General features: G+C 36.8%; 5 protein-coding genes across 7 annotated transcripts in view; 1 reads left to right on the top strand and 4 right to left on the bottom strand.

Annotated features, from left to right (window-relative positions):
• The window catches only part of LOC147409788 (cyanidin 3-O-glucoside 7-O-glucosyltransferase (acyl-glucose)-like), a 5542-nt gene extending 4061 nt beyond the window's left edge, over positions 1 to 1481 (bottom strand). The window contains exons 1-2 of the mRNA XM_086432011.1: positions 1466 to 1481; positions 67 to 154 (exon numbers count right to left, since the gene is read on the bottom strand). Coding sequence (XP_086288137.1) covers positions 67 to 154; positions 1466 to 1481 — 104 coding nt within the window. The remainder of the gene's footprint in view (positions 1 to 66; positions 155 to 1465) is intronic.
• A 12550-nt stretch (positions 1482 to 14031) lies between these two features.
• LOC147409787 (uncharacterized) lies at positions 14032 to 16821 on the bottom strand. The gene is made up of 2 exons (XM_086432010.1): positions 14734 to 16821; positions 14032 to 14679 (listed from the first exon to the last, which is right to left on the bottom strand). The coding sequence occupies exons 1-2, from the start codon at positions 16819 to 16821 to the stop codon at positions 14032 to 14034; spliced, it is 2736 nt and encodes a 911-aa protein (XP_086288136.1).
• Positions 16822 to 21784: 4963 nt separating this feature from the next.
• On the top strand, positions 21785 to 23750 carry LOC147409786 (uncharacterized). Its single transcript, XM_086431852.1, has 3 exons — positions 21785 to 22055; positions 22163 to 22352; positions 23073 to 23750. The coding sequence occupies exons 1-3, from the start codon at positions 21921 to 21923 to the stop codon at positions 23525 to 23527; spliced, it is 780 nt and encodes a 259-aa protein (XP_086287978.1). The 5' UTR covers positions 21785 to 21920; the 3' UTR covers positions 23528 to 23750.
• A 4550-nt stretch (positions 23751 to 28300) lies between these two features.
• LOC147409785 (uncharacterized) lies at positions 28301 to 29140 on the bottom strand. Its single transcript, XM_086432009.1, has one exon. It carries the CDS (start codon positions 29138 to 29140, stop codon positions 28301 to 28303), a length of 840 nt encoding a protein of 279 aa, XP_086288135.1.
• Positions 29141 to 42925: 13785 nt separating this feature from the next.
• TBL7 (TRICHOME BIREFRINGENCE-LIKE 7) lies at positions 42926 to 52120 on the bottom strand. 3 transcript variants are annotated; one of them, XM_086431851.1, is made up of 4 exons: positions 50694 to 52120; positions 46135 to 46293; positions 44645 to 44955; positions 42926 to 43260 (listed from the first exon to the last, which is right to left on the bottom strand). In XM_086431851.1, the coding sequence occupies exons 1-3, from the start codon at positions 51560 to 51562 to the stop codon at positions 44646 to 44648; spliced, it is 1338 nt and encodes a 445-aa protein (XP_086287977.1). In that variant the 5' UTR covers positions 51563 to 52120; the 3' UTR covers positions 42926 to 43260; position 44645. The 3 variants fall into 3 exon arrangements, with proteins under 3 accessions (XP_086287977.1, XP_086287976.1, XP_086287975.1); XM_086431850.1 differs by having other exon boundaries at positions 42926 to 43255; XM_086431849.1 differs by having other exon boundaries at positions 42926 to 44955.
• Positions 52121 to 72089: the final 19969 nt, after the last annotated feature.

The following is a 72089-nucleotide window of genomic DNA, read 5'->3' as shown; positions in this document are numbered from 1 at the left end:
ATGTCACATGAAATCTTATGTGCAAATAATAAAAGAGATGCTACAAAGGAAAGGGTGTAAAATTACATTATTTTGGGGCTCAGCCATCCTCCATGTTCATCTTCAAGTATTTGAGGGAGGTCCAAGTGGAAGATAGTAACATGTGGTTCAACTCCTACAAGTTCCAATAAATTGAAAATGCAGCCAATAATAAAGGCCTCTCATGGTTTTAAAACTTGTGCTTTGACGTCTCGTCCATGAATGAGATTGAGTTGTCTGATTTATTTGAATCGTTTGATTCAACAATGAGATAAAATGGAATGACTAACTTTTGAGAAATGTCTCGTTCATGGACGATATCACTCAATCATATAGCTCGGCAGAAGCCCATATGTCAAGATGGATCCATCCCTTTAAGAGAAAGAAAATGGATTGGCCTATAGATTTTGTGCTAGTTGACTTAATCAAAAACTCCTTATACTTGAGCTTCTTCTTAACTCAATAACTTCTGTGGCCAATGTAAATAAAGGCCCTATCCATCAAAATTTTAATTGTCATCAATAGAGTTTTGTATCATTAAGTGAATAAATAAACAGAAACAAAAGTAAAAAAACTTCATAAGAAACTAAATAAGTGACAACCTGTCGTGAACAATTTTGTCAAATTTATTGGCATTCATTTGAATTGTTCACCGAGCAAGGGCAACGAATCAAGATACATTCTATCCATTATTTCAACAGTACATGGTTAATTGTCAAATGTAACCTAAAATTACTCATTAGTAAGCAAAACATATGCAATAACCACGTGTGATGCAAAGAATACAAGTTCATATAATTAACTGAACCCAATTAGAAAACTCTGAAAATTAGTAAACTCACCGCTGAGGTCTGGAGACTTTTCTGGAGGCGGGAAAAAAAGCAGAGTTGTGGAGTCCCAAGAATTCAGAGAGTCCCTTGCCTACATTGGCCTGCCCACACACCACACCATTAAAGACTAAACAAAACACACATCACCTATAATCATACATTACTAACTAGGATACTAAAAAAAGGGATAAAAACATGAAATTTATAATCCTATCAAAATGAATTACAATTTAAAATGTTCTAAACATTGAACCCACCACAAAATGAAAATTCAATTGCTCATAAACAAAGAGTAAAGCACAACAATAACAAGAGACAGGTAAAGAAAATTACTCATCTAACTCAACAAGAATTTCCTCAATTTGGGGTAAATTCCTACAATTTTATGAAGTTTTCAGATTCTTAGATGTCTTGGGACTTCCAAGGGTTTATCCCTTGTACAATTGCAATGCCTTAACCAAGGAATCAACGTGGGTAAACTTGCATGCAAAGCAAATTAGACCCATAGTCATTCCTCCATCACCCAAACACCAACATTTTGAGAGTAAACCATCATCAATGAAGACGAGAATGAGCACAACAAAAATGAATGTCCATATAACCAAGACTTGGCATACCTTTGGAAAGGGCCATGACCGCGACTTCCCACAACCCAAAGATCTAGCTGAACACGCTTCACCTCATGGCAGATAACTTCTTTGGGATCACCTTTCTTGATACATGCTTCACAAGGGATCTATAAAACATTCTCATATTTAATATTTCTATTTTACGCAATTGTGGCGTCACAAAAACCGCATTATGACGTAGTGTTAATTTTGTAAATACCACGATGAACTAAGTTTATGCATTAGCATACCCATATGTGAAGATCATATAATTTCATTTCAAACTCTGTAACTCAGGTATGAATCACAAAGTCTAACATGTACCGGTTTTGTTCCACATGAGCCATCTAACATTCCCAGCCTATGTTACAGGGAAGTCAATAAAAAAGAGAAAAGAAAAGTACATCTAGTTTAAATGAGATCAAATATATTTTTTTTTTCTCTGATATTCTAGTTCTATCCCTCAATACAACCGTATTTGTAGTTAACAAGATCTGACAGATCGACTTCAAATAGAAGAAATAGTAAAATTTCAACAACAAAAAAAACAAGATTAGAAGGTGAAAGAAACTAAAAATCGTAGCTACAAAGTTAATCCTCACTAAACTAATCAAAGATATAAATATTGCTAGCATATAATGCATGTTGGATCCTACAAAAGTAACAAGGGGTTAACTAGGTATCATCTCAACATCATTATCTCAATAATGGAGAAAGGGTCATAAGAGATAGGTATGCATGACTCTTACCTCTTCAATACCAACATACTCAGGATGCTTCCGAGGAGATATTGGTGATGATTTGACAATGCCATTTTTCCAGAGTCGCTCTCTCCAAGTTCTCTCTTTATCGAATATTCTAACCAATTCTTTCTTCAAATAAGGAGGAACTTTGCCATCACATTCACTCTGCTAGTTGTAACAACATGAAAACAATCAAGAAGATGCAACACACACACACACACACAAAAACCCTGAAGTAGCTACCTGAATTAATGTAAGAAGTAGAAGGCATAGAGTTCCCTAGAAGAGTTAAACAAACAAGAGGCTGTCTGAAAATGAGACAGGATAGACAGAATCTAATACAGGCCTATGAAAGAACCACTTAAGCATCATATGGAAAGAAAAAAGTATCAATGTAAGTCAGCAATAATTATTACTAGGAAATGCAAGAAGCCTTGAACAGAACAAAAGATTATCTTGACCCTAGTCACACTACACTAACTACATTCATTGAAATTTTCCTGTCTTCATCATCAAAAGGACAATTTAAATCATTCATTGTAGAGTTCTCAAAGGCACTTATCAAATACCTGATGTTGGACTCCATGTCTTTCTTTTTTTGGGTTCAAAAGGACAATTTAAATCATCAACTATCCTGCATTATTCTAAATTTTTTTCTATACTGGAAATAGAAAGAACAGAACCTCTTGAATAAAAAAAACCAAGAACCAAGGATGTTATCTTATGGCCAGAACTATGAACAATAATGAATTGGTTTTGATCCCACAGTACTCATAAAAAAGTGGCCTTTTAACCAACTTAGAATATGGTTGAAGAAAACATATGTTTTGATCTATAATACTTAAAATAACAAGAGAGATAAACACTAGAATTGCGTGGTCTATCACTGAGACAAATCTGCATACACTTCTATGTATAAATACAAAACAACATCTTCAAGACTTCAACAGCTCAAACTAACCTTTCTGAGAACCTAGAGTACACTCACAGTTAATAAAGAAGAGAAATTAATGTAGAGAAAATGGAGAAATTAATACAAGAACACATACAACTCATACAAAATACAGAGAAATAGAGATCAAAATCCTAAAAATTGGCAAATATAAATGCAGAGAAAAAGGACGTAAAAACAACTGCAAACCTAAAATAGGGAAAATTTAAAGAATCAAACAAAAAACAATTTAAAAACCTTGAATTATAAGAGTAAAATAGTGATCAAAACCCTAAAAACTGGCAAGAAATTGAGAAATCTCTTTCAAAGACTCTCATGCAAGGCATTTAAGGAGATTTAAACAGAGTAAATAAGGTTTCATCAAGAATCACTTACTAAGAACTTGTTCTGCTGAGAATCTCCTCAAAACATCCTTACAGAGCATCCTCCGCAAAAGATCTTTTGCCGACGAAGACACAGAATGAAAGATCCGAGTTGGAAACTGAAGATTCACACAGAGAACCGCCTCAAAAATCTCTCCCGCAGATTCGCCTCAAATTTCTCTCCCACAGATCCTTTTGGAGATGCGATCGTAGAGATCGGACGACTAACAAAGCTCGATATGGAGATAATCCTCGTCTTCGGAAACGTTAATGATCTGAAGAACGTTTGGGTTTCCCCTTACGAGATTGATGATCTTGGCTTCTTTCTCCAAGCATTCTCGATTGACCAAGTCAGAAAGAAAAAGTGTGTCAATCGATTTACAGGAGAAGAACTAGTCAAAAATCGGAGAAAAACAACGGAAAAATGCACCAAATCTCCTTCGACCGATCCCCTCGCCCACTTGATAATCTCTGCAACCTATCAAGTGGTGCAAGAGAAAAAGAGAGAGAGAGTGAGAGAGAGTGATCGATAGATTTGAGAGAGGCAGAGAAGAGTGAGAGAGAGATAATATAGTGTTGCTGATACAAGGAATAACTTGTATGTGAGGAGAAACGACGGCTAAACGACTGCTGCAAACTGTCGCCATTAACGACAGCCTTTAGCAGTCGTTTTTAACGTAATTATGGAGTCGTAAAAAACGTAATATGACGTAGTGACATGTCATTTGCCTAAGGGTGGAAAAGCTTAGAGGTCAATTTCTTTGATAGAATCTAAACAAAATATGGGTAAGAGAGGTCATTTTTCACAAATTCTAGAAATTATCTTGGATGGGAAAAATAATCTAAGTCCCTTGAAATATATCTCAACAAACTTGAAACTCACAATAAACTTGTTGGTCAATTACCTTAGATTATATCTCAACAAACTTGGGATATGAAGGTAATTGTCAATTGGTGAGGACTAAGAATCAAGATTAGGAGAAATGTACAATTACTTGAAAATCACACAAATGATAATAAACCAACCATCTAGACCTTGCCTGTGGCAAAGGCTAAGCCAAAATTGCAAGAGTCTATAGGTTACCCAAGGTCCAATGTAAAGTTTGCCTAGGCCTTGGTTGACCCATGGCATTAAGGTAAACTAGTATAGGCCATGGGTAACCGATGGCCTATTTTAGTCAGGCTTTAAAAAGTGGTTTTCAAGAATTGGGTTCCACTTGATTAAATTGGAGAATTTTTTAATTGGGCTTCACTTTGCTAGATGTTGAGAGCTCTCAATCTACACTAATAATTTTTATTTTCTAATATTTTAAGTCATGTACAACTCTTAGTTTTCTTTCTATAAACGGGACTTTTGCCTAAGCTTTTTTAACAATATACAAAAAGTTTTTTCTTATAGAATTTTGTGGAAAAAGATTATATCTTATTTTGAAAAATCCGTGAATTTCAAAAAACCTGAGTCCAATTCTTATTTTTGAGTGTTTAAGAAATACCTACACATCCAAATTAGAATTGTACTCTATGTTGCTAATGGAATCGAGAGTACAGTTCATGGAATCGGTTCATGCTGGTAATTGAGACTATAAGAGTGTTTCAAGTAGTCGGATGTGGAGTTTTACAAAGGGCATGGTGAAACAAGAAATGGGAGGATCATGGATTCGAGTTTATCTGTCATCTTGTGTGCAGGTAACTTTTTGTAAACTTATAATTCTATAGTGGATCATCTAGACTTGGTCCCGTGGATTTTTTTTCTCGGAAGGGTTTTCCACATAAAAGTTATGTGTTTTGTGATTGCATGTTCTCTGATTTATTTTCGCCTGATATGAATACTTATGAGATTAGTTAATTTAATCAAATTCCTTAATCATTAATTAGAGGAATTTTCACAAGTGAGTTCAATGCTTAGAATTAAATTAAATTTACTTTATAAAAAGGGGCGGAGGGCTTCTTCCACTCAAGCCCAAAGCACAAATCACAATACTTAGCTCTGAGTTTCTTTTCTTTTTTCCTTTACAATTTCCTCAAATACTAACTTGATTGTTGGCCCTTTGGCCAATACTACGCACGTGTCTTTTCAGGTGAAATTGACAAAAAAGAAAAGTAGAGACATGGAAGTTCATCGGAGACAACCAATGGACTACATTTATTGTGACTCAAATCTTAAGGAGTAGGAACCCAAAAAATTTTGTACAGTACCTTTAATCACAAAGTTGAAGCCCCTTGCAAATGGGAACCGCCACCCTCAATGGTGAATGGATGCTTAACTCAGATAGAGCATTCTCAGATATGGGGCATGGGTATGAAGTATCATCAGAGATACAAATGGGCATATGTTTGCGTGTGTGTGGTTGGCTATGCAGGATTTATCATGGATTACAAGGCATAGCAGACAGAATGGAACTTGTTATCAAGAACAATGTTCTCTCTCATTTGGATCAATTTTGACTCCTAAGAGTTTGAGATGTGGGGTATTACTTTCTTTTGTTCAAAGTATCTGCTTACAAAATATAGAAGGATCCAATAATTCCTTGAGTTTTGGGGTAAATTTGACAGAGTTTTCCCTTTGCAATTTCTTTTGTACCATTTTTCTTCTCGATCCCCCTATTTATAGGCTCATAGAGGGAATTCGTTACAAAAAAAAAAAAAGGCTTTAAAAATAGAAAACAATTTGTTGATCCCTGTTAGTACGGAGTGATTGCTAGGTCTAGAGAGATCGCTTTAACTAGAGTGATAAAAAAAACCTTTGTGATTTGTTTGTGCAACCCCTCTTGGAAATTTCCTCTTATTTGGGTCTGGGACCTTACTAATTTGCTTATACATCCTTGAATGACTAAAATTGTGTCTTATTTTTAGACACAAAATTTTGTAAACCAAAAAGCATAATACAACATAATGTCCCCTTAATGCTTATTTACCAGAGAGAAGTTCAAGGCATCAAACCAACATGTGTAACACTTTGCCTTCCAAAGTTAAGAATGGTGACAATTATTCCTAGCAAACACCAGGTGCTCATCATGAGCTACGCAATCCAAATCAATCCAATGAAGATCTAAGTCCAAAGGGTAAGAAAATCGTGCATAAATTGTAAAGAAGCCCAATACAATTGTTGTAGTCGTCATGATGTATGAGGCAAATTGTAGAAGCCTTGAAAAAAAAATGCGATTCAGGTCAAGTCCAAGGCCAAGTCCACAATAGGCAGTTAAGAGCCTAACAATCCAAAACAATGCATAATCACGCCATACACATCTCGAGAAATTTTGAATTTCACATAAAAGGGTGAAAAATCCTTATTTTGAATGATCAATTCACTTTCAAGTTTCTTGTCTACACAATCTTTCTCCATTCTCCTTCATAATTCCCCAAAACAAATATTTCCAAGCTTTGCTGGTGTTGCCTTGTCTTTTGGTGTCCCAAAATCTATTGTGCAATGTTTTTCATCTCTCCATTTGCTTGAGTTGTACACTGTCTTCACCGCATTCGAAATCAATTTTCGTCCTTAAGGTAAACAATGGTGGAGTTTGAATTTTTTATGGGTAATGAATAGTTTGGAGTATGAACAAAGAAAAACTGAGATTGAACGTAGTTAGGGTTTACAATAGAAGTTATTCAAGAGACCATGAGCGAGTATTAGAGTCTTTGGAAATGACTGGAGATATATATATATATATATATATATATATATATATATATATATATATATATATATATATATATATATATATATATATATATATATATATTGTAGATGCACGAAATGGCTCTACACTTTCCTTCTCTTTAAGCTCGGGGGACCTGCAAAACAGCCTACTCCGACGATCAAGTTAGCCAAATTGATCAGTGTAATGTGTTTAGAGAAGGAGAATTCGAACCTCTTTTACTCGTAGTTTTCTTCCTTATATAGGCGTTCAACTTGATCGTTTTCTGCGCCACCCCTTGAGGTGACTTGAGGTAGTTAGCTTACTCCCTGACATGTCAGCTGCAGGAGTTGTTGCAACTGCCCTATCACTTCTGAGAAAGTCAGAGTTGGTCTGACATGACGTGGGTTGTTAGAACTGGCTGTCTATTGCAGGCTCATCTGTCAGACCTGTCATACCGACCTACGAGCTGATGGCACAGCTCCGAGCTTTGAATACATGCATTCGTCGGGGTTAATAAACCGAACAAGAGTCGTGGTTTGTCCGACCTCAAAATCATTATCCTTGGCCCTTTATCCGAGCCACGTGTCCGTGCTCAAGAATTTCCCCCCACAATACCCCCTCCCGAGGACTCGGGCAGCATGATCGGGTACTCGGGAATATTAATAACAAAAACTGACACGTGGGTGCCTCTTATTGGGTCTTAGCTAAGATTAATGATATCTTTATGGCGAATCGTTACTTAGCCTTTTCACTTTTTGAGGGCGGCGGTCGGTTGGGCTATTATCGCAGTTCGCGTCCTGTCTGTTGGTTTAAACCGCGCAATTATTGCGTGGTGTACACGCGGCGCCCGGTTAATGGCTCGATTCATGTGCGAATTTCGAACGGTCATATCGGATCTTCCAGCAATTAATGTCTCATCATTATGGCTTAAGAGGCCCCAGCCGTTGATTTCGATCGCGCATCTCTAGGCTTCTCAGGCCTATAAATGCCCAATCCATTCCTCATTTTCATTTTCACTCTCACTTGCCTTGCCGTTACTCCGCCCAATCGTTCTCTCGCAGCCCTTCAGCCTTTTCGTACGTCTCCGATCGTGCCTCCGCTGCGCCATCGCTGTGCCATTCCGCCAACCGCTGTCCAGAGACCAGGAGTTACTAACCTTCCTCTCAGAAAGACGCAGCGTAGAGGTAACCCGGTCAAGGTCCCTCCTCTCTCCTCTGCCCCTTCACCTTCTCTCTTCTAAATGGCCAAGGGGAAAACCTATTCCCCTGTTCGCCCTCCACTGGACACCGTCCGGGATACTTTCGGTATCCCTAGCGGCGTGAGTTTGTCCTATGTGGACGAGACTTCTGTCCAGCGTGAATGCCCCCCAGGTACCTTGGTGGTATACTGGGGGCAGTTGAAGGCTGGCCTCCGAGTTCCCCTTAGTAGGTTAACTCGAGAGGTCCTGAACTTCTTTAGGAGGGCTCCCGGCCAGATGAGCGGGAACTTCTTCCGTCTCATTCATGCCTTCGAGCTAATGAATGAGAGGCTGGATGAAGGTCTGCAACTCGGCCTAGCGGACATTAGGGCCCAGTTTGCCCTTAAAAAATGCCCGAGTAGACCGGGCTTCTTCTACCTTTCCAAGAGGAGAGGGAAGCCGTCCTTGATCGAGCTTCCCGACTCAGATAAGGAAGGGTTTTTATTCCCCATTAAGCTGTCCGGGCAGTGGGAGAGCGCTCCCGGGGACGAGCTCACTCCCTTGATGCACCATTCCTTCAACCCTCATGGTGAGTCTCGTTCTGTTCCCATTATCCAACTTTTTATAGTCTGTATTTATTAGGCTCCTGGAACTAACTTCTCTTCGCTATGTCCGCAGGTCCTAGCAAGGACAAGTTTCCTGGGGAATCGGTGGTGATAACGCACTTGTTATCGAACCCCGACCTTTTCAGTTACGTTGCCGAGCTTCTACCACCACCACTCCGCCCTTCGTCCATGGCTCTTCAGTCCAAGCGTCCTCCACCAGTCCTGGGATCCGATTCCGAGGATGAGGTTGCGGAAGTGGCGCCCACCCTACCTACCGAGGCCCAGAGGGTGGGTGGCTCTGCTTTCGAAGAAGAGGAAGAAGAAGAAGATCACTGGCCTTTTCTCAAAAGGCTGAGGAGGGGGCCTCATCCTTCTAGGTCCCCAGCGCCAGCGCCGGTGCTGCAACTACCTCCACCTCCCGCCGCCGATGAAGCAGGCCATCCAGCCTAGCCATCGCACACTTCCTCGGCTGGATCTGCCCGAAGAGAGAATCAGCCTCTTCCCACCCCCTGGACGGTACGTCCATCAGTCCGGGGGAGGCCGGTGTCGGATAGGGACTCGGCCTTATCCGACCCGGCCGTAGCTAGGGCTATTTTTGATGCGTCCGCGCTTCCGCGGGACGTTGAAAAAGTACGCCGCAGTTTTGTTGGTGACTCGACAAAATTCTGCAACGAAGCGTTCCGAGCTTTGGCTATGGTAAGCCTCTTACTTTACCTTGATATTATTTTTCTGTGTTCGTATGCCTCTAACGCTCCTCTTTTTCTCCCTGCTAGGCCCAACATGCCATGGCCAAACTTGTCGAGGCTTGCGACACCTTCGCGCAAGACCTCAAATCGGCGGAGGGCCGCATAACTCAGCTCCAGGCTGAGAGGGACATGGCTGCGGCCAGATCCCAAAAACTCTAACAAAACTTGGATAGCGCACTATCCGAGCTGGAGCAGAATAAGGACCGCCTGGCTTTGGCTGAGGGGAAGATTTCATCACTAGAGGAACTAGTCAAAGCGAAGGAGGCGAAGCAAGAGAGAGCTCTTCAGGACCAGCTCAACTCCCTCCAGGCCCAGCTTGACTCCTCGGAGGAGGCCTGGGAAGCGGTCTACAACAAACTGAAGGCAAAGCTGAGGAGAACCGAGGCGGCTGCAAAGAAGCCGGAGGTGATCCCAGAGGTGGTAGCGGCCGTGGTCCCTGACCTTCCCGCCGATCATTCGACTGCTCCTGCCGAGAGTCAAGCCCCCGATGAAGCCGAAGTCGCGCCCGAAGTAGATACCTAGCTTTTCTCTTGTAGTTGTTCGTTTTTTGTAGTTGTTTTTTTTTTGTTGGCACAATTTTGTAACTTTGTGTGTAATTCCGACATATATATAAATATATATTTTTCGTTGACTCTTGTGCTTCCCTTTTTGCTTTCTCTTTTCTGTTTTTATGCTAAGGCATTATGCTTAAAAAGAACAAACGGAATAACTAGATATACCTAACTCCTTAGGCTCGTGCCAGTGAAGATCCTGAATTCTGATTCTAAATCAGATCCTTTATTATGGACCACGTTCTTAATTTCAGATAAGTTCCTCAAATAAGCTCGGCCGTTTGTTGAGGAGTCGAGGCTTTGTCTTTGGACAAACTCTTTAGTTGGGCTCGGCTCCTATGGAGGGGCCGAGGCTTTTCCTTCGACCAACTCCTCAGTTGGGCTTGGTCCCCGTGGTGGGACCAAGGCTTTTCCTTTAAACCAACTCCTCAGTTGGGCTCGGCTCCTATGGAGGGGCCGAGGCTTTTCCTTCGACCAACTCCTCAGTTGGGCTTGGTCCCCATGGTGGGACCAAGGCTTTTCCTTTAAACCAACTCCTCAGTTGGGCTCGGCTCCTATGGAGGGGCCGAGGCTTTTCCTTCGACCAACTCCTCAGTTGGGCTTCGTCCCCGTGGTGAGACCAAGGCTTTTCCTTTAAACCAACTCCCCAGTTGGGCTTGGTCCCCGTGGTGGGACCGAGGCTTTTCCTTCGACCAACTCCTCAGTTGGGCTTGGTCCCCGTGGTGGGACCAAGGCTTTTCCTTTAAACCAACTCCCCAGTTGGGCTCGGCTCCTATGGAGGGGCCGAGGCTTTTCCTTCGACCAACTCCTCAGTTGGGCTTGGTCCCCGTGGTGGGACCAAGGCTTTTCCTTTAAACCAACTCCCCAGTTGGGCTTGGTCCCCGTGGTGGGACCAAGGCTTTTCCTTTAAACCAACTCCTCAGTTGGGCTCGGCTCCTATGGGGGGGGCCGAGGCTTTTCCCTCGACCAACTCCTCAGTTGGGCTTGGTCCCCGTAGTGGGACCAAGGCTTTTCCTTTAAACCAACTCCTCAGTTGGGCTCGGCTCCTATGGGGGGGGGCCGAGGCTTTTCTCTCGACCAACTCCTCAGTTGGGCTTGGTCCCCGTAGTGGGACCGAGGCTTTTCCTTAGATAGCAGGGCTGTTGAGCTAAGATGACTTTATTGATAGTATTTCTTTAAATTGAATACATTCCATGGTGATTGAATTTCATCACCGGTCGGAGTCTCCAAATAGTAAGCGCCGTTTTCCCCGACTTTTCGCACAATATATGGTCCTTCCCAGTTGCGGCCGAGCTTCCCACTATTAATTTCCTTGGTATTAGAAAATACATTTCGTAACACCATATCGCCGAACCTGAGTTCCCTACGATGTACCTTCCGGTCATAAGACCTCTTCAACACCTGCTGGTACCGTGCCAATCTCTCTAGGACTCTTTCCCGTGTTTCATCCAACCAGTCCAAATTCCGAGCCACCATTTCATCATTGACCTCCGTCTCTGCCACTTGTGACCTCGTGGTGGGAACCTGTATCTCGGTTGGAATAACAGCTTCCGTACCGTAGGCTAGCGCGAACGGAGTGAAATCGGTCGCCCTTCTTGCCGTGGTTCGATACGCCCATAGGACGCTGTGTAGCTCGTCTACCCATCTTCCTTTATGTTCCGCCAGCTTCTTCTTCAAGTTCGCAAGGATTGTCTTGTTCGATGCTTCAGCTTGGCCATTCCCTTGTGGATATCTCGGTGACGACTGCAGAGAACGGATTCCGTATTCCTTGAAGTACGATTGCACGCGGTTGCCCTTGAACTGAGTCCCATTGTCAGAAATCAACGCGTAAGGGATCCCGAATCGCGTTATGATGTGCTCCCATGTGAATTTGATAACTTCTTCCTCTCGAATCCGTGTGAGGGGAACAGCTTCCACCCATTTAGTAAAATAATCTGTAGCTACTAGGATGAACAACTTACCCCCATTTCCCCGAGACAGAGGTCCAACAATGTCCAAGCCCCATATCGAAAATGGCCAGGGTGATTTCATGGGATGGAGTTCGCTGGCTGGCTGTAGATGCATAGGGGCATGTTTTTGGCATTGATCACAGGTCTTTACATACTTCTTACAGTCTTCTTGCATCCTCGACCAGAAATAGCCCTGACTGATAACCTTATTGGCGAGCAACCGTCCTCCCGAGTGATTGCCACAGATTCCCTCGTGGATTTCCGCCATTATGAGCTCGGACTCTTCCTTAGTAAGGCACTTAAGAAGTGGCCCCCCGAAGGACATTCTATACAACTCCTCCCCAACGAGAGTGTACTTGCTGACCTGCCGAAGTAACTTTCTGGCCTCCCTTCTGTCTTCTGGTAGTACCTTTGAGCGCAGATACTGAGTAAATTCTTCTATCCATCCCGACGTTCTATCGGCCTGTGCGCACTCCCTCTCCTTATGTTCGATGCTTGCTTTAGGCAGGTATTCCACGGGTAAAGACCGTCCCTCCGTCTCTCCTAGCATTGAGGCAATGTAAGCCAATGAATCTGCATGCCTGTTCTCATCCCTGGGTATCTGGCATATCTCCACTTGGTCGAACTTCTCAATCTCTCGTTTAACTGAGATCAGGTATCTCGCCATGGGTTCATCTTTTGCTTCAAATTTCCCGTTGCATTGGTTGGCTATAAGTTGGGAGTCGGTGCATAGTTTTACTCGGCCGATTTTCAACTCGCTCGCCATTCTTAGCCCGTGGATGACTGCCTCGTACTCCGCTTCATTATTCGATGCCCCATACTCGAGTTTGACTATCTTTTCCAGTCTATCGTTGCTCGGTGTTACAATTACTATTCCAACCCCCGAGCCTGAGTAGTTCGATGACCCATCGACAAAAATTCTCCATCCTGCTTGCTTGTCCCACAGCTCTACTTCTTTCGTCCCTTCATCCTCGTTCTCCAACTCTTCCCAGTTCGGATCCTCAACTGGGAAGTCTGCAAGGAAATCTGCCAATACCTACCCCTTTATCGCTGTCCGGGATTCAAATTGTAAGTCGTACTCTCCGAGGATTACGGCCCACCTCGCCATCCTCCGCGACTTTTCGGATCTGTGCATCATCTCTTTCAGCGGAGTGTCCGTCACGACTCGGATGCGGTGTGAGAGGAAGTAAGGCCTGAGCTTGTGCGCCGAGTAAAAGAGCGACAATCCTACCTTCTCCGTCCTGGTGTACTTAACCTCCGATATGCCCAATGTTTTGCTGACGTAATAAATAGGATATTCCCGTCCCATTTCAACTTTAAAGAGAACTGAGCTTACTGACGATGAACTGGTCGCCAGATAAATCCCCAGCTCCTCTCCTTCTTCCGGAGAGCTAAGAATCGGCGGCTGTCCCAAATACTTCTTTAGGTCGCCGAAGGCAGCCTCGCACTCCGCACTCCATGTGAAATTCTTCTCTTTTTGCAATAACGCGAAGAGCGGGCGGTATCGATCGGATACCCTGGAGATAAACCTCTTCAGCGCAGCTATTCTCCCTGCCAACTTCTGCACCTGCTTCTGGTTGGCGGGGCTCGGCATTTCTACTAGCGCTCGGATCTGGTCTGGATTTGCCTCGATGCCTCTCCTGGTTATAATGTGCCCGAGGAATTTCCCAGAGGAGACGGCGAAGACACACTTCTTCGGATTTAACTTCATTCTGAAACTCCTCAGCCGGTCAAATGTTTGCCTGAGGTCTACCAGATGGTCCCCTGCTCGTTTGCTTTTTACCAACAAATCGTCGATATATACCTCCACAATCTTCCCGATCAATCCTTCGAACATTTTTGTCACGAGTCTCTAGTAGGTTGCCCCGGCATTTCTCAAGCCGAACGGCATAACTTTAAAACAGAACAGCCCTTGCTCGGTGATAAATGATGTTCGTTCCTGGTCTTCCACTGCTAGGGGGATCTGGTTATACCCCGAATATCCGTCCATGAACGACATTCTCTCATGTCCAGCAGTGGCATCGACCAACCTATCAATCTTTGGCAGCGGGAAGCTATCCTTTGGGCACGCCTTATTCAGGTTCGTGAAGTCGATGCACACTCTCACCCTCCCATCCTTCTTCGGTACTGCCACTATGTTCGCTATCCATTCCGGGTACTCTACCTCCCTGATAAACCCGGCCTTCAAAAGCTTTTCGATTTTCTCATTCACCCCCTGCCTGAGGCGCGGCGACAGCCTCCGTGGCTTCTGCCTAATAGGTCGGAAGCTTTCATCAACATTTAATCTATGACACGCCACCAACGGGTCTATCCCAGGCATGTCCCCTAATGACCATGCGAATACATCCTTGTTTGCCCTCAGAAGTTGGAGTAGTGCTGCCCTCTCCTCCCGCAACATCGTGGTACCAACACTAACTATATGTCCTCCATCGCCGCCAAGGTCCACGGCTTCGACTTCCTCAACTGTTACCCGCTGCTCGCGCAGCTGCTGCTTCTGTAACTGCTACGAAGATTCATTAACAGTTGGAGGCACCTTTCTCTTCTTCAGGGGGACAGCCTCGGGGCCTCGGTCTTGCTTCAAGGCCAGGTGAAAACACCTCTGCGCCATCTCCTGATCTCCCCTGATTTCCATTATTCCTTCCTTACCCGGGAAACGAATAACTTGATGATAGGTTGACGGGACTGCTCTCATCTCGTGTATCCATCTCCGACCCAAGATCGCGTTATAGGCCGAGTCTGCATCTATTACCACGAATCTTGTCATTACCACTTTAGACCCTGCAGAGATCAAGAGTGTGATCTTTCCTACCGAACTGCTAGCGGCACCGTTGAACCCATAGACGAGGGTCGGCGTTGGCTCCAAACTACCTGAAATCCCCATTCTCTTAGCCGCGCTTAGGAATAGAATGTCCACCGCGCTTCCCGAATCCACGAGTATTCTACGGAGCTCGACGTTTCCCACCGGGAGTGCGATTACTAATGCGTCCTGATGGGGCCCTGCCATCCCCCTTAGGTCACTCTCTGTGAATACGATTGTCCGGGGATCTGCTCCGTGGTTCGTCGTTCCAACTGCCCGTACTCCTGATGCCACATCGTTAACCCCGACCATATGTCGGATCTTTTTTACCTTCTCTCGAATCTCCTGTCTAGACGGCACTTCGGTCCCTAATAATCCTGTGATGGTATGAACTATCCTGCGCTCTTCCGTCTCCCGACGCCCTCCTTTAGTTGGCCTTCTTTGCTCGGGCTTTCGCTCGGCTCTCTCGGTAGTCTCCCCTCTTCTCCTTCCTCCCGCGGAGACATAACCTTTTAGCTTCCCTGCTTCGATCATATCCTGGATGATATGGCGCAGCCTGTAACAGTCCTCAGTAGGGTGGTCCTCGACCTCATGATACTCGCAGAATGGTTTCCCGGGTTTCCCCTTATACCCCCGTGGCGGCTGGACGAAGCCGGGCTCCCCCCTTATGTGCCTCAGTATCATGGATAGTTTTTCGTTGAGCGGGGTATACGTCCGGCCTCTCTTCCACCATGACTGCTCGTTCGAATCTCTCCGCCTTTTCTTGCTTCCTTCCACCCCGGGGTGGGTCGGTACCTTTGAAGCGTCTATTCCTCCTTCGCTGTTAGCCACTGTCTGGGTGCTGCGCCTTCTGCCCTTCACAGATTCTTCCACCAGGATGTACTTTTCCACCTTCGCGTACAAATCTTCTAGATGAGTAGGATCAGACTTGATCAAGGACTCATGCAACCGTGTTCCCGGGATCACCGCAGCGATGCACGCCGCGCATGCTGTGGCCTCGTCCATGCCTTCTACATCCAGGGCTCTCGTTCGAAAACGGGTTACGAACGACCTAATACTCTCCCCAGGCTCCTGTCGAAGGTTAAATAGAGTGTTAACTCCAACCTTCTTCCTTCGCAGGTGCACGAACTGCCCAACGAACGTTTCTTCCAGCTCGGAAAAGTTCGTAATGGACCCAGCTGGTAAGGCCTGGAACCACATCATGGCCCCAAGCCTCAAGGTTGACGGAAACAGCTTGCAGAGCAACGGATCATCATTTTGGTACAGCACCATTTGGCTTCTGTAGTGCAGTATATGGTCCATGGGATTTCGCGTCCCGTCATAAGTTTCAAACTTTGGCATGTGGAACGACCTGGGTGGTTCTGACTTCATTATCGCCGGCGAGAATGGTGTCCCTTTGAGTTCCCGAATTGCGTTCCTTACCTTTTGTGCGGGGTCCTTTCCGCGGGCGAATTCCTCATCCCTTCTTCTGAGCATTTCCTCCACTTCCCTCCTTGTCATCGTTTCTTTAACTTCGGAGCTTCCTTGCTGCGTTTTTATTGCTGCTGAATCTTCAGTCCAATCTACCTCCGTTCTTGCCGTTCGAACAGGATGATCGCTACTTTGCCCTGCACCCAAGCCTTCCTCGGTCTCCGCACGCTCACCTAGCCTTTGCCTGAGCTCTTCGTTTTCCCTCCTTATAGTCAATATCTCATCATTTTGTTTATCTAACCCCCTGCGCATTTCCTCCCTCATCTCTGTGAGTAAGTTGTACATTGCAAGCATTGGGTCCGGCGCGTTTGGGGGTGAGTCTGCTGGTAGTGGATTTGATGGCTCTCCACGATTTTCGCCTCTAGCTCTTCCCATCTTGGTCGTTTTTCTCCTTGTAAGTTTCCCACGGACGGTGCCAAATTGTAGATGCACGAAATGGCTCTACACTTTCCTTCTCTTTAAGCTCGGGGGACCTGCAAAACAGCCCACTCCGACGATCAAGTTAGCCAAATTGATCAGTGTAATGTGTTTAGAGAAGGAGAATTCGAACCTCTTTTACTCGTAGTTTTCTTCCTTATATAGGCGTTCAACTTGATCGTTTTCTACGCCACCCCTTGAGGTGACTTGAGGTAGTTAGCTTACTCCCTGACATGTCAGCTGCAGGAGTTGTTGCAACTGCCCTATCACTTCTGAGAAAGTCAAAGTTGGTCTGACATGACGTGGGTTGTTAGAACTGGCTGTCTATTGCAGGCTCATCTGTCAGACCTGTCATACCGACCTACGAGCTGATGGCACAACTCCGAGCTTTGAATACATGCATTCGTCGGGGTTAATAAACCGAACAAGAGTCGTGGTTTGTCCGACCTCAAAATCATTATCCTTGGCCCTTTATCCGAGCCACGTGTCCGTGCTCAAGAATTTCCCCCCACATATATATATAGGACAGCGTTATTACGACCCCCATTACGACCCCCTTTGCGACTCACCGTTTGTCTTATATGGGCAAAAATGTTTGGAATGGGCTGATTTTTTGTGAGGATGATCTCTGTGATGAGGGGATCATCCTGGCAAAAAATCATCCCATTCCAAAACTTCTAACCCCATCAAAATTGATTTACAAAAATTGGACGGTCTGTAATTTTTTAACAAAAATCAGACGGTCTAGAAGTTTTGGAATGGGATGAATTTTTGCCAGGATGATCTCCTCACCATAGAGATCATCCTCACAAAAAATCAGCCAATTCCAAACATTTTTGCCCATATAAGACAAAACGGTGTGTCGCAAAGGGGGTCGTAATGAGGGTCGCAGGAACGCGACCCATATATATATATATATAAACGATGCAAATCCAAGAAAACGCAGATAGAAAATGGGACAAAATAGTATAAATCGAAAAATGGGCATTGGAGAAGACGTACCAGAGCAACCAAGGGAGTGGAAGAGAGTGAGTGGAGGATGTGCAAAGAGTGAGTGTTCTGGAAGTGTTGGATGAAATACCCCACAAAGAGACTGTGATCTATCTCAAAGCGATTTACCCCCAGTTGCTTTGTCTAGCCCCTGCTTACCCCCATACCCCCGTTGCTTGGGCGTCTCTGTAGAAAGGAACTCAACTCAAAACGAATCGAAAACAACTACTTACTACTTTTCATACTCACCATTTTGAATGCTACACTTAAGGGTATACCAATGCTTCAAGGGAATTGCACCTACACTTGTTAGAGATATCGAGCGTCAACAATATATAGGGCTTGTTGCTATGGCATAGAGAAGCCAAGATGGATAAAAACCAAGGATTTTTTTGAAGAAATCTTTTCAAATTCAAAGCTGACATGGTGGGCATATGGAGACAACGAATACAAAGCGGATCCATTGTTTGAAATGAAGAATAAAGTGAATGGGGGATATAAATAGATGTGCATCTATTGCATAACTACCCTCAAGTATTTGATAGGGATGCCTTCATACGCCATGAAAGTACAAATGAGAGAAATGGACAACTCAGCAACTCATGTGGTCTAAAATCCCATAAGAGTATCTATGCAGTTGATGTACGAGCAAAGAAGTCCCTTGTACATGGCCAAGGGCAAAGTATGCATTTACTGCGACAATAAAGAAGCGGTATTTTAATATCCTAGAGATTAAAAGTAAAGGGGCCAAAAAGCTACAATGAAGGTTCATAATTGAGTAACAAGAGTCTTAAATATAGGTTAAAATAAATATAAGATGAAAAATGGTTTAGGCTAATTCCGTTCTAAACTCTTATTACCTGATTGACTGCACTAGGTAGTGATGACCCAAAACACCAGTTAAAAAAAGTTTAAGATGAAACAACATGCCAATGTCTTTTAGATACAGTGATCTAAACGTCATAGGTGAATTCTCCATCTTTGAATTTTGAAAGAAACGCAAATTGGGAGAACATAAACTGCATTGTTCATACAATGAGGTAGAAAGAGAATTAGTGAGAGCTCAGATACTATTTCAACATTAAAGGCTCTAGGGTTTGAAAAAAGAAAAGCCTAAATTGATAAAATTGGTAAAATAAAACACACTCACGTTATTTACACAGGGAATGATGAGATAGCCTCAAAAGATAAAGATAATATCGAAAGACGACAAGACACAGACAATACTTCTAGTGGGACATGATTGACCCAAACCCCCATATAGTATTCTACAAATATGCTCAAAACCTTGCTTTCTACTAAAATACCTTTGTGCTCCAATCAGATGAACAACCTCATGAGACATGGAAGAAGAAGTTTTAGATGGTCTGGGTCAAGAACAAATCGGTATTGATGAAGACAACAACGTGATGATCCAGGAGACTAAACTAGTAAGAATTAATATGTATGATAGATAGAAAGGAAACTTTGATATGTTGAATCCTAACCTAAAAATTGTTGAACCGGTTCAGAAGACTCTACAAAATCAACCTTAGATTGTCCCGGAGAGTCCCTTGAGTATTGGTGTAAATTTGACAGAATTTTCCCTTCACAACTTCATCTCTACCTTTCTCTTTCCAATCCCCCTATTTATAGGCTCATAGGGGGAATTAGTTCAAAAAAATTACAAAAAAAGGTTTAAAAATAGAAAACAGCTTCTCTTGATCGTCTTAGCATGGAGCGATCAAAAATTGCATTGTGATTTGTTTGTGCAACTTGCCTTGGAAATTTTCTCAAATTTGGCTCTACGGCCTTTCTAATTTGCTTGTACATCCTTCAATGACCAAAATTGTGTCTATTTTTAGACACAAAACTTTGTAGGCCAAGAACATTATATATGCAACAAACGGCTGGTGCATTATCATATGTGTGACAGCTAACTACAATTCAGACCATCAATTGGGGTAATGGAACTCCATGCGCTGTCAAACATGTGCTGCTTGAGATCAAGTTGCTCTGCATCATGTACTTCTCATCTATAAATTATGTTCATGTTTTAAGGGAGGCCACTAGGGATGCTATCTTGTTGGCAGGTCTTTGTAGATGTGTTGTTGACCTTAACCACAGTCAGAATGGCAATGATCACTTGGTTGGAAGGAAAAACCTTTGAAGTGGGTAGGCCATTTCAAAATTTTGAAGGAACCCTTTCCATTGGATTACATGTGGATTTCTAGGGAGGTATTGCAAATGTAAGGGTGTGAAATAAATTCAAAACACCACATATCTTGTAACGAGGAGGGTTAAAATTTTCAAAGCGGCATGCCCGCTTCAGAATATCCATGAGCATTGGGATGGTCATCCAAATGTAGTCTTTTGTTCTGGTTGGGGTTTGTCAAGCCTGGTTCACCATTAAAAATACTCTCATTTTCTTGTGCAATGGTAATTTTGTAAATATATATAAAAAGGGTGGTGTTCGGAGGCCCAAAAGAGAGGCAAACATTGTGCCAAACATTTGTTCAATGTATGGGTTAGAGGTTTCGGAATGGGCTGATTTTTTGTGAGGATTATCTCTATGATGAGGAGATCATCCTCACTAAAAATCAGCCCATTCTAAAGTTTCTAACCTCATCAAAAGTGGTTTATAAAAATTGGATGGTCCGCGATTCTTCAACTTGTAAACTAGGGTTATAAGTTTCGAAATGAGTTGAGTGTTGGTGAGGATGATCTCTTCACCATAGAGACTATCCTCACAGAAAATCAGCCCATTCTAAAACCTCTAAACCCTATTTTAAAAAATATTTGGCACAATGTTTGGCTCTCTTTAGAGCCTCCAAATATATCCCATATAAAAAATAAAAATAAAAAAATTCCAAAGAAAATATCAATTTTTTTGGGTGATTTTGACATGCCCCCTACTTTTTGATGAATATTAGAGATACCCCCCGATCCCCATCCCTATTTTCAAATTGATGTCTTAGATCCCTTGACTGTCATCCTTAATGAGGGACTAATTAAGCCATGACCTTGACAAGTAGTTATTCTATCAAAGCGTGATCTGTTGTTGGTCTCTCGTTAAGGTTGTCCTAATATTCATCAAAAAGTAGGGGGGTATGTCAAAATCACCCTCTCTTTTTGACGTACACCATGCTTTGGGTGAGACTAACCCCATGGTCACACGCAACGCCCCTTCGGAAAGTCCTACGTGCAACTGGTTGAGTTGAGAGTCAACTAGACCCTAGAGGCATGATGTGAAAAAAAGCCCAAATTTGAGGGTCTTGGGCCGTCAAATTTCATAAAATTCGACGGACCAAAAGGTTGAATTGGCATCGAATTTTTCATTGTCAAAATTTTTTTTTTTTTTTATAGGTCGAAACTATCAAATTAATGAAGGATGAGAGAAATTCGATAGTTCTAAGCCGTCAAATCTGGGAACATCAAGAATTTTGACGGTCTTAGACCGTCAATTTTTTATGTCGAATTTTCCAATTTTCACGTAGTGAGGGTGGCCCCCAAGAAATTCATAGCTTTGTGGGGTTTCAAACACTAAACCTACCTTCTTGTGAAACTTATCAAGGCTCGGCTTGCCACTAGGCCAACCCCTTGGGGTTCCTAAGAATATCATTGCGCAATGCAATTGATACCCTTAATATTCCTAGGTCTTTTAATAAATGTAAATCTAAACAAATTGACTACTTTTATGTTCAATCATCGGTTATAAGGAAAAAAAAAAAAAACAAAAATTGCTAAAGTGTGTATAGAAAGACATACTCGATCCGCTCACTATATCTAAAACCATCAGTAACGAGTTGAGATTTGAGAGGCATTGGCTCGTCCAAGACCACATAACTCGTCCCATATCCCAGTCATCTCGGTGTCTGTGGGTACAGTAAGGAGACTAGACAGAAAAACCGGTTTTGAAAACCATGCTCTATACTGCTCTCCAGATGACAACATCTTTGATCTCTTGTCAGAGACAGTAATATCCCTCCCCCTTATAAATGAAGAAATATTTACAACTAGTTGTTTAAGTGTCCCTTGCACCTCAATAGGCCAATAGAGATAAATAGACAGAAAGGGAAGTAAAAAAAATGGGTAGCTTAGGAGAAGAAGAACTGTTTAAGATGGTCCATGATTTTATTGAATCAGAATCATCATCATCCATCTCCTCTCATTCCTCACAACTTATCCCTTTAAATCATCAACCCACTTACCTCATATTACAGGTTTGTTCTTGATGTATTTAGCTTTTAATATCAACAAACATAAAGATTAATTTGATTAGTTTTTTGTGTGTTTAATTAAATATTTTTATTTATTTATGTGGTTTTAGGGAATTCTTGGGAGTGTTTCAGATATTGAGATGTTGATTCTTGAAAAGGTCTTGAAGTACTTGAACAATTTGATGACTGAAAAGAATATAGCTTCATTAAAGAAGTGGCTTGTGATGTGCTTGAGAATTGAGGGGTTTGATGCTTCTATATGTAAAACTTCTTGGAGTACTACCTTGGATTGTCCAGGAGGTGATGATTCTCTCTCTCTCTCTCTCTCAATTTTGATCTTATATTGCCAAACCAACTTTTTATTACAATACCTCAATCATAAATTAAATCCGGTTTCTTAGATAGGATAACCCTTCTTTGTTATTCTTATGACCACTATCACAATTTGAATATTTTCAAAATTCACTAAATAAGGGATTAATCAATTGAAGAATTTATTGCCAATTTGCACGGAAAACCCCTTTCAACCTGAAGATTTTATCTTCTACAACATTCAAATCTTAAGAAAAAAATAGGAATTTCAATGATAATTGAAGTTAACGAATTTTTTGAAGAAACCCAAAAACATCAGTTGTATAATTCCTAAAATCTTTCCGAAATTTCCCCAGATTTATTTGAATTAAATCAAACTGACTCCCACCAAAATTACTGAATCCGAGCTTTGTTACTATGATTCCGACTAATACATGTGTATATCCTTTGCTACCCTTTTTGTTTTTTTGGGTGAATTATCATTTGCACATTGATACGAGAAAATTCCAATTCCAATAAACTGTCCATTTTAATTTTCAAAAAATATTTCTAGTGAATTCCTCACTTTTACTATCAGCGATGTCATTATGAACTTACTTCTTAAAAAACAAAAAAGACTGGTTCTTTAATTTCGGAAAAATACATAGTTGTTTTAGTAATTTCTTCTTATATATATCCTAATATAATTTTTTTTTTTTTAAAGTACAGGTGATTATGAATATATAGATGTTACAATGGTGGATAAAAATGGTGGTTCAATGAAGTTGATATTAGACATAGATTTCAAGTCTCAGTTTCAATTAGCAAGGCCTTCGTCAACCTACACACAGCTCTCAAACATTCTTCCTTCTATCTTTGTTGGGTGTGAAGAAAAGCTAATCAAAGTAATCTCTCTCCTCTGCTCAGCTGCTAAACAGTCATTCTTAGAGAGAGGTCTCCACATTCCTCCATGGAGAAGAACCAATTACATGATGTCCAAGTGGATCTCAATCACTCCTGCTAAATCTAGCAAAGAAGTTAGTGAAGCACAAAATAAGGAATATAGTTCCTCCAAATTTAGTAGATGGGCTCCTCCAAAGATTAATAATACAAAGAGGAGAGATTTAGGTGGTGGGTCTGGCTTGAGTAGCCAATTTTCCAATATGGGTGTAAACTGCTGCTAAATTTAGCTGAGAAAATAGTGTATTATATTCTTTTGCAAGAAATTATGACACACCAACTTTTACTAACGCCACACCAACTGTGTCCAATTCTTTTGATTTACATAGGAATTGCTGTGGCATTAGTAAAATTTGGTTTGGCAATAGCAGCTCTCTTTTTTTTTTTTTTTTTAACAGTACTCTACTTTTGTCTTGAGGCATGGGCTAATAAGGAATAACAGCCTTTTAATTTTAATTTTTTGTTTTTCAATGTTTGCAACTACAATTTGATAAATAAAAAATAAAAATAAAAAGAATAAATAACAAAGAATTACTATTTCCAAAGACCAATATATGGAGCCATGGAGGAAAATATGGGTCATGTTTTTTTTTTTTTAAAATCTCAATGAAAAATTATATTTTGAAAAAAAAAAAAAAAAAAAACCTTTCCATCTTAAGCCAAGATTTTTTAAATGGGCGGCTAGAGAAATTTTAATCTTATTCATAAGTAAAATTGATCTTTTTTAAGTTATTTTTTTCTTGTTTGAAAGTCTAAAGATTGTGCTATTTAACTTTCTTAATCAAAGAAACGGATTTTCCACTTTTTTTTAGGAGTGCGTTTTTGGAGATGCATGCTATTGATGAATTTCATGGGATATTTTCACTATAAAAAAGTTCAAACTCGATTAAATCTTTTAACGCCTTTTTTTGTTATGATGAGAAACACTTTCCTTATTAAATTAATAAGATTTCAAACGTTATTAAAGATTGCTGTGCTCAAATTTATTACCAAATTGAAAATCCAAAAGCACAGTCATCTTTTGTGGACTTGATCCATTATGATTTCGCCTTGAAAAGATTTCACTTTTGGCATGAGATGTGCTTGAATCTCCTCCTTCCACTTATTAATCATTAACAGATTTATCGTGAAAATACCTCATCTTTTGAATCAATGCTATTGTCATATGATGGATAGAGACAAACGTACGTCATCACTGAAAACATGGGTATCTGAAGGATTATTTATAAAAAATGAAGAAAGAAGCAAAGAGCAGATAGAATCATTAAAAGAAACAAAATTACATAACTAACACCTGAAAAAGAAATTAAAATAAACAAAACACTCTCTCAGAACCAATCTTCAATCTTCAATCTTCAATCACTCCGCAATAGTAAAAGAATCTTCCTTTTGCAACCATTGGTTTAGGTTCTGCCAAGAAAACGAGGAAGAACAAAAAATTTTAGAAAAGTAAATAAGTGTGTTAAAAAGAAAAAGAGATCAATTTGAATAATTCTGTATATTACTTTTTGTGTTCTGTTTTACAGAATATATAAGTTTACAATGAATCTAATAATGAAAATATAAGAAAAATATGCTATTATAACAGATGCATAAAATAAGAAATTCATGATCTTGTGCAATCCATAATTATGTGAATGGAAAGAGATGATTCTATCAATATTGCCTAAAATAAGAAATTCCTGATCTTGTGCAATCCATAATTATGGGAAGAGATGATTCTGTCAATACTCCTCCTCAAGTTGGTGCATGAAGATCTGTAATGCCCAACTTGCATGAGAAATGATGGAAAAGATCATGGCCTAAAGCTTTGGTGAAGATATCTGCAATTTGCTCATGTGAAGAAGTGTGAATTGCTTTGAGGAGGCCTAAGCGAATTTTATCGCGAATGATGTGACAATCGATCTCAATGTGTTTAGTGCATTCATGGAACACTGGATTGTGAGCAATGTGAAGTGCAGACTGATTATCACAGTAGAGATAGAAAGGCTCGGGATGAGGGATACCAAGATCAGTGAGAAGTTCTTTTAGTCAGGTGAGCTCACAGGTGGTGATAGTCATGGCGCGATATTCAACTTCAACGGAAGAACGAGCAGCGGTAGTCTGTTTTTTTGTACGCCACGAGATCGGACTAGTACCGAGCTGGATGAAGTAACTTGTGGTGGAACGACGGGTGGTGGGGCAATTGGCCCAATCAGAATCTGTATAAGCTGTAACCTGAGTAGTGTTGGAAGAGGAGAAAAAAATGCCTTGGCCAGGGGTTCCTTTAATGTAACGGAGAACACGTGTAGCAGCAGTCATATGAGGAACACGAGGAGCATGCATAAACTGACTAAGAATGTTGACGGCATAAACAATGTCGGGTCGACTGATGGTCAAGTAAATGAGACGACCAACTAGACGACGATAAATGCTAGGATCAGGAAGTAAAGATCCATCTTCATTGGAAAGCTTCAAATGTTGTTCCATCGGAAAAGAGGCGATCCAGGCACCAAGTTGACCACTGTCAAAAAGCATATCAAGAGCATCTTTTCGCTGATTCAAGAAAATACCTATAGAAGAACGTGCAACTTCGAGGCCAAGAAAGAACTTCAGAGAGCCAAGATCCTTGGTTTTGAAGTGAGTGGAGAGATGATTCTTGAAAAACTCAATTTGGGAAAGAGCATTGCCAACAACTAAGATGTCGTCAACATATACAAGAACAATAGTGATGCTTGTGTGAGTAACAAGAGTGAATAAGGAGTGATCAGCCTGAGATTGACGAAAACCCATATCAACAAGCACAATAGTTAGTTTGAAAAACCAGGTGCGGGAGGCTTGTTTGAGACCATATAAGGATTTTCTGAGTCGACAAACACGAGTCTCCCCCTGAGTGCAATAGCCAGGAGGTGGGTTCATATAGACTTCTTCATTAAGATCGTTGTGCAAGAAGGCATTATTGACATCAAGCTGATAAATGATCCAATTTTTTGTAGCAACAATGGCCAATAAGCAGCGGACAGTGGTCATTTTGGCTACTAGAGCAAAAGTCTCATGATAGTCAAGTCCTTCAACTTGAGTGTAGCCCTTGGCAACCAATCAGGCTTTGTATCTCTCAATGGATTCATTAGCTTTGAGTTTGATTTTGAAAACCCATTTACAGCCAATGGGTTTCTTACCAAGTGGAAGATGGTCAAGAGTCCAAGTGGAATTAGCTTCTAGAGCCTGGAGCTCGGTGGACATTGCCTCGCGCCAATGAGGATATTTAAGAGCATCAGAATAACATGAGGGTTCAACACAAGAGGTGAGAGCATTTAAATAAGTAATAGGTAAGGGAGAAAAACGAGAATATGAAAGAAAAGCATATAAAGGATGAGCAGTACCTGAAGCCGTTGTAGTGGGTGAAGACGCTGTGGGCTCTATATGTAAGGTAGGGCATATATAGTCATGGAGATAGGGAGGCCGTGTAGTATGGCGGCGGGGACGAGATATAGGTGGAGGTGAAGATGAGGGGGTTGGATTTTGAGGAGAGGGTTTAGAGGTGTTTGAGAAGTAGGTAAAATGAGTTCAGGAACGAGAAGAGGAATGATTGGAGATGAAGAAGGTGAGGAGGAGGTGTCAAAAATATCCTGAAAAGGGAATTGTTGTTCATGGAAGGTAACATCACGAGAATAATAAATGGACCGTGTATCAAGATTGTAGAGTTTGTATGCTTTGTGAGTGCTAGGGTAGTCGAGAAAAACACATTTAGTAGCATGAGGAGAAAATTTATCACGGTGAGCACGAAGAGTTTGTGCATAACAGAGGCACTCGAACACACGAAGATGATTGTAATTGGGTATTTTGTTAAAGAGAACCTCAAAGGGTGATTTATTTTGAAGAGTACGACTGGGAGTGCGATTGATGAGGTATGCAGCAATGAGAATACAATCACCCCAAAAAGGAAGGGGTAAGTGTGCTTGAAAACAAAGACTGCGAACAACATTAAGAAGGTGCCGGTGTTTACGCTCCGCAACACCATTTTGTTGAGGAGTTTCAACACAGGTACGTTCGTGAATAATTCCGTGGTCAAGAAGATAAGTTTGAAATTGATGAGAGAGAAATTCTTGTCCATTATCAGTTCTAATGATTTTAACATTGGTGTTAAATTGATTTTGGACAAGAGCAAAAAAATGCATTAAATATATCCAAGTTGTGCGGGAAAAATCATCCACTATTGTATGGAAATAATGTGCTCCAGATAAGGAAGATGTATGATATCCACCCCAAATATCACAAAAAATTCGATTAAAAGCAAAAAACACTTTTATTAGCAAATTTGGAAAGGGAAATCTTGTGTACTTAGAATGAGCACAAACATCACAATCAGAAAGAATACAAGGGGAATCTAAAACATTAGGAATAATAAAACTGGAGGGATGACCTAGCCGTTGATGCCATAGAGTCTTATTAGCAGTGGATTGAGCAGTAAAAATCATAGGGGTTTCAGGACGGTACACGTAGAGCCCATTGTAGAGTTCACCCGCTCCAATCGGCTTCATCGATTGTGGGTCCTGAAATAAGCAATTATTAGAAGAGAAAGTAATAATGCAAGAGTTGTGAAGGGCAATTTGGAAAACAGATAATAAATTGAAGGTTAAAAGAGGAACAAAATAAACTTGAGTAAAGGTTAGAAATGGAGATAGAACACATGTGCCAAGACCCTCGACAGGAATATCCTGACCTGTGGGAAGTCGAATGGAGTGGGGTGCTGCTAGAGGTTGGAAATCGGTGAAAACTTCCTTGTGGTGGCAGATATGATGGCTCGCACCACTGTCTACCACCTAATGGAGGTGTCGATTGAGAGGAAAATCAAGGTTAGGGGAGAAGAGATTACCAATGAAGTTAATAGAGGACTCAATTGGAGAGGAAGATGGCGCGAGCAAACTAAGAAGCTTCTGATAGAGTTCCGGTGACAAGTCAGGTACCGGACTTGAGTCCGATGGTGCAGCGGCGATCTGGTTTATGCTGGATGGGGGCTAGCCGAGAATGGATGGTTGGGTCTTGGATCGCGGGTTGTGACCAAGTAGATAATCCACAAGAGTCCAACAACGATCTCGGGTGTGTCCGTCTTTGCCGCAAGCAGTGCACTTGAAGGAGGGTTTTGGGCGTCCACCAGATTGGACTGCCATGGCCATGGTTTCATATGAAGATGGTCGAATATTGAGCAGCCTTTGTTGCTCTTCTTGAAACAAAATAGAGAAGGCTTTGCTTATGGGTGGGAGTGGATCCATAGCTAAGATTTGAGTGCGGAGGGAGGCGAAGGAATCGTTGAGGCCGAGGAGGAAGTGGAACACCTGTTCATCATCAGCTTGCTGCTTTAAAGTTTTGAGATCAGTGCTCTGTTGGAGATGACTGAGTTCATCCCAAATTTGTTTGATTTGGTTGTAGTAATCATGGACAGAACTTGTGGTTTGGTGTAGGGAAAAGAGAGTCCGTTTGAGTTGGTAAATTCTGGCATTATTGCCATGACAAAATCGAGAGGAAAGATCAACCCAAACATCACGTGGGTTGGTATGATATTCAAGAGAATTGGCAAGAGAGGGACTGATTGAATTGAGAATCCAGGTAAGAACCATATCCTTCGTTTGGTTCCATTGGGTGTATTCGGGTGTGTTAGGTTCAGGGGGTTTGAGGGTACCATCAACAAAACTAAGTTTATTTTTGGCATTGAGGGCTCGGGTCATGGCTTTTTGCCATTTGGGATAGTTGTCGCCGGTTAGAAGTCCATTGACAAGAGTTAAGCTTGGTGAATCTGAGGGATGAAGAAGATAAGGGGAAGGAAGGGAAGGGAGAGTTGGGTTGGAAGATTCAGCCATAGAGTTGCAAGATCTTGTTCTAGTCTGATACCATGTTAGAAAGAAAAAGATATCGATTTGAATAATTCTGTATATTACTTTTTGTGTTCTGTTTTACAGAATATATAAGTTTACAATGAAACCAATAATGGAAATATAAGAAAAATATGCTATTATAACAAATGCATAAAATAAGAAAATCCTGATCTTGTGTAATCCATAATTATGTGAATGGAAAGAGATGATTCTGTCAATATTGCCTAAAATAAGAAATTCCTGATCTTGTGCAATCCATAATTATGGGAAGAGATGATTCTGTCAATAAAGTGTGTGTAAGAGAGAGAGAGAGAGATCAACGATGGGTGATTGCAGGTAGTTTAGTTGTTTTCAAGCAGTTTTAGTGTAATATGTTCTCTACCATTGGATATTTTCCAACCCCTTCTCACAGTGGTAAATACGATTATGGGGGGATAAAAAAGTGTTTTATATAACTAATAGATACTTATTTTGACAATCTCCTTTGAAAACCGTTGTCCTATTGAGTTAGAAGTCTAAGAATGGATTGATTTTTGTGAAGAATATATTTATGGTGAGGATTAAGGAGATCGACCTCATAAGAAATCAACCTATTTTAAAATTTCTAACCCCATCAAAAGTGATTTATCAATTGTAGAATTATGTATCCTCATTTTTTATCGTTAACTTATAAATTAATTTCAATGGGGTTAGAAATTTCGAAATGGGCTGATTTTTTGTGAGGATGATCTCTATGGTGAAGAAATCATCCTCACAAAAATTAGTCCATGATGAAACTTTTAACACATATAAGACAATGGTCGTCAAAGAAGGTTGTCTCGTAATCCCAACGCTTTATCTATATAATAAAACACTAGGGTGGATCACATTCCTTTATCTCAAGATTTACACCCCATAAACAATGTATCTTGATGACGGTTCTCATTTCTTCTTTGTCTTCTCTCTTCTCGCCCCTTTCCAAGACTACCCTCAACATTATTGTCTTATCTTTTCTATCTCTTTTCAAAAGCACCCCTACAACTTTCGATGTTATTTTCCTCTTTTCTCCTTTTTCAATAATACCTTTCAAAATTTATTGTTTTTCTTCTTGCAGAGGTATATATTGTTTTTCCAATGTCATAAGCACGAGCAAACTCTAGTGTATATATATATAATATAATAATGGCCCCCATTTGCTTTATCCCCAAGAAAATAGGTTGGGATTTAATCTTGTTATGAATCTTGAGGTCAACTTTTAACTTTATTATCTCTTTTTATCTATTAATTTTCAAGAATACCCTTTCAATTTTATTATCTTTCCTCTTTTACCTCCCTTTCCAACAATACCCCTCCAGCTCTATTATATTTCCTTTATTACCACCTTTTCAATAATACCACTCTAAATTTATTGTCAAAATTCTATAACTTAATCCCAAAGAGGATGCTAGTGTTGTAGGCACAAGTGAATTGTAGTATATAATAAAACACCACGGTGGAACGTATTTCCTTTATATATCATGGGAATTTAATCTTGCTACAAATCTTGAGGATGGGTTTAATTTTACTGTCTCTCTCTTTTCTTTTTTCTAAGAAAACTCTCTCAACTTTATTGTTTTTCCTCTTCTATCCTTTTTCAAAAGTACCCCTCTAACTTTATTGTATTTCTTCTACTACCCTTTTTTGATAATACCCTTTTAACTTTATTGCCTTTCCTATGATGTATGTAATACTTCCCAAATAAAAACCAACCGAATATGTTGAAGGATGTTACATATAGTGGCACTCCAACTATACACCACTCTAAATAAAAAGCTCAGTGTGCTTGCTACTTCAAATACCAACTTAATTTTAAACCCTAAATCAATTTGATTGGAGGGATTTGTTTGTAATTTTTACCCAAATTACTTTATTTATGACATTAAATATTTATTATTAAGTTTGATTATTAAGAATTCTTTCAATAATATAAATATAACTGCTATTGACACCCCAACTTTTACTTGTTACACTAGTATTTCTTAAATTGCTTATCACACCCCAATTAAAGATTAAAACACACTCTTGAAACATTAAAAAGGTTTGGCTCATATTATAATCTCAACATTTCAAAATACTATAAAACTCGCTCCAACAATTTTAGCAGTTGCTTACAATTACGATTAGGCTCATATAAAATCTTATACCAAATAAATAGAAATATAGCCACACACACACACACACACAAAAGATATAGCTTCGATTGACACTCTAACTTTTACTTATTCTCAACCATTCATTTATTTTCTTTATTTTTAATTTGATGGTAAGAAATAAATGTTGGGTGCAAATAGCAATTCTCTAAAATAATATTTCCCTTCCAAAAACATTGACTTGAAAAGATAAAATTTTCAGAATTTTATATTTTAACCTTTAGAAAAATCATTCATTTATTTTCTTTATTTTTAATTTGGTGGTAAGAAATAAATGTTGGGTGCAAATAGCAGCTCTCTAAAATAATATTTCCCTTCCTAAAACATTGACTTGAAAAGATAAAATTTTCAGAATTTTATATTTTAACCTTTAGAAAAGTTCAAAACCACTAGACCAGTTCTGAGAAACCTTATGATCCTTTGAATAACAAACTTATAATAATGTACATTATAAAAGCATTAGAGGGTATCTTGAGCATTTCAAAAAATAAAATAAAATAAATCTCACGAATGAAAATGTACATTCATTGTCAGATCCTTAAAGGGTCTGAATAATTGCAGGAATTCCTTTAGGAGGGACAGGCTGCTTCTAGATTTTAAGGAACCACCCTTTTCATTGGATTACAAGTGGCATTTGAGGGAGATATTTCAAATTTTGGTGGAAATGTAGCGGTGTGAAATAAATTAATAATGCCACGTTTCTTGTAATAAGGAGGGTTTGTTCAAAATTTTGAAGCGGCCTGACTCCCAAGTTGATACCCCTTGCGATCGTAAGGACCCTAAGAAAAGGGAGCAACTAGTTGCACATCCCCTACAAATGATCGCGCTTAATTACTTGAAAAATCCCACTTATACACTCCACCATATGATTGCACACCCTCTTCTTTTCTTCAACAAGGTAAAAAATAAAAATTAGGGAGTGAGTTAGCTTTTTCTCATTATGCAAAAATTGAAAAATTAAACAAGAAAATTCAACGGTTCAAGACTCATGAATTTTAAAAATCAAATTTCGACGGTTTAGAGTCATTATAATTTTTTATATTTCTTTGATCCGATGGTTTAGAGTCGTCGAATTCTCTCATCCTCCATTAGTTGAACAGTTTTGACCCATAAAAAAAAATCGATAATGAAAAATTTGATGCATTGACTAGTCTAATTATATGACATTCGACAATCTTCCACTGTTGAATATAGGTTTTTGCACGTTGTCTCATCTTGCTCTTGGTCTTTCAAAACAATAGAGAGAAAGGTCCGTAGCACTTCTAAAAAAAAAAATAAAATAGAGGAAGGGGCAATTGTTAGACCATTAAATATAAGTAGAAAAAATTGATATTTTTGAAGAATGAGGTGTAACTGTCAACTTTTGCTCAGACACTAGGGGACTAAAAAGATTCTTACTTAAACATTTCCAAATTTTCATCATAGTTTTTCAACTGGCGGCCTTTATTAAAAATTAGTGCTGGTAACTGATTGGATACATTTTCGCATTAAAAAAAGCAAAAGCTAAAAGCCAAGAAAAAAGTTTTGCAAAAAAATAACAAAAGAAAAACTGGGGAAACCAGTGGCTGTTGAAACTAGTGGCAGAAAACAAGGGGAAGTCCAACCTAGATGCCTCAGATGTGTAGCAACAGACAGTCTGGTTTTTTCATGCACTCATCACCACAATGCTATGTATTTGTCCTCTTCTTTCACCGCTTACGTAGCTTTTTGTTGCTAACCTTGGCTTTTGAACTCGGTTTCCTGTCTCATCTCCACCGAGATGACTCGCGCAAGTTGTTCTGTCTCATCATATGGATCCAATCCTTTCAAATCATTATAAATAAATTTATTATATTTATAATCAATAATATTTACTTGAACTGAATTAATTGATGGATTATTGGAAAATTGGAGTTTGCTTAAGAGCAACTCTAATTTTCTTTCAAAATTTTTAAATATAGAGATGAAGGCTTTTGAATAAAGTTTCAATTATCCTTCAAAATGAAGAAAACTCCTCTAAAATACTATTCATATAGAGGGAGAAAAAAGATTTGAAGTTGATCACTTTTCACCTATTTCAACAATCCCTTTTTCATCAACTACAATTCACCATTTTCAACAAATCCCTAATGTGAGTGAATAGTGTTTTAGAGGAAGGAATAATTATTTGAAGGTGAGATCGATTGGAGTTCAAAAACGGTTTAGAACCTTCAAACGAAGAATATGCCAATTTGAAGACAAAAAATGAAGTCCTTGGTTAGAATTGCTTTTAGGGCATACTCTCTCGTGTTAAGGGGGTATTGGGTAGAACAGGAAAGGCAATAAAGTTAGAAGAGTATTAATAAAAAATAGGTAGAATAGAAAAGTCAATAAAGTTGGAGAGCATTCTAGGAGTGTCAATGAGTCAATTTTGGGCCGATTCCACATTTACCTAGAACCAGAACTATATAAAATATCGGTTATGATTCTTATTGATTTCAATTCCATATATGAGATCCTTGTAACCAGAACTGACCCGATAAATACCCGCTACCCACTAGGTACTCGAGAGTACCCACTAAGATAGATTTATTTTTTATTTTTTATAATGAGAAAAAAAAAATGAGTATCTAGTAAAATAGAAAATTATTTATAAATATAATAATTTAACTTATAATTCCTAAGATCACAATAAATTCTTTAAACAAATCAAACTTTTGATAATAAAATCATAGAAAAGTACAGTATGAACCATTTATTTATAGTTCGAAAATATAAAAAATGAATAGAAGTAACTATAAAGAGAAGGTAAAAATTAAAGACTTCACTTTTTCTTTATATTTTAATTTTACTTCAAGATATCTCTTTGTAAGCATTTAATTAGATTACTAATTTTATTATAATATTATTAATTTACCAGTCACGTACTCGAAGGAGATCTGATTCTTGTCAAGTCCTTGAGATAGTTACCCAGAACCAAACCCAAAAAATGATTGTGTTCACATTGGTAGACCCTAACCTGACTAATCAATTTCGATTACATCGGATAATCAGGTCATTGGAGCCCATTTATACCCTTAGAGTTTTTTGAAAATGGAGGTAGAAGAGGAAATATAATAAAGTTGGAAGGATATTTGTTCGATGCAGATTAAAGATATAATAATGAACAAATTTAAATCTTGGAAAGCAAAAGTCGATCCACAGGGACAATGATTGATTCGATACTTCTTTCAATTCAAAATCGACTTAGACTTAAGTAATCTAATTAAAACAGTTTTTTTGGAAAGAGTATTGCTAAGAACAGTGAAAATAAAACAAGAAAAGAAATGCAATGTAAAGGTTAGAGGGGTCAAATCCACCCTTGCAAGTTATCTCTGTTAAACAATCCAAAAAAACACAAAGAAAAGGAAGAGGCTACTGTTTCATTGAATCTACGTAATGCTATTGAATACAAAAAGATGATTTAACCTAAATACAAAGAAGCTATATATAGGTTAAGTCAAAGGAAATTGAAAAGAATATTCTACCCTTAATAAACAATAATTAAAAAATAACCCTATATTTCTTAACATCTCCCCTCAAACTCATGATGCGGCAGCTACAAGCATCGAGAGTTTGCCAACTAGAAAACGAAAATGGGAAATAGAATGTGACTTGGTAAAGAAATTTGCAAGCTGCAAAGAAGAAGAAACAAAAGGCAAAGTAATGGTGCCATGCTTGAGATGATGACGAGTGAGGTGACAATCAATCTCAATGTGCTTAATTCGTTCATGAAAAACCGAGTTGTGAGCAATCTGAATAGAACTCTGGTTGTCACAATACATAGGAGTGGGATGAGAAAGAGAAACTCCCATATCTGCAAGTAACCAACGTAACCAAACAATCTCTTTGGAAGTAGATGCCATAGCACGATATTCTGCTTTGGTTGAAGATTGAGAAACAATAGATTGTTTCTTACTTTTCCATGAAATAAGAGAATCACCCAAAAAGATACAGAAACCAGTAATAGACTTGCGATCTGTGGGATCACTGCCATGATCAGCATCAAAGTATGCACGTAGCTCAAAGGAAGAGGTGGATGAAAGTAAAAGACTCTGAAAGACTGTACCCCGAAGATACCGCAAAATACGAAAAATAGCTGCCCAATGAACTGTAGTAGGAGAAGCAACAAACTGACTAACAATATGAACAACATATGCAATATCTGGACGAGTAATAGTGAGATATACCAAGCTCCCAACAATAGTGCGGTATAAAGTAAGATCTGACAAAGGTAAACCATCAGAAAAAGAATACTTTGCGTTAACCTCAATGAGAGTATCAACAGTCTTATTATCTGTAAGTCTAGCCCGCTCAAGAATATCTGCAACATATTTTGACTGAGAAAGAAGATAACCTCTGGGTGAGCAAGCTACCTCAATACCCAAGAAATATCGTAATCCTTCATTTCAAACTGTCTAGCTAACTCTGTCTTCAAAACTAAAATACCATAAATATCATCACCAGTAATAATCATGTCATCAACATATAAAGACAGAATGATACGACCTGCATCAGTGCACTTAACAAAAAGAGTAGAATCATGACTACTATAAGTAAATCCAAGGGAAGAGATCACAACATAAAATTTCTCAAACCAAGCACGAGGTGCTTGTTTGAGACTATATAATGCTTTCTTGAGCTTGCAAACAAACCCAGAATCATGTGAAACACCAAGAGGGGGCGCCATATAAACTTCTTCTTGAAGATCTCCATTCAAGAAGGCATTTTTAACATCAAGTTGAGAGATATGCCACTGACGAACTGAAACTACTGCAATAAGAGTACGAATAGTAGTCATTTTTGCAACAGGAGCAAATGTCTCCTCATAGTCCATACCATACTGTTGAGAGTACCCTTTTGCAACCAACCTAGCTTTGTATCGCGCAATAGATCCATCAAAATTAGTCTTGATCTTATACACCCAACAACAACCAACAACACTCTTACCAGGAGGTAGAGGAACCAAATCCCAAGTACCTGTCTTATGCAAAGCAGAAAGTTCCTCATCCATAGCTTGTTGCCAAAGAGGATCAATAATTGCCTCTTTATAGGAAGAGGGCTCAGAGAAACAATGAATAGAAGCTAAAAAGGAAGTAAAAGATGATGAATAACAAGAATAAGTAAAATCTGGTAACTTTGTAGACTTACGAGTGCGTATGGATTGACGTAGAGGTGGATCCACAATCTCAAATAGAGCTTGAGAGACCATAGGAGAAAAGGAAGCTTCAGGTGTACTGGAGAACAAAGTGTCAGTACCAGTAGAACGATCAGTACAAATTGGTTGTAAAGATAACGGGGTAAAAACATGAGAAGGGGTATTTGAAGTACTAGGAACCTGAGATGACAAACTATCAGAATCCTCAAAAAAATGATCTATACGAATAAGATCAGATCTAGTCAAGCTATGAGTAGTGGATGGAATAGAAAAGTAAGGTATATGATCGAGAAAAACAATATGACGAGATACATAAAGTTTCTGAGTTATTGGATCAAAACAACGATACCCATTTTTACCTTCACCATAACCAAGAAAAACACATATAGCAGATCAAGATGACAACTTGCTGCATTCTACATGAGGACGAAGGACGAAACAAGTACAACCAAAAACTCTAAAGAAAGAATAATCGGGAGCATACCCATACAACTTTTCGAAATGAGAAAAACATGAAGTATGAGAATATGAAATTGTATTAATCAAACTTACAGCAGTAAGAACAGCTTCACCCCAAAACACACTAGGAACAGAAGCAGACAACAAGAGAGAACGAGGAGTTTCAACAATGTGCTTATGTTTTCTTTCAGCAACACCGTTTTGCTCATGAGTATCTGTACATGAAGTTTGATGAATAGTTCCATCTAAGGCAAACAACTCACAAAATTTATCAGAAGTATATTCCCCACCCAAATCACACCTAATACATTTGATAATAGTAGAATGTTGAGTTTTGACAAGAGCACGAAAAGTTGTGTATATCTCAAAGAATTCAAAACGATGTTTCATTAAATAAACCCAACAATAACGAGTATGATCATCAATAAAATAAACATAATATCGTGACCCTCCTTTTGTGGCAACAGGAGAAGGTCCCCATACATCAGAATGAATCAAGTCAAATGGATAAAAAGAAACAGAAATACTTCGATTAAAAGGTAAAGCTGAAAATTTTGCCAATTTACATCCACTACAATCAGAAATATCAGAAGTTTGCAAATTTCCTACAGTCCCTGTAGAAACCAAAAATCTCAAACGAGAAGATGAAACATGACCTAGGCGAGAATGCCATAAATAAAAACTAGAAGAAGAAGGACTCAAACGAAAAGAAAACAAATTAACACTAGTAGCAGCAACAACTGGCACTTTTAACTCATCCAAAATATATAGTCCCCCCTTCCTACGGCCTGTCCCAATCAACTTCGAAGACTATAGATCCTGCACATAACAAGAAGAAGAGGAAAACGTGACTAAATTATCAGAATCACATAACTGACCAATAGAAACAAGATTTAATGTGAGTTTAGGAATATGATAAACATTAGGGAGAGACAAGTGAGGTGTAACAATAGAACTAACACCTGCTAAAGGCATAGGAGTGCCATCAGTAGTCATGACAAAAATAGAAGTCGAAGGAGACACAGAAGAAAAAGATGAAAAATTTGGAGACATATGATGTGAAGCACTAGAATCCACGACCCATACAGAATATGACATACCTGAAGAACTATGAGGCAACTGACCTACTGAAGAAGAAGAAGACATAGCTTGTGGTTGTAAGGAGAGAAACTTCTGAAATTGCTCAGTTAGAGTACTAGGATCAGTGAAGGGACCTGATGAAACTACTGCTGCAGTATTAGACTGTGGTGGTTTATAACCCTGAGATGGTCTATAAGCATTAGATTGTGACTGGTTGCCAGGCTTCCAAGCTTGAAATTGCTACTGCGATTGATTCTGTTGTCTCAACTTAGGACACTGAGTCTTCTAATGTCCTTTCTACATACAGAAACTACACTCATCGAAGACAACTCGTGTGTAAGGCTTATTCTGATTATTAGAGAGAGACTTAGAAGGTACTGCTAACACAAAAGGACTAGAAGTAGAAAGAATTCCCTTTTTAGAATAAGATTTAAGACGTATTTCTTCAGCCAATAACTCACTAACAACTGAGTCAACAGAAAGAAGTGGAGAGCGATGCAAAATTGAACCTCTAAGTCCTTCAAAATCACTGCGAAGGGTTATTAAAAACTATACCAACTGTTGCTGCTCTCTATGAGCAATATAGGCACCACATGCCTTTAATTCTACCGATTCTGTAAGAGCCAATTGATCCCAAAGATCTGTCATAGCAAAATAAAACTCTTGAATACTCATGTTCTTCTACTGAAGAGCTCGTATGTCATTCTCCAATTGATACTACTTTGCAAAATTTGACTGAGTGAATAACCTTTGCAGATGATCTCAAACCTCCTTTGCTGTCTCATACTTCGCCAACTGTGTACCTATGGAATGTTCAATAGAATTGTTAATCCAAGTAATAATTTTTGCATTATTTGCTTCCCAGGTATCTATCAAAGCAACGTAACCCCTCATCGGTATCCTTAGGTTTCACAGAAGTTCCACTAACATATCCCTACATCCTTTACCCTTAAGAAAATTTCTCATCACGTAACTCCAATACGAATAATTTTTTCCATCCAACCTCACACTCACAGACTGAAGCGAATTGTCTCTTTCAATAGTTATAATAAAAAAAAAAAAAAACAAAGATAACCAGATCATAAAAGAAAGGAAAACCAAATATCAGATTGCAGAAACTAAACGAAAACCCTCTCAAAATCGTCTTTTTTCAGATTGCATAAACTGAACGAAAACTCTCTCAAAATCGTCTCTAAAAAACTTTGTGTAAGATCAAACCTCGCTCCATGAACGCTCTGATACCATGTTAAACAATCCAAAAAAACACAAAGAAAAGGAAGAGGCTACTGTTTCATTGATTCTACGTAATGCTATTGAATACAAGAAGATGATTTAACCTAAATACAAAGAGACTATATATAGGTTAAGTCAAAGGAAATTGAAAAGACTATTCTACCCTTAATAAACAATAATTAAAAAATAACCCTATATTTCTTAACAATCTCAATATCTCGACGGTTCTATATTTATCTCGATCCATGCAACAAATCCATTGCTCGTGGATCGGAAGGTAAATCTATAAATTCGTTATGTGAATCCTTAAATAAGATGAGATTATCGAATTTTAACCCAATTTTCATAAATAAGTATAATTAAGCTTGATCTCATCTAAACATGAATCATCAGACTTAAAACACTAAATATGTTGTCTGATAATCCCAATCTTAAAAGTTTTCATAAGAGCACAATTTAGCAAAGACAATGAAATCGATCAAACATAATTAAGATAAATTCGTTCTGACTTCATTAACTTCTCTATGGAGAGTCTAGCCGATCATCATCACGAGGAACAAATTACAGTAAAATAAAATAAAGAGAACAAAATGGAGAGGAGAATGGAGATTCCTTGTTACTCTTTGATTTCAAAAGTTACTTTGAATCCCTTCAATTACACACCTTTGAAAACATGCTAACTAAATGGTGGAATGTCCAAGTCATGTGACCAATGAGTCAAGTCTTAGTATATATGATGGAACGTTCAGCCCCTTTACACATCTAATTAGGAAACCAACTAAACCAATCAGAGTTTTTAATAGAAGAGTGGTCGCACTCTTATACATAGATACACATGGGATAACTAGGGTTGCTTGATATTTAATTCTCTTGACCAAAATCATGAATTGAGAATTTGTGATATTCACCATGCGAAGGACACCCAGCATTAATTATGAGAGGTACACAGTGAAAATCATTATATATACCAAGTTAGAAGGGAACTGATACTTGAAGGAAGGACCCGATACTTGTAACGATAGACACATTGCATCTTGAAGATTTGTTCTTCACAGATAGAGCATCAACTAAATTGATTAGTCATATCGATAGATGGTTAACAAATCTAAAATCGTAGTTAGGCTATAAATCTGCCTTTAGTGTGAAATAATTTGATGTACAAAAAGATCTAAGAGACTTTCAAAACAACTGAACAATTAAGAGTTTTGAGATATTATGAAATTCCTGGATATATTAGGAACCCTATAACTATACCCTAACTACATGCAATAATGATCTAGTGTATCATTGATCACCATAATAAGATACAACATAATTTAATACTCTAACATCCCCCCGCAGTCGCATGGCCCTTTGAATAAGGAGTGTAAGATTATACATAATATCAATGCCCTTGATCGTACTTGTCGGAGATCACTACCGATTATTGGTCGAAGTTGTTCATTGTGTTTCAACGAATCCTGATATCAATTGCCTGTTGATGGTTTGCTTCAGTGAGAAAAGGATGACATGCCTGTACGAATAGAAGAAAAGGAGGAGTGTGTCTAAATTTGTCCATTATTGATTTAGGCTATCGAAATCAGACTGATTTTAATCCAAGAATGCTTTAATGATCTAATGGTTTACAATAGACCAATGAAAGGACTCAATGTCGGCACATGATGGGCTCAATCATTGGCGATGGTCTCTTTGGGCCTATGCAAGAGAATGGACCTCAATGGGTCATGCAGAGCTTGATCATAAGAGATTCAAAGGCTCAATTAAAGAGATTAATCATGTTGGTATCAACTAATTAGGTTTGTAACAGAGATTTGGTTCAACTTGAGCCGATGTGCTTGGGTTTACTTGTGCATTGTGGGCATTGAAATATGGACTAGGATTCCTTTTGATTTGAATAGATTGGACATGAGTAACTGGATCCAACAAGATTCATACATTCAGTAGGCCTTCGATATTCTTGAGCAACTTGCAAAGGTGTTATCTTCAACCTAATGACTGAACAGATACGAGGATTTGAGGAAAACTCATATGTCTCATGGCTGTGATGTTTGATTACAACAATTCAAACATTATTTTTTGGCGATTGTAGTGGCACAGGAAAGCATTCATCCTTTAAGAATGATAACAATGGCATGACAACAACAAAAAAGGCGATGACTGCTGCGGCAACAATGGATATAACAATGGCACGAATGATTGGAAGATCTAAATTTAATGAGGGTGCATGATGGCAAATCAGAACCGACTGGAAAAATAAACTGAATTTTTTTTTTAATGGCTAGAAAATCCTGCAGAATGGGCCATGAATGTGAACTTTCTGAAAAAAAGTCATAAATAAACCAAAGAAGTTATAAAGAAATAAGTTGAGTGTTGCACGCTAATCCAATGGTGATGGAAGGAAGAGTGTTGAAAGATCCGATGGTGGTAAAAGAGAGTTGATTGTTGCCAAAAAGTTCGTGCTCCTAAGTCGAAAGTTCGTGACCAACAAAGATTTATGGGAGTTTAGAAACCAGGAGCATAGCCAGCCTGATTGCAAGATTGGAGCCATGTTAGCTCTAATACCATAAAAGACTTTCAAAACAACTGAGCAACTATAAGAGTTTGAGATAATGTGAAATTCTCTGATCATTTGAAATCATCTTGAATAGATAAAAATTACATGCAACAATTACATAACCGTATAACTACACCCTAACTACATAAGATAATGATCAATTGTATCATTTTAAACCATAATAAGATACACCATAATTTAAATACTCTAACAAAGATCTTGACTTGATTCTATGATATCTGATTCATTTTTCAAATGAAGTGAGCTACAAATTTTGCATAATCACAATGTTATTACTCTACTAAGGCCACTAGATTTTCTATATTGACTTCTGCTAGCTTAAACTTTCCTCCCTATCTAGTCAGATTCATGGAGTTACTGAGAAATGGTCCAGTTTCAACCAAGCTAGGACAATACCTACTACAATAGATTCCTCTCCAAGAGGCAAGGACCGTACCTTACCTCACTAGCCCTTTTCTTAATAAACCATTTTGAACCTAATTTTACAAAATCTTACATGATAAGATGTTCTTTTTCTCTACTTCCATCACATTTAATTATTTATCCATATACTCTGGCATACTAAACCCTTGGGGGGTAAACAAGCAGGCAGTCTTTAAATTGTTCATTAAATCATCTATCTGTCTTTTTTATGTTTTGTAGCTAGAGATCTACTAATAACATACTTGTTCAAACAGGTGGTTTTCTATATAGCTACGCATCTCATACTGCCCCCATAAACTGAAAATCCATAATCCCAATTGTTATGAGAGTACATTTTACTTGACCTATGCATGTTTCAATAACTTCAGTTAATGCTCTACTTGGATGACTCAACTGGTCAGTATTGGATCTATTTGGCGGTTGAACATTCCAAAAATCTTTCAACACAATCTGAAACATTCAATGTAATGTTTCATTCCGATTTCAAAGCAAATTGGTGGATGATTGGCTAAGTTCAGGACTAAATATTAGAGGACATGTCAGAAACTTCAAATTGAATACATTGTGATCTGAAATTTCAAATTAAAGATTTGGATTGAAGTTATTTATGTATAAGTCATTTGCCAACCATTATCATAATCTATTATGGACGATTTTCAGAACATTTGACAGCAATATAGATAATCAGTTTATTTGATTTTCAAAAATGATCTCAGATATACTCATGTTCATTCATACATGGACAAATGGGACAACTAAATGAATCATTTTTTTTTTTTTTCCATTTTTGCTGACTACTTCAATCACAATTTTCTGATATCTGTATCAGAAAATGATAAAATAAATTGCTACATCTTAAGGCTTAATTTAGTCCTTTCTCCACATATAAAAGAATTTCAAAATAGAATCAAACAAAATTGAGAAAAAAGTCATGTTATATGCTGCTTCATCTTGAAAGAAAGAACGTCACTCCTCCTTGGAAGCAGCAATAGTAGAAAATAAAGAACCTGTCCTGAACAAAGTTAATATATTGCAAAATCATCCAATCTCCAAAGAGTAGAAGGAAAATAAATAAGGAAATACAAGGATACTTATGGCAGCAACCCAATTCCAACAAAAATAAGAAAAAGGGTAATTTAGACATACCCCACAAGTTTTGGTGAATATTAGAGATATTCCTGTATGTCTTCAAACATGTGACATACCCCTTGATAGGGGTGGCAATGAGTCAGGTCGGGTCATGTTCATGTCGTGTTGAGGTAAGAGTATTATGAAAATTTACCAAACCCAAAACCAACCCATTTAATTATCGTGTAAAAACTTAAACCCAAACCCAACCCATTTATAAATAGATACACCTAAACCCTAAATCCGACCCATATATAATCCTATTTAATAAAATTCTAGTCTTTATTGGGAAAAATAAGTTCCATTTCCACCACCAAAAATAAAATATCATTACTAAAAATATAATAGCACAACCGTAAACTAAGTTCAATGGTGAAAAATAATTTTCTTTTGAATTTTTTTTTTCAAAGTTCATAAAATTTTGTCCTTTACAACCATGTGGCATCAAATCATGTTTTTAGATGCCACAAGGTGATGTGGTCAGAAAACTTCCCATACTAACTTAGTAAGGAAAGTGTTTTTCATTATTATTATTATTATTATTATTACCATTATAAGTGGCTAAGCAAAGTGTATTTCATTATCACATGAGACATAATAGCTTTACTTGGTAAGATCTTAAATCTTAATGAAGGACATTTTGCCATTATTAGGAATCAAACACTATGTATCTCTAGATTTTAATGGAAAAATGGAGTAAAAAAATATAAATATAAATAAATAATTTGTTAAGAAAAATGATTTTTCTTTCCCAAACTAAAGCTTAAGCATTTATTAATTTAAAAATATCTTAAAACACGATAAAAAATGTATTATGAAAAAGTTCTAGGAAATTCCAGAAAAAAAAGAGTAATTTAAAAACTTCTTCAATAATTGTTGATATATTTAAAATTACATGATAATGACAGAATAACTAAACGGGTTAGGCAGGTTGACGCCTAGAACCCAAACCCGACCCATTTAATAATCGTGTTAAAGACGGTTTGAAATTAATATAACCCAAGCCCAATAACTTCGTGTCATTTTCGAGTTGTGTTCGTGGGTCGTGTTGAGATTGCCACCCCTACCCCTTGACATCTTCTGTGAAAGACTAACAGAAAATAATTCCCTTGGATGAAGACAAACAGTTTTTGGGGTATGTCTCACTTACCCTTGGAAAGACAAAGTAGAGAAAGTGAACAGTAAGCAACTATGTTAACTATGCACTTCAAACTAGAATGACACATGGAGAACAGAATAAAAAAAATGAGAAAGGAAACATAACTTACATCAGGCATTGGTTTGTTGAAGAAAAAGTCCATTTTCATCAAGCAGATATGACAAGAAAATCTCGTTCCACATGTCAGGTACTCCTGGAAGGCACCAGTGACTGCAATCTGGCACAGATGGAGTGTCACTCCAAGTTCCCACATGTGCATCGCTCCGAAAAGCGCTCATGGCAGTTACACGAAGAAGGGTCACAGGAACTGTCATGTTCTTCGCCACCTCTGATACGATATTTGAAAACGGGCTTCGGTCTTTCCCCTTGGTTTGTAACATGGGATATCGAGTCACATTGCAAAACCTATGCGTCCGATCACTGATGCAAAGACGAGCACCCCTTACTAATGGCATCTAGAATGAATAGAACATGTATAAACATGGTAATTTAGATTTACCACCCTGGATTTTGCTGAATATTTTTATACCCGAGCTTTCAAACTGATAACACACCCACTTCACCACAATAAAACAGACTACCTCTTGCCAAAAACCCTTGATTTTCTCCCCAAAATACATTGTCTTCAACCTCAAATAGTAAAAATGTTCACCTTTATCTTCAACCTCAAGATTCTATCTGTTTCAACATTCAAACCTCAAGAACAAGAAAGGATTTTTGGGCTAGTTGAAGACATGCCATATCACGTATGGTTTATGAAGACAAACAGATGTACACATGCATTGTGTTGAAGAGAGCTTTCTCGTACATGATACTGTTCATATGCCTTTATCAGTTAGATCTAGGAATGGATTTTTGGGAAGAAAAATCAAGGTTTTTTGGCAAAAGGTTGTGAGCTTTAAGACAATGGATAGAAGAAAAAGTTGAATATGTTAAAAAATATTCCTGTACAGATTGAATAGTTTGAAGACAATGGGCTTTTGGGGAGATAAGCATTTTAGGCTATAGAGTATGAAGACGAATGGATTTAGGTCATTATGTTAGTCTCTCGACAACCAGTCAAGGAGGGTATGTCATCAGTTTGAAAACAGAGGATATCACAAATATCCACAAAAACCCATAGGGGCATATTTAAATTACACCCCCCAAAAAATATACATATATGCACAGGGGCCTGCATACCTTAAGGTGGATTCCAACGAAAAAGTGAATCGTAGAGATAAAAACAAAACTAAAGAGAGGATCTTAAAAATACACAAATAGATCTATGGGGGTGTCTAGTTGCAGTAATAACACTGTTCAGATAGAGTTGTGAGCTTTTAGTGTAACGAACAATAAACTTCCCCCAAAATGGTGGACACTACCACTTTGGAGGAAGCGCAATCCCCAGAACTACAATTCACCTCAAGCCAAACAAAAAAATTCCTTTCCATGACCTAACTCTACCTGGTTAGCATTATCACTGCACCAAACGATCACTTGTGAAGTAAAGCAGTGAAGAGAGTAGAAGACTTCTGATACATAGACTATTCAGAGCAAGGCCTCAAGATACTAGTAAAGTTTAACCATCAATAAAGAGAATAACCATGGAAGGAGTACCTCCAATGAGAAGGCTCAAAAGTCCGAAAGAAAACCCGTGTCCTATTTGTGTTGACCGTTGTCTCAACCCATGATGCCCAAGTGTTTATTGCTGTTCTGAAGGCAGCGGTGATCGACATTCCAAGTTTAAGTGATCCATCAATCTGGAAATAGCGGCCCCTGTCTGGAAACACATTTTAGCAGCAGTTTCTACATCTTTAAAGAAAATGTGCATAACAAGCTTCTTATGAGGATAGGGTAAACTAAAACACAGTTTTACAAAGATTTGTTTTTAATGAAGCATAGGACTCATAATCAAAACAAAAGAGAACATAAGAGATAAAGGAAACCTACCTAAAGCACACAAAAAAGAAAAGAATGTAAAAGAATAGCCAAAAAATAAAAAGTTACTTATCATCCTTACAAAAGAGCTCATATCTGAAAATAAAATCCTCAAAGAAGAGGCCCCTGAAATCATTAAAAAGTTTCCAACAAAAGAAAATGAGGCCTAAAATGCAAATGACAGCCTCGTGGACCAAATGCTCACTTCCATAAAAAATACAATTGTTTCTCTTCTTCCAAATATCACGACAAACAGCAAAGGGGGGTCTAACTCCATATCTTTTTTCTCTCAAAATAAAAGTTGTGGACTGCAAACTTTGAGAAGGGGATAACACCAATCAAGGAAGGACCTAGTTAATAACAGAGTAATGAAATAGGGCCAAATAGCCCTGGAAAATTTACAACAAAAGAGAATGTGATTAACAAATTTGCAACACTAGCTTTGCATAAAAAAAATCTAGAATAGTTATACCATGAAAAATGATGCGAGCCATGGTCAAAATTTTATCGAAGGAAGCTGTCATTAAAAAGGCCACTTTGAATGGAATTCTAAAACCCCAAATAGCTAAGGCAAGGAAATCTGCCGGGATCAAAATGACTAAAGGTTGGTAAAATGATTTGATCAAGAAAACTCCATCACAACTTCACATCCAAATCCAAAGGCCCTCGAGAAATAATGATGACCAACCAAGGCAAACAAGAGGATCAACCCCCTAATCATTGAAATTTCTCCCCAAAATCCCAAGAGAACTCATCATCTCATTGAACCATAATATTCTCAAGGAGGCTGAGGAAGCCTCGCGAAGAGCACCAAAGAAAAGAAAAGAAAAAAGGCAAGCCCTTTCCTCGGCCTCCTTGTATTTTGCTTGCCTTTTTTCCAATATATTATACTTTTAAAAAATAAAAAATAAAAAGAATAGGTTTTTCAAACTTTATTATACTTTATTGTATTTTTCACTTTTTTCTAAGGGTAATATTGTTATGACTAATGTTCTTTATTATGAATAAGAGAACACAAGAAATCATGTAACACAACAAACAATACTTAGTGCAGTTAAGATTAGTTTCTTAGTTTTGTAAAATCGAAGGAAGCTAGGAGATAAAAGAAAGCTTGACTGATGATAGGCAGAGGATATTAAAGCAAGCAAGAACAAAAGACGAATGCTCTGAGTTTCATTAAGGGACGAACAGAGGCGAGCGTCAAGAGCTTTCATTTGAGAATGCGAGTCTTTTATTTTCTTTGCGTGTTTAAGCTTTCTATGTGCATATTATATCAAGCTTGTAGTTAGTGTGATTCTATCAAGCTTGTAGCTTTCCATTTGCAATATTGTAGTCTTTATTTTTGTGTGTTTCTACTTCCACTATTAATAAAGAATATTATGTGTGTTTATTTGTAATCTCAATTCCACTTTCTTGTTCATATTTTCTATTTTGAGTCTTCCATTTCTACTATTCATCTTCTTCATCATGAGTGCATTGTCCAATATATTATCACATGTCCATACCAATATACCTACCCTAGTTTACCTAACCCAGATTTACCTACCGTCATTTGCAAACTCTACATGATTGCAACTACCCTAATTGATTCGCTCAACATTTGTTGAGACTTAGACTAGATCATTGACCTTAGATTAGATTAGGTTTCAAGGAGTTCTGCATTCATTTGGGGACTCCATACGTGCTTAGCAACCCTTTAAGTACTGTGAGCATCAGTGGAAAGGCATATTACCCATTTGAGAGGGAGTTTCAGTATTTAGCTGACAATTTGATTTGAAAGTAGTAATGCCTCTAATGTAGGAACTCTAAAGTACCTCTATCTTGCGAGTTCTGAAATGAGTAAGTGTGAATCCATGGCAACACCTATCTAAGTGATCTGTTTTATTTACTGATGTAACAACAGTCTGTCTAGCAAGGTTACTAGTATCCTCCATACCCATCATACCCTCAAGTTCACTATCTAAGTCTCACGAATAACTTTATACCCTACCTTCGTCCACTAGCACGCGTCTTGTCCAAACAATATAGGGTCAACTGAATGAATCTAGTTCCACCATTCATTTATGTATAAATTCATATATTCTTTAATTCATGTCTGTTCATATCCGCTCCTACTACCTCTATTGCATCTTGGTTTTTCTTTAATCCCCTTGCTCTTTTAGAACCTTCAATTGGTCTTTAGCATTTGAATGACTTATCTTACATGTTCCCGTCTATTTATCCTTTCACTTTCCCTCATGTTGCTCTTAATGTTTCCAATTCATCTTCTCCATTAAATGTATGTAATTTAAGGGTCATTTCTCATTTGCATTTGTCACTTTGTGTCTCACATTCCTTTCCTTTTCTGGAAACTGTGTCAAACATTTCCAACTCTAACTATCATACTTGTGTAGTTATTTCACATCAACACTTAGAACCTCACATCTTTCATTGGAACCAAACCATGACATACATGAAGACAAATGATATGTGGCACCACTATCAAATGTTAAATCTTTCTGACATGCATGATACAACCGACCACAAATACTTCATCTTTTATGAAACCTGAAAACAACTCTTCCACTTTACTAGTGTCATTCGTGGTCCCAACAATTTTACTACCTTAGTACAAACTAATCCTTTCGTCAAATCCATTGATTCCCTTCACCAACATTTCTTTTGTAAAGTGCCCTACTCACCACACTTCATAGTTCACTAATGAATGTTTTTCATCCAGCCCTCTTGATTTGCACCTAGAGGAACCAGACAATGATTTTTCCCTGACCTTTAACCATCGCCTACCAATAAAGCCTCAATCTGCATGTCATATGTGGTTCACCACACAATGCAGCTACATGCCTACATGCACAGGCAATCCACAAGTGATTCTTATCATCAAAGTCATATCCTAAAAATTTGGGTCAGGTAGTTCCCATGATCGATTAAATCTGACAAGAACATAGGTTAAAAGAGATTAAGCTCTTCATCCATAAAACTGGTGAAACCCACAAAATCGTCCCTCCACGTAATACCAACCAAACCCCACTATTGTTACTTTATTAGGCAAGCACATTATCTACACCATTGTCAATCGCCCAGAATTACATTATGACTGCAGCCCACACACCTTCAACCTCTAGACCTTGAGAGAAAATGAGGAAGAATAAGATAGCTTACATAGAAGAACCCTCTTACATGAATCCGAAAAAGTGTTCTACTACACCTACCCAGGACCACATCCACCTCTTTTACCCATATTTAGTATACAACATAAAGCAAACTTTCTTTTCTCCAAAGTACCCCCGTACAAAGAGGATGAGACCAAAAAGGTTAAAACATAAATAAATGATGTTGTATCACAAACCCAACACAACATCGCCATGGAATGTAACACCTCTGCATCTTTTTCCATTTTAGTGAATCTTCAACCAAATCTTTCATAGGCAAACATCTCAGGCCTAAAGACTTATTACATGATGTCCTTATGCTTTTTTATTTTGAGTATGGCTAGAAAGCTTGAGGAAGAAGCTTATCTCTGCTTGCACATTCAACTAAAGCCAGTATGGTGTAGTCTGAAAATGTCCCAATTATGTTTGTAAATGACATCATAATCTGCACCAAAGCAAATCCTTCTAAATAAAGAAAACCAAAGAAGGTTTTTACATCAATATTTGTTGCTTCTGACAAGTTCTCCAAAAAACTTCATAATAGATACAAAAGTGCTCTAGCTAAGAATTTGGGAGTGCCAATGCTGATTATAGATGAGAAAAAAGATAGATGAAAGAAATATCCCTGAGAAACTGCATATTATTAGAGAAGACCAAGTATTATCAATATTTCACAATAAAACCAAATACACCCTAAGAATAAAACCAAATACACAAATGGGTAGCTAAGCTAAATAAAAAATATAAACGAAAGCTGCAGATGCATCCAACAGTCCAACACTTCTAAGTTTTCCATGATGCACCAAGATCTATTATGCTAACAATGCAGAATCATATCTTACAAAAAGATACCAAAACTAAAAAGGAAATAGAAATCGTGATACATTAACAACACAATCAGATTGCTTGCTCACTTTGCTTTCTATTTTATATCATAACTAATGTTCAGCTGTTGTGGCTATAAGAAACAAAAGAATGGTGATTTTATAGCACCAAACCTAACATCACCTGAATGTAAATATGCCATAAAAAGTGAACAAAATGACAACGTAGAAAATGGAAGCAACAGAACAACATAAGAAGACTTACGTGTCAAAAAGCTTCCCTGGTGTCCACCATTGTCCTGTATTAAAAATCAGAACATCTGAATTAATCCACTCCTTACTAATATCATCCAATTTGTCCAACCTAAGTGCCGACCTAACCCTCTTCGGACCATGTCTTGGCACCCAACCACACTGCACCAAGAAAACTGAACGGAAAAACTCAATAGTGAAATTAAATGAACTGAACCGTACACCCAAAAACCTAATCTGCTTCGTGATCTTATTCCCATTAACTTCATAAACGCTTTTCTTATCCTCTACCCCCGTCATAAGCAAACATATCAAAGACTCCCACTGTGTTCTACTCATTGAATCGCCAACAAGAACAACCCGTTTCCCACGAAACCATTCCAAAATCTCATGCACATTAAACCTCGGGATATCACAATTTTTCGGCTTCCATCTCCATTTTGGATAATCTCTATCCTTCCGTCTATTAGCCAAACAATTGAAACCCCGTTCGGCAAACAGACATTCTGAGGCATTATATAATGGGTAACTGTTATCTGGAACCCAACTACCATTGAAAACATCACAAGTGGTTATCGACCCGACAGGTTTTGACATCCCGTAACTATGAATGGCTTGGCTGAGACTTGGGAAGACATATAGATAACCACAACCCATCGCTAAAAGGAAAGTAATCGACAAACAACTGATGATAAGGATATGGAACGATAGAGAGACCCAACTCTTACGGTGTCCCCCAACTCTTGGGCTGTTGAAACTTGCACCTCTCCGACTTAAATGGCCGGATGTGCTTCTATTAAAACCACTCATCATCTCAATCATCATCACCAGAAAAAAACAGCATTTTCCCACAAATTCGATAATTAATAGATCTAAAATCATCCAATTTGCTTCATATATAACCTCTTAAATCCATAAAAAAAAAATTAACCAGAGGTAACCCACTTGGCCATTAACAGATCAACAAAGTTGAAATCAAGATCAATTCCTCACAGGGTTTCAGGAACGTTAAATGCATCCACATTATCAGTAAACAGATTCAAATCATAGAAATCCAATACTCCAAAAAAATAATCCTGATTCAATCAGAAAAATTTAAATCCAACGCATACAGATTCAAATGGCGCTCCCAGTTCTCCTCGAACTGATCGATCCAAAAGAAAATTAAAGATTTCAAGAACCTAAGATAAGTTCCAGTACAATTAACGCAATCAAAATCGAACAAAACAAAATAGAATTTCTCGAATCGAGCGAAACAGATCAAATAACCTAACCGATTTTCTTAATGGATTTATGAAACATCCCAGATCCAGAGATCCAATAGATTCTCAGAAAAACCCTGGATTGAGAGGTGAAATTTGAAGGTTTTGCTGGCTTTAGAAATGGAGGAGATTGTAGAGCTTAGCTGTAACGCAGAAAGAGGAAACAGGTGTGAGAGAGGCAGAGAGTATGAAGTATAATAAATAGTTAAGAGTAGAAGGGTATATTAGTTATTTCACGTTAACGGCAATGGCTTCAAATTTAAGTTAGCAAATAATTGTGGTCGTTGGTCTGAATCTGTGTTGTTAGTTAGATTGATCTATTCAACCAACTGTTTAGTAATAAAAGTTTGTCGGTCATTTTTAAAGGACAATACTAGTAGCCTCAGATCCATTAAATAAATGGATTTTTATAAAGATACTCACCACCATAGATCTCTATCCCTAAATAAATGATAATTATTTATAAAGATTGGAATGACATGTTGTTTTTTTCACTCCACGTTTATCCCACTTCAATTCAAACCTCAAATGGGGCAAGTAATCTTTATAGAAGTGGAGATCCCATCTCTTCGAATTTTGATGAAAACTGAGCTCAAGAAAGTAGAATGGTGTAGAATTAGGTATGAACTACTCAATATGATTAAGGAGAAGCACCTTGCAGTTATCTGTCATGGACAACTTTACCAACGTCGAATGGTTAGAGAATACAATAAGAAAGTCAGGCCACGGTCATTCCAACTAGGAGACTTAGTGCTGAAGAAAATTCTCTCAATCGAAGAAGATCCTAGAGGAAAATTCATAACAAATTATGAAACATTCATTGTTAAAAAGGTTTTATCTAGAATAGTAGTGATCATGATAGAAAATAGATGGTGAGACATTCTCTCAACCAATCAACGCAAAGACAATTAAGAGGTATTATTCTTAAGTAACAAACTTCGAAAGGATGAGAGGTCATCTTTCCACTACCCTAATATTATTTTACCACTAGTTTACCTACTTTGAGTCTTAAATTTTCTTTATTACTTAAGAATGGGCCATGTTACATTCATCACTTAAGAATGAGTTTAAACTTCGAACGGCAAAAAAAAAAAATTTGTAACTCCTAACCCGCAAGAATATGACTTGTGAATGGTAAAATAACAAAAAAAGTGGAAACTCCTAGCCTAGAAGCGTATAAACTGTGAATGGAAAAACAACAACAAAAATTCTAACTCTTGGCCCATATGAGTATATGTGAACAACAAAATAAAGTCAGAATTTCTTTTTGAAAGTCCCTTAAAGCAAACTAAAGTACATCATTAGTACAACACAAGTATCGAACATTATTCTCATTTTTTTTTTCAAATCCAACCCATGCCACGTTGTATCCTTGTTTTAAGTCCTCTTTGATCGAAGAATGGTTTTAAGGATATTTTCTCAACAATGCTTAATACAATAATGATGGTGAGATCTCGTTACTAGAAGCACAAAATTAAAAGCATGCTAGGTTAAAAATTTGATAGGACAACCTAGGTAAAAGTTAAGGTAAAGAAAAAGGGATTTATTAGGTTGAAAACTCGAAGGGCGACCTACGTAAAAGTTAAGGTAAAAAAAAAAGGGACCTGCTAGGTTAAAAACCTAAAAGACGGCTTAGGAAAAAAATAACTAAAAGCCTGCTAAGTTGAAAATTCAAAAGGACGGCTTAGGAAAAAGTTAAGTCTGCAAAGATGAAAACTTGAAAAAGAGACCTAGACAAAAATTAAGGCAAAAAAAAAAAAAAAACAGGGAATTTCTATCTTGAAAACTCGAAAGGACAACTTAGGTAAGAGTTAAGGTAAAAAAAATGGTATTGCTAGATTGAAAACTTGAAAGGGCGACCTAAGCAAAAATTAATGCAAAAAAACCTATTAAATTGAAAAGCCGAAAGGGCGGGTTAGGCAAAAGTTAAGTTTGCTAGGTTGGAAATCAAAATGGTGGTCTAGGCAAAGGTGATCGCAACCCCCGAACAAGATTGAGAAGCGAAAGGGTCTTAAGTTATGCTCAAAATTTCTTTATAGATCGAGAATGATTCTAAAAATTCCTAAGAGATCATGGGAAAATACCTCATTGAATGGCTAAACCACTTAAACTTGTGAGTTTAGACAAAATTAATTTTTCAAAAACAAAAAAAATCTTTTATTTTTATTTTTATTATTATTATTATTTGTTTTTTTTTTTTTGTTTTTTTTTTTTTTATAGTTTTTTTAAAGTTTTCTTCACTTTTCTTTTTGACATTCTCAAAATAATATGATATTTTGGATGAGTATTAACCCATGCAGAATCCTAGTTGGTCAATCATTATTTAAAGTGCATTAGTGCAAGTCTTTGAGAATGATCATTAGATATTCAAGAGCACTCCGTGACAAGTACAAACTATTATCCAAAAGTCTATCATTAGTGTACTCTAAATAAGAGTATCTTCATAGAAATCTTAAATAAACAAGCAATTCATCATGTTACCATTGGTTGCCTTATTTAGAATACAAGAATTTCAAGATTCTAGTGTGAGATGACTCCAAAATGAGTTTAAACTACTAAAATCTCCAGAAAGAGTACAAGTCATTGTATATGCTCTAAGATGAGTTGAAACTATTGTATACTCTGAAAATAGTATAAACTGACACATATTTTAAAATGAGTTTAATCTACATGTAACATCTAAGCAAGTCATGGATTTGAAAGAAAGAGAGTTATTCAGTTTTGAGTTGTATACAGTTTTTACAATTCGTTACAAGCAACTCTTGCAAAAATGGGAAGCTGTAGACACCCCAAAATTGCATCATTGTAGAGTTCGAGGTCCCAAGAGATAAAGACATGAGTTAATGAATAAAGAGAGAAAATAATGCAAAATTGACAATTTCGAGAGAGCATGTGACATTTGATCTCAAATAGTCGTTTTTAATCAAAATTTATTTCAAAAATGAACTTAGAAAATCAAAAACCTAAGAACGAATATAAGAACGTGCCCAAAATCCAAATTATATTTTTCCTAAAATACCCTCAAAATTACAAAAGATAAAATGACCCTCACACTACCTAGTCCACTATTCATTTTGACCCAATTCACTCACAATCACCAACGATGCTCTTTTTATCACATTGTCAACCTAATTAATCTTTAGACTAATTCAAAATTTTCTCATTAAATTGATCAATCTCCACCCTTGGATTTCCACCTATCCTTATGTTTTTCTCAACTACCCCATTTTAATCTTGTATGAATATAAGAAAGTGATAATCAATTAGATTTTCATATAGATCTATAAATAGGAGAAGTAATTGGTTGAAAAAGAACACCCAATTTTTGATTAAGAAAGTCTCTCTTTCTCTATTCCCAAGTTCTATCCTATCGAGTTCTTTTTCATTTTTTTACTCCCAAGTTCTATCTCATCATGCTCTCTCTCCTTTTCTCCCCATCACATCATTTTCAATAATAATTTACAGCCACATCTTTTTCCTATCTACCTCTAATCTCCTTTTTTCCTTTATTTTATCCTAATCATCCATAATTATATATATATATATATATATACATTGCTTCAGTCATCTCTCTACTCACATTCTCTATTCCATCCTTTTATTTTTCTTTTCTTCTTACTTATACCCCTAGCAATCATTTCCATCTCTTGTTTTTTTTTTCTTCCTATCTATTACATCCATTTCAGCAACCTTTATCAACCCCTCGTATACTTTCTCATCCCCATTTCTCAATTTCATTGTCCATTATCTCTTTCATGTTAGTAACCAAGTAAAAAAGGAAGAGGAAAGTAGATAATAAAAATAAATAACACAACAGAGCAGCCGCTTACCCTTCTCTTTCGCTCTCTCTTTCTCTCTATCTCTCTAGTTGTATAGGTTGTACGTGGGTTATTCTTGCTAAGATATATTTCACCATCTTTTTTGTTAATTTTACCAATTGAGGATCATTGAAGGGAGCTTCATAGCATCTATTCGATTAAAATAGTAAAAGAATAAGGTTCTCATTATTTTATGTTATATATCGTATCATTTTGAAGCGAAAACTCAAAGGTACATGATCTTTATTTTTTATTTAAAAGAAAAAAAGCTAGCCTTACTAACTATAAGATCCCAGGTATACCAAGTGTTGTTGAACTCATCTTGTGACATACTAAAAGCATGAACCAATGCAAAAAGATATAGAGGAAAAAGTTTCAAAAACATAAAAAACGATTTTTTTTAACCATTAATTTTTTTAAGCATTCAATGGTTGTCCATTTTTCAATATCTCCAAAGGGGACTTTGAATTTTTTTTTTTTTTTTAATCTCTAAAACCTCACTTTCTTCAGGAAACTTAGAAGGTTGGAATGCTGGGTTGCCATTGAGATATCCATGTGGGTCCATTGACCTTTAGTAAGATTTAAAACCTTACTAAGTTAATATGGGAATGTTGAGTTCAACCACCTTTAGCAAGATTTTGAAATCATACTAAGTGGGTAAGAACAATTTTTTTTCTTCTTTTTTCTTTATTCTTTTATGTTATTTTATGCTATACTATAAGGAATTTTTGGAGTGAAAGAATCTCAATCAGAACATTTTTTGTAATAAACAATGCCTTGAACATCTTGTTGGCCATGTGTTTAAGCATGATTTGATTTGGAAATTAACATGGTTTGAACCTTACTTGTCATAAATAATTTTGGATAAGTGTAAAATAGATATTGTATCCATTTTGCAAATCATTTCTTATGAACTTAATTTTGTTGGAAGAAATTTTTAATGATTGAAGGTGCGGATTTTACCCATTTTTTTTGTTTGCACCATGTTAACCCATATTTTAACTTGAGGTCAATTTGGACATGGTTCTAGAAAATTAAGTTAGGTTAGTGTTTTCATCAGATTTTGGAATTATGGTAGTATTGAGTTAATTTGATGATGCAAAATTGAATGCCGAGTTGACCTACTGATTTAAGGAATGATCTTAACATGCGATTTTTCATTATCAATGAGTCAACTCATCCTTCAGAGAGTTAAAAGTTTCGATTTGATGTTTGATCCAAAATGTTGTTCGGGATTTTAGCAACTTGATCTATCTTAAGGCACATCTTTGTGGATCATTTACAAGTGATTTTGGGAATGTCATGTTTTGTTTTATTGTTGGCATGATGGTATTGTATGCCAATGGGATTATTAGCTTGGTCAATCATAGTATCAATTGCATTCAATTATAAGAGGCAAGGTCACATTGGACCTAACTTAAAATTACAAAATCCAAATTTTCAATAAATCTTAAACCCCACTCTTACACATGTTCAATTGAGTTAGATATAAATAGATCAAAGGTTTTAACTTATTCAATGGGCAAGTTACTGAAAGTAGTGCCGGAGTATACGTTGACTGTTCTCATACTAGTAATGGGCCCAATACCTATTGTCTATTTAAATCTAACAAGATGTATTATACATAAACTTTTTAAAAAAGTGAAATAAAAGTAAAAATTAAAATTAAAATAAAATAAAATTCATGTGAATTGAAAAATCAAATGACGTTAAGTAGCTAGCTGTGTAAATGGGTGAGACGGGGTGCTTAACACCTTCCCCGAGTCACAATTAAGCCTTCGAACTTGAGTCTTTGATTTGCAGATTATTCTCATGGAGTCAATTTACTAGAAAAATCATTTTTAATTTAAAAATCAAATTGGGTGGCCATTCACACCCAATTAACTCAATGAATGGTGGCAACTCCAAATCACGTGACCAATCAATTCCATCTCGAGAATCCGATCACTACAATGGGTATTTGTCTAGATGGGCTTAAACTAAATGAGTTGCAGGTTGAAAAGGCTTACAAAACTAAAGTAGATGAAATGGTAGTTCGATTGAGGTAAAAGATGATGAATAGGGTATGTTGTGGGCAGAAAAATAATGTAAACGAAAGGAGCTGTGTTAATGGCTGAAAGTGTTGAGGGCTAAGAGAAATGAGGTGAATAAAGTGTGTTGTAGGTTTGGTTAAGAATGAAACAGAAGTTAAAGAATGATAATGTGGGTGAGTTTGGGGCTATTAGAACGTGATGAGGCTATGGTGGTCCTCGGATTGAACGAAGCTAGTGTGGTGATGCTTGGATTGAACCTAGAGTTGTGATGGTGTTACAAATTGAACAAAGCTATGGCGGATTGGTTTGATTATGGTTGAAGTAGAGCAAAGTGAAGGAAAAAATGTGAGTTTGGTTTTAATAGAGGATGAAGATGATGGTATGGGGCCACCAATGGCTGAATCGTGACATGTCGGTTCAGTTTAGTCAAAGAAGAAGAAAAGCGAGGAAGATGACTAAAAAGAAGTAGAATGATGTGGTTAGTAAAGAAATAGTTAATAGAAGAGAAGTCAGAGTGAGTCCCCTCCCTCTTTTTTTTTTTTTTTCTTTTCTTTTCTTCCTTTCTTCTCTGCGTTTTCTATTTTTCCTTTTTGCTACTTTTTAGATCGTTGTTATGCTCTCTAGTTGGTTTTTTTTTTTTCTATAATGTGTATATGTTGTTGTTTTATAGATGGAGAATTTGAATTTCACTCTAATTCTCACTCTCTTCGTTTTAAAACTGACCCATGTGGAATGAGAGGTTGAGTCCTCATGAGACTCCCTCTCCCTCTCTCAATTTTTCTCTTGGCCGATCATTACAAAGAAGTTGAATCACATTGGGACTCCTCTTTCTCGATTTCTCTCTTGATCGAACATGTAGATAATTCTAATTATGTTGATCTCACACATCTGGCCTAGGCTTCGCGATGTACTCCCCCCAATATGATTGGTTGAAATCAAGATTTTTAATCAATGTTAGATCTCGTCTGTTGATCAGTAATATTTAATTTAATTCGAGATATTTAATTGATCAATGTATAATTGGTTTAATTTGATTCGATGATGATGGGTTTAACATTGATTGGCAAAATTTTAACTTGTAATTGATTAATGATTGGGGATTAATTTTAGTGGTCTATTGATTGAATTTGGTGACTAATAATGAATTTAAATTTTGATTTTAATTTTTGTATTAAGTATTTTGGATTAAATTTAAAGTTTATTATTTTATGTGAATATTTACGTGTCATTTCATACAATAAAAATCTTTGTGCGAAAATTCATCATTTTATTTGAGAAAGTTCGTCATTTTATATGAAAGTTTGAGATCTAAGTAAGCACAAGATCTCTAGATTTTTCTCGATGTGTGTGAATATTATCGAAAATTTATTTTCAATCATGTTTTCCTAAGAATCGAGATTTTTAAATAAAAGTCGAACGACAACGAGTATTTTGGTCATTTTTATAATTATTCATAAACTTCTTTATTTTCATCGACTTTGATCTTGCTTGACTCGAAATTTCATTCTAAGAATAATGGAAGTACTTTTGAGAAATTTAGGAGATGTGAGACCTACGAAAAGTATTTTTTTTTCATTTTATCAATTTTTTTTAATTTTAGCAAATGATTTTGTTTGATCGCAATGTGATTCTTTCTAAGTCTCATTGTCTTATTTTTTTTTAGCATTGTGAGGTTTTTAGGTCATCAAAACGTGTAACAATTCTAAGCGTACATACTTTCTAACTAGAGTATAAATGTGCGGCAATCTTAAGTGTGCATAATTTATAAATTGCATATTTCGAAAAGAGAAAAAATAGAGGAAAGACTGGGAAAGGAAATGAGAGAAATCATCTCACAAGTTTTCAATTCGGGCATATATCATGTGCTTATCATCAGGGATCCACAACAATCGAGTGAAGAGTTGTCGAATCAAGCGATCACAAAATGAGGTGTTTACATCAGCATACTTGAAGATGAATTTTAAAGGATTCAAGAATCAAGTAGAGAATTTTTAGATGGGTCAGTTGAACAATTTGGGAACATCTAAAGAGATCACCCCTTTTATGACTGACATAGTAATGGTTCGAGACTTCTTAGAGGTGTTTTCAAAAGAATTATCGAGATTACCACCAAATTGAAAAATTGAGTTCTCTATAGACCTAACATCCATCATAGAGCCAGTATCCATTGCTCTATATTGTAGGGTGCCCAATACTTTTCCAAGATCGATCTTAGATCATCAGTTGAGGATAAAGGAAAAAAAAACGTTCTGAACATCACATTTCACACAAGACTAGGGTACTTTGAGTACCTAGTAATGCATTTTGGTTTGACAAACCCATTGACAACATTTATGGATTTGATGCACCAAGTATTTTGGAGATACCTCGATAGGTTTGTTATTGTATTCATGAATGAAATTTTGATTTACTCTAAGTCAAAGAAAGAACACAAAGAGCACTTGAAGATTACACTTCAGATTACTTGAAGATTACACTTCAGACTTTGAGGGAACATTAGTTGCATGCCAAATTCAATAATTGTGTTGATGCAGACTGGGAAAGTTATAGTTTAGGCATTAAGGAAGTTGAAGATTCATGAGAACAACTACCCAATTTATAATTTAAAATTGGCATATATTATCGTCACCCTGAAGATTTGGAGACATTATCTTTATGGGAAGACACTCGAGATATTTTCTAATCATAAGAGTTTGAAATACATATTTTTACAGAAGGAGTTGAATATGAGATAAAGACGTTGGATGAAATATCTTTAACGACTATGACTTCACTTCAGAATATCACACCCAGGAAAAATAAGTATTGTAACTAACATACTTAACCAGAAGATTGAGAACATGTTAGCACAAATGATGATGTAGGAGTGGTAGATGTTAGAGAAAATAGTCAAATTTGCATTCAATATGCTAGTTGAGATAGTTGAACACAATTATTTGGCCATGATGAGTATTTAGAATTCTCTAATCACAAGGATTACAAAACTTCAAGGATTGATTACTGATTTAGTAGAATATCAGTTGAGGTCGGACAATACAGAAATCCTAGATTGGAACATAGACAACAATGGTAGCCTTAAATTTCGAAACCAACTATGGGTACCTTCAAATGATTAGTTGATGGTAGAGATTTTGATTAAGGCACACTGATCAAGGTACTTGATAAACCTAGGAGGTATGAAGATGTACAAGGATCTTTGAAGACATTTTTGGTGGTCGGGAATGATGACGAATGTTGTAGAATTTGTAAGTAGGTATTTGACTTGTCAACAAGTCAAAATGAAGCATCAACTACCATTGTGTCTAATCCAACCATTGTCGATAGTGGAATGGAAATGTGAGCACGTAACCATGGACTTTGAAGGAAGATTTCTAAAAACTGGTGATGGTCTCGATGCGATTTGAGTAATTGTAGACAGATTGATGAAGATGGCTAATTTTATACAGGTCAAGGTTATGTATACGATGGGCAGACTTACCAAGATTTACATCGTCGAGATAGTCAGTACCAATATCCATTATATTGAACAGGGACCCTAGATTCACTTCGTATTTCTAGAAGATCCTAAATGCAATTTTATATACTCAATTGAATTTTAGTACGCCATTTCATCCTCAGTTAGATAGACAGTTAGAAATGGTGATTCAGATATTGGAAGACATACTTTGAGCATGTGTTTTGGACTTTGGAGGTAGTTGGAAAACTCACCTGTTCCTAGTTGAATTTTATTACAACAATACCTATCAAACTAGCATAAGCATAGCCCCATTTGAAGTATTGTACGAGAGACTATATAGATCGCCTATTTGTTGGATAGAGGTTGGAGATGTAGTTTTGATGGGTCCAGAATTAATTGAAGAGATGATAGAGAAAGTTAGAATAACTAGAGAATGACTAAAAGCAACCCAGAGTAGATAAAAGAGCTATGTAAAAAAGAAAAGGAAACTTTAGGAGTTCGAGGTAGGAGACATGGTATTTTCGAAGATGTCACTCAGGAAGGAAATTTCCAGATTTGACATGAAGGGAAAGTCAAATCACATTATGCATAATCGTTTGAGATTTTAGAGAGGATTGGACTGGTATCCTATAAATTGGTACTACCACCATAGTTGGAATAGATTCACAATGCATTTCACGTATCTATGTTGAGGAAATACGAGTCGAACCTTTCACATGTAGTCGACCTATAATCATTGGAAGTCGATGAAGATATGAGGAGGGATCCGCTTAGATCTTGGACAAATGAAAGAAGCAATTGAGATCTCGTATCATTCTCTTAGTCAAATTATTATGGAGGCGCCAGAACATTGTGGAAGTGACAAGGGAAAAATGAAACAAACATTCGAGTATGAGGTACAACTTTAAATTCCGAGGATGAAATTTTTATTAAGGGAGGAGAATGCAATACCCCAAATTTTTAACACTTATCTCAATGAAATTCATATGCCAATCTATTGGAAAACAATTCTCGAATTGGAATTTGACGAAAACAATCACACCATTGGAACCGCAATGAAAAAATAATTGAAATCAACTATAAGTTTGTGAAAATCAAATCACGGGACATTTTGACTCTTAACATAAATGGTTAGTGACCGTTATGTCCTTTTAACATTATACATACCAAAGCTCACAGAAGTTTATGGAAATTTTGAATTTTGGCACATTCGACCTTTCTAACCTCCTTCCACTTTCTATGAATTCATCTTCGACCTAGAGACATCGTCAGGATTCGTCGTAGGAGTAGAAGTCATTTGTTACTTCGAGAATTTCAAAGAAAATCGTAGAGTTAGAAGTTTCAATCAAGTCAAACAGAAAAAACTTAGGATTCGACTGAGAATTTCTACATTTTTCATGGATTGTTCAACTTGAGTCAAGTAGGGAATCTCTGGACTTTTCTTATGGTTTTAGTTTTCATGCGTCGTAGTTTTTTATTATCAAATATTATCTATATTGTTAAGAATTTAGGAAAATTTTGTTACTTTCATTAAACTCATGATAAAAGGAAAAAAACTTAGAATTTTGAGTTCAAAAATTGCAGTTTGTTAGAAACTTTGCGCTCGATAGAGGTTTTATGGATGCCATTGATAAACCCATCAATGCCACCGACAGCCACTGATTAAGCTTTGCTCTGTCCCACCTACTCAATGAAATTTTTACGAAAAAAATATTTACTAATTTTGGCCAAAATTTTATTACTTTCTTCCAAAAGGCCCTATAAAATGATCCCCGACGTTTAATTTGTTTTAAGCTTTGTTGTTGAATCGTTCAAGGATTTCTAGAATTTTGACTTATAACATCAAAAACGGGTTTTTAAACCATTTAAATTTGGAGGGATTGTAATGTAGATGTGATTCCCTATGGACAACAGTATGGATTCTCATTGCATGCGTATGGTGGCAAGTGGATATCTGGTGGGTAATATTTATTTTTCTATTATCGTGAGGCAATAAATGTTATTGTTTACTTTCATGGGTTGGGCCGTTGCATGATAGAACCTGAATATTCATTCTACATACTTGTATGCTTATTTTTCATTTTTTTAAAAATAAAAGTATGTATACATGTAACTATCTTGAGATTTATTAAAGGGCTTGTGTAAACCTGAAATGATAGTCTATCATATCATGTCCGGAATGACATATTATCCTAAGATGAATGGTTGTGATATTAAATTATTATGTAGTATGGGATGCATAAGGGATTAATATCACAACTAAGATCTGAGAATTTCTTCTCTATTTTTATCTATGAATTATGTGATGTGCTTGTAATATGTGAAAAGTGTAGAGATGTCATAGAGAACCATATCTTTGTCTGATAGGTTTAGATGAAGATGGCGACTCAACAATCATTAATTGTCTAGTAGTAGTAGAACGTTTTGACACATTATGAAGAGATATGTAACTTATGGTCATAGTCAACGAACAATTTAAGTTAGATAAATGGTCACCTAAGTGTGGTAAGTGTAACGACTAACCACTGAATCAGGAACTAATGATGGGATTCCACATCGATTACATTTGGAATAATATTTAAATCTCGACTACAATGATATTCAGCCATAGTTCTCAACATTCTTAATAGGCACACTACCATTGTTTGTACATATTATGATTATTACAATTCTTATTTACATTGGAAATTATGTTGAAAATGTTTTACTTAAATTTTCAATTACTTGTGACATGTTTATGATATTTTTGTTGTAATCTATATTTTTAAAAGTCTTGCATATGTTTTAAACTATTTTAGAATATTTTTCCCCATGAAGATGAAATTAGATTAGAATAAAATTTTTCTACTAGGTAATTTCCTCGTTACTCACCTTATCATTTATAGTTACAGGTCCCTCCCTCGTCAAAAAGCAGTTAGAGGATACTGTAGATGAGTATCGTCTGGTTGGTCACATTGATGATCAGAGTCCACTTCCCTATGAGAACTAGAATTATTGGATTAGATTAGTTCAATTTATATTTTAGGATCTCTATTTATTTGTTGGAAGTTCTAATTTTGATGTTTGATGATGTGTTGCCAAAATTTTGTTTTATGACAAATTTTTTAGAGTTAATTTATAGTTCCGTTCATCTTGTAAATATTTTCACTCTTATACTTTAGTTTTAATAGAATTTTCGCTACAATATTTTATATTATAAGCATATTATTTATTTATTTATTATCATTTGTTAGGAGTGTGTATTTGAGTAAATTGGATTCTAGCATGTGTAGACATCCCATTTTTTACTCACTTGATTAATTAACATGTCAATTCGATTGTGGTGATTCCCGATAATGTACAAATATTCTAAAATTTTTATTTATTACTAGATATATTTTCAAAGTTCGAATGAGATATTTCATACAAATAAATCTTAAAAACCACATTATGCAAGGAAAATATAACCCAAAACATAGAAATCAACATTTTGAGACAAAAAGTTTTACGAGAAAAATAATCAAAAATTGATCAAATTACTAAAATCCTCATGATGCTAGAGCACCCCTAGAGGCTACATTATGTTGAGAAAAATTCTTTCAAATATGTAAAATAACAAACTAAAACTAAATAAATTATTTCGTCTATTTTCAACAGTTTTGATAAATTTACTAAAATGCCCTTTGTGTGGTTTACGATCATTTCATATCAAAAATCCATAATGATACAAATAAATATTCTCATTAAATTCCTATTAAAAAAAATTATGAAATATACCAAATGTTAAAAAATGACATCCCAATGCAAAAGTCCTATTTAAGGGTAAAACGTTAATTTTTAAACTCTAATATTTGAAACTAATAATTAAAATATTAATTAATGTAAAGTAAAATCTTAATAATATCAAATTAAAATTTTTGAATAAATAAATTCAATTAATTAAGCCCATGGGCTGAATTTCAAGTGATGGCCCATTTAATCAAGTGAGACCCACTTGATATTTAATTAAAGAACACTCTACTAGGGGTGTGACGCCCCGCTGAACGCTAACACAAATCCCCATGTCAGATCTCGAGGTACTAAGTGGCACCTCGAAATTTCGGCATGGTCTCCTCTGTTTATGTTAGCATTCAAAGGCGTTCAACCTGCACCTGATAAACGACATACAATCCTGCATACATATACAAAATATAATACTAGCGGAAGCTTATACACGTCTAATAACGTACAAAAGATCAGAGTGCGGAAGAATAATCAAAATACAGGATTATACAAAATTTCTCACTCTAACAGAATTCCTAACACTCAAGACAGAATCCATAAAACTACCTGGGGGAATTGACACCACTAGGGGGTATAGCCCTAGTACTTACCAGGTGACGAACTCTGGTTGTCTATCTGACTAACCAGATGATCCTCATTCGTACTCTATACTTGCCTCGCCAAGCTCTGAATCTGAAACTAAAAAAATAGAGAAGGAAAGGGTGAGTAACAATGGTTACCCAGTAGGGAAACAAACAATTTCTGCCAATAACCCCTCCTAGCATGAACGAATAAGCATACTGAATCATTTTAAAATAATCAAAGTTTTACATAATAAACTACGATTAACTGGTACATATAGCCAGGGATGAGCAACTAAATATTTTAAAACTGACATTACATCAATCAACAGTACTTACTATACCATTTTCTTTATGTACAAATCTAATTGATCAAATGGAAACATTAAACATGTATTTCATTTTGTATATCAAAGTAAAGCAGCAGATACATAATACACAATGGTGGAGTATTGGAATTAGAGTGTTGGGATTCACGACTGGATCGCTCCCAGTCGGGACATGATGTTACAATTTCTCTCTGGCTTTTAGTTCCTGATTTTGTGGTCGGTCGCTGCCCTTACCACGTTTGGTTGACCATTTATCCGGCTCAGGCTGGCCGTTTGACGTGACCGTAAGCAATGGGTCTCTTTTCGATGTGTCAGAACGTTCGACTACTATAGATTGTTAGTGATCACTGACCAATCATCTTCGTCTATGCCTATCAGGCGTACATGTGATTCCTAAATATACAAACAATTCGTATACGACCACCTTTACATTACAAGTTCACTGGTAAAGATAGAGAGGAATAAACCCGGATTCCAGTTGTGACTCCACTCTCATACGCGTCCCATACCACGTATGAGCTTGGTGGTCCCTACCGTACATCCCAGGATAGTACACCACTCCGGATGATATGACGCACTATCCCTTCAGGCATTCACAAACTCTTTAATAGCTCACAAAATAGTTACATATATATATTATTTTCATTTGAAAATAAAAGAGAAATTAACAATACAAGGTTGAGAATAGATATCCAGTTTCCTACCATGCAAGTGTGGCCACCCGGCCTAAAATAAATAACATAACGGAAACGTAAACAGCGCCTCGAGCTAACAGAAAGGAAATAAACATGCAACCAATAATATTATCCCTAGATATCTGTTCACCAACCTGCACACAACACAACAACGTAAAAATGCAGACATCACCCCTCGGGTGTGACTCTGACATTTTACCGTTTCATACCCTTTTTCATTTTTTTCCGATTTTTACAGTTTTCAATCTCTTCAATAAAATATCCATTTTCTGATATTCATCAACTCAAAATGAGTTCATTTAATATTAAATCACATTTTCCAACTATATAATTTATTTCTATCAATAATATTGAAAAAGAATACAATTTTTATATCAAAACGGGGTCTGAACAGTGCACAAGACCCAATTTATGGAAATAACCCGTTATAATACTCTACCCACGTATAATTTGTTAAAAATACAATTAAACATATCAAACATGCAATTTCTGGCGTGAATTTTGAAATAAACAAAGAATTATATATTTCGGAAATACATCCAAACTTTTCCAATAAAATCCTAAATGCAATTTTCACAATCTATGATTACTAATAGAAATTGAGAGTTCCTTACAATCTCCAAGCAAAAGGATCGAGGCGTGTGTGCAAAAATCGAGGCGATCGGCACGGAAATCGAAACGGACCGAATTTTGAAGCGGTTGATTTTTGAAATCGATCTGGTGGTTTCGAAAATCTCGATATGCTCGTCTCTTCTCCCTTCTACGGCGAAAGACGGTTTGACCCCGAAATCGATGAAAATCGAGGTCGAAGTTACGAAAATCTCCGTATAAAAATACGGCTGATTTTTGACTATATGGGGTGAAAAAGATGAGAAAACGGAAGGAATTTGATTGGGTTGTGTAGAGAATGAGGCTGCGGACGTTTCTCCCTTCTGCGTCGGAAGACGGTTTGACCCCAAAACAAACGAAATTCGAGGTCAAAGTTTCGAAATTTCCGTATCCAAATACGGTTAATTTTTTACGATATCGGGTGAAATAGAAAGTGAAACAAAGAAAGGTTGGGTGGGTTTTGTAGAGAACGTAGCTGTGGACATTTCTCCCTTCTGCGTCGATCGTCGACGGCGAACCGTTTGTGAGAGATCTGAGGTGGAAGGTTGAAGAGAAAAAAATTTCGTTTCGTATAAGTCTCGGCTGTTTAGACGCGTTGGGGAAGATGAGAGAAAAAAAATTTTAAAAAATATTATTTATATAATATGTGGGACGAATTCGGTATTTTGCCTATTGTTTTGATCGACGATAACTTGGCCAATCGGACTCCAAAACTGACAAATGAATACTCTATTTCGCCTAATTTTTCGTTACGGATCTAATGGTATAGTCAATTTCTATAAATTATGTCTCTAACAGAAATTTATATTTTTGACCTGAGGTGACCCCTAAACTTGATGTCGTTTTCGCTTTTGACGATAATTCGACTTCCTGATCTCTAAAAATGACAAATAAATAGTCCATGTTGAATAATTTTTCGTTATAAATCCAATGGTATAATCAAATTTTAAAAATTATTGCTCTAATAAAAAGTCACTAGTTTAGCCTCGTCCGACCCGTTAATCGAGGATTTTGCAACTTTTATATTCGGACCCGCATTTGAGGGTGCTTACAGGCTAAACTATATTTTTCGATCATTTTGAATCTAATGGTGAGGTCAGATTCTATTAAAAATGATCAAAACAATGTCCCACAGTTTTACCCTAAGTCCCACTTTCAAGATTTTCTTAAAATTTCACTATTTATTTTTCCTCGAGATACGAATTAAAATTTTGGGATGTTACAAGGGGTTTCAAAGAATTCAAAATAATTTAATAAAAAACCTTCCATGGGGAGATTTTATAAAATTTAAAAAATTCATTTTCCGTAAGTCAAAAAATCAAATCCAAATAAAAACTAATTGAAACCTTTTCTAAACTACTTACAAGATTAGTTAAAGATGGACTCTATCTCAAATAAACCTAATCTTATGAATAAAAATCTTTAAAAAAGAAACGCTACTACTTAATCTTGTACATCTTGAAAAATCATAAAAAATAGAGGTAAAAAACTCTCTAAAATTCTTTCAAAACCTTAAATTTAGAGTTCCAAGTCAATACCTAACCCTGAAGTCTTTATTTTCAACCTAAAAACACTCAGCAATCCTAAAAAAAATTCAAAAAAACTAGAAAAATATTTAGATCTAGAAGAAGAAACTCTCATCTAAGAGTTCAAGAATAGATCTAGAAGCTAGTCCAAACTGAGAAGATTTGCATAAGGAATGCTCACCAACAGTCTCAAAAGGAATCGATCGTCGCAATTACTCAGGAAAAACATGTAATTTTTCTTATCTTTATTCTATATTTAGGCCATTTTTGCAATGTAAGTCTTTGAGAATAGTAGATAACGACTTTCGTTGGACGGGATTGGTGCCTAACACCTTTTAATCTTGTAACTTGATCCCCTTACCCATAATCACTTTGTAGATTTATGTTTCTTATCGATTTAGAGTCATATTTGGTTCCTTGACCATAAAACTATGTGGCGACTATCAAAAATTGGATACGAACCTGTGGATCAATAGTGACGACGCCAATGGAGACATCAATGATTAAACTTGAAAATTCTAAATATTAGTACATTGAAAAGTTGGCCTAGTTTTCTTTTCTTTTCTTTTGTCATGTTTGTGATTATTTTTATTTTTGTCATTTTCTTTATTATTATTATTATTATTATTATTATTTATGATTTATCTAATTCCCAACCAAGGTTGCCATTTAAAAAAAAAATAATGAAAATGAAGATAGAATCATAGTTATTAGGATGAGGACCAATTATTAGAATGAAAATCAATGAAAAAGTGTATTGAAGAGAAGAAAAAAAAAAGAACTAAATGAGAGAGTGTGAATAACGTGCGTACGCATGAGGTCTGTGTGTATGCCTGAAATTCTGGGCTTTGTACCTTATCTAATCCTAGATGGGGGTGAATAAGATAATAAAAATTATTCCAATAAAAACTTGGTTCTTTAGGTAAGACCAAGAAAAAGAACAATCCATCTAGGTCTATTCACCGAAGGAAAGGCATGTCAAGGTCTCAAGTTTATGCTAAAGCAAGAAATGAACTTATGGCAAGGCAATAAATCTAAAACACGATATCGACACTTTAGAAAACATTTGACATGTAAGTCATGATATTAATGTTATTCATCATCATTCAAGCTCATACTTATGCAAAGTAAGGCATAAAACATAATCATAAGAGAGACGTAAGATTTATAGTGGTTCGACAACTTCCCTACATCCACTACTAGGCACCCTACTCTAAGGTCTTGGGCACCACTAACAATAAACTTCAAAAGTCAAAAAACTCAAAAATAACATTGAGTAGAATACTTGGAAAAGACTAAAAACAATAATAGAATAAGATCATTTGTTTATCTAACACTTTTTGTCAGCCAATATGGTGTATGCTAATATTCATTGTTTATCTTCATTTCCCTTTCACTAAACTCGATATTCTAATTCAAGTTTTTCTTGAGGCATTTATCCTACATAACTAAAATGAAAAGGTTTTGCAACTATATCATGTTATTCGATGCAAGGATTATTATACAACTTTAGAAATATTTAATAACTTAATTTTTTTTTAAAATTTAGCATCAACATTAAACAAAATATAGGCAAGATCAGAAAAAAGAGGCACTAACCCATCAATAGGAAGATTTGAAGCAGTCAACTTCATCGGATGTGCAAATGTAACCCAAAAATTATTCGTTGTAAGAGAAATTAGGACATGCAACAAATTCTCAATTTCCTAACTGAATAGGAAGTAATAGAATAAGAAAAGAAGACCTAAATTATAACATCTATTATTTAAAAAGAGCATCACCATTAACAGGTTCAACAAAAAAAAAAGTATAATTACTCACCACCAAAACATAACTAATGTGTGAAAATATGGTAAAAGTGTTTATAGTGAACAATCTATAACCTTTTAGCATTTACCATTATCGATCAAGTTATTGAATATTTCAAACAAATCTTGAAATTGAAAACTATCTGTTATCCAATAAAGACCTAAGATTTATATTAATAAAACTGTTTAGCAACAGTTTGACAAGTGGGTCATGTTGGGTGAACCAGAAAAGATTGGGTAGAGCCGGATCTAAGAGTTAGCTTGGTAAGCTTCTTATAGACATTTTTCTATATCTTCTTATTGGACCATAATATTATTTCTCATTCCAAACGTGTGCTCACACGTATTGATTTACAATTGGAACACATTGGTGATGTAAAAATATCTCTTTGGCCTCTAGCACACAATGCCATGACAACCTTGACATGTACTTTGTGGTGATTTTTACTCTGGTATCCTTCTTTTTAGATCCATAGGCAATTCTTTTCCCAAAATGATCTTATAGATGTTTGATTGATACCATTTGTTATGAACCTAACCAATACATGAAAACACTTAACACAAAAAAATTTACATTTGGTTGGCCTCAAGGTTACACATGTCTACAACTATTTTCTCATTGGTTTAATCAGTCATCTACTTAGATATACAGTGTGGAGTGGTACACCATGCACCTTCTCATGACTTTTATAACATGGCATTTATATTTTTAAACAAGTTCATAGCTACTTACTTTTTTGAAAGACATTCAAGAAACAAATGGGTAGGTGAGCTGAGGGGTAGACCCAACAAAAAAATATTATTTTTCCATCTTTCCCATGGACATATGAAGTAAACATTAATATTCTTAGAATACGATCATGTATGCAAATAAAAAAATGAATTAAATAACATGAATGTACCTTTGCAATGGTGTGATTATCTACATCTTCTATAGAATTATGTCAAATAATTCACCACCAATCACACATTCAAGAACCATATAAATCTCTATGAATTCTAGCTTTATAAACTATAACTGATTTTATAATTAGTTAGCAAGAAAGCCATTTGAGGATGCATTGTGTTAGCTTTAGAGATAAGTTTGGAACTAGGGCCTATATATGCAAATAATTTTTCTCTTTTAGATGGTGTGGAATTAAATTATTTAGTTTAAAGCTTAAAAGCACGAATAACAAGCTATTGTGTCTCACCCAAATAAAATTATTTAGTGTCATTCCTCTTTTAGATCATGTGTGATTAAATTATTCTGACTTATATAGAATTGAGAAATAAGTTCCTTAGTGTTATTGCAGCCATAATTAGCAAGCTATTGTGATTGACATTTTCCCAAAACACTGAGAAATGTATATGTTCATTTTGGCTTATAAAGGCAATTTTTTCATAATCAGAATAAAAAATTGACTACAAGAAACGCCATTTTTCGGCAATTTTGAATTTTCAAAATTTATGGACTAATGTAACTAAGGATTGATGGGCTAATGTAACAAAGAAAAAGTGATGCGTTTTTAAAAGGAAAGTGAATTTCTTATGGTGTAAAATACTGCACT

The sequence above is a fragment of the Akebia trifoliata genome, chromosome 2 (genome assembly GCF_017979445.1).
Source record: "Akebia trifoliata isolate Shusen 1 chromosome 2, ASM1797944v1, whole genome shotgun sequence".
Taxonomy (NCBI): Eukaryota; Viridiplantae; Streptophyta; class Magnoliopsida; order Ranunculales; family Lardizabalaceae; genus Akebia; species Akebia trifoliata.
The sequence above is the reverse complement of the archived record's forward strand: the minus strand, read 5'-3'. Positions and strand labels throughout refer to the sequence as shown.

Coding starts and splice junctions, on each gene's coding strand:
- LOC147409787 (XM_086432010.1), bottom strand. CDS start 16,821: ATGGGAAGAGCTAGAGGCGAAAATCGTGGAGAGCCATCAAATCCACTA. Junction 14,680..14,733: donor AAGACCGAGGCCCCGAGGCT/GTCCCCCTGAAG, acceptor TCTTCGTAGCAG/TTACAGAAGCAGCAGCTGCG.
- LOC147409786 (XM_086431852.1), top strand. CDS start 21,921: ATGGGTAGCTTAGGAGAAGAAGAACTGTTTAAGATGGTCCATGATTTT. Junction 22,056..22,162: donor CCACTTACCTCATATTACAG/GTTTGTTCTTGA, acceptor ATGTGGTTTTAG/GGAATTCTTGGGAGTGTTTC. Junction 22,353..23,072: donor TACCTTGGATTGTCCAGGAG/GTGATGATTCTC, acceptor TTTAAAGTACAG/GTGATTATGAATATATAGAT.
- LOC147409785 (XM_086432009.1), bottom strand. CDS start 29,140: ATGGCTGAATCTTCCAACCCAACTCTCCCTTCCCTTCCTTCCCCTTAT.
- TBL7 (XM_086431849.1), bottom strand. CDS start 51,562: ATGATTTTAGATCTATTAATTATCGAATTTGTGGGAAAATGCTGTTTT. Junction 46,294..50,693: donor CCAGGGAAGCTTTTTGACAC/GTAAGTCTTCTT, acceptor GTTTCCAGACAG/GGGCCGCTATTTCCAGATTG. Junction 44,956..46,134: donor TTTGAGCCTTCTCATTGGAG/GTACTCCTTCCA, acceptor TCTTTGCATCAG/TGATCGGACGCATAGGTTTT.